At 46.6% G+C, this 64906-nt stretch overlaps 2 protein-coding genes across 2 annotated transcripts; both read left to right on the forward strand.

Annotated features, from left to right (window-relative positions):
• Positions 1-13055: 13055 nt before the first annotated feature.
• On the forward strand, positions 13056-14945 carry LOC119649962. Its single transcript, XM_038052398.1, has 3 exons — positions 13056-13171; positions 13279-14556; positions 14641-14945. Exons 2-3 carry the CDS (start codon positions 13279-13281, stop codon positions 14713-14715), a joined length of 1353 nt encoding a protein of 450 aa, XP_037908326.1. The 5' UTR covers positions 13056-13171; the 3' UTR covers positions 14716-14945.
• Positions 14946-20112: 5167 nt separating this feature from the next.
• LOC119647595 lies at positions 20113-59914 on the forward strand. Its single transcript, XM_038048616.1, has 5 exons — positions 20113-20276; positions 27126-28418; positions 58060-58153; positions 58336-59609; positions 59671-59914. The coding sequence occupies exons 1-5, from the start codon at positions 20274-20276 to the stop codon at positions 59731-59733; spliced, it is 2727 nt and encodes a 908-aa protein (XP_037904544.1). The 5' UTR covers positions 20113-20273; the 3' UTR covers positions 59734-59914.
• The last annotated feature ends 4992 nt before the right edge of the window (positions 59915-64906 follow it).

Consider the following 64906-nt stretch of genomic DNA (forward strand, 5'->3'; position numbering starts at 1 on the left):
CTGCTTCCATCTTCTCTCTGACAACGAGCATTGCCCCGAAGCGACAGACACATGTCCCAGAACCTCGAAATCTGCCGACACGGCCAACCCACCAGTGTGTGTGTATGTGTATGGTCCCCCGTCTAACGGAATATTCCGGATTCGTTCACGTATCGCAGGATTTCCGTTAGTGGATGTGATGCTACCCGTCGCAATTGGAGGACATCGGCACCAAAGATTTGATGCCTGATGCGTCCATAGGCGGGGCATTCACATAGGAAATGCTCCGTGGATTCCGCTTCCTCATTACAGGAGGGACACGTATCATCTTCGGTAATTCCCATTCTGAACATATGCCCAGCTAGTGAATTATGGCCTGTCAGAATGCCCACAATACACATGCAAGGCTTCCTGCTTTTCGACAGGATAAACTTTGCGGTACGTATATTGGGTTCTGGCAGAAAAAGTTTGGTGTGTCGGGCAGCATTTAGGCTCTGCCACCTGTCATTATGGGAAGGTTGTTCCCAGTTTTTTAAAACAGACTTAGCCAACTATTGATACTCCAATTGCTGGCTCCGGTCCCGGCATAGGGGAGATTGACCCCTCATTCGCTAAAGCGTCCGAGATTTCATTTCCCTCTATGCCACAGTGATCAGCTACCCACAGTAGTTCCACCATATTGAATCTAGGCATAGAGTTCAAACGGTTTCTGTATTCCTGAACGATTTTCGAGGTGATCAAAGGACTGCTCAATGCCCTCAATGCAGCTTGACTGTCACTGCAGATTGCGATGCGCCTGCCCTTCAACCGCTCGTCAATCACCCAGTTTACCGCCCTTAGGATCACATAAACTTCGTCTTGAAAAACCGTTGCATATTATCCCAAAGGAAAAGCCCACTTCTCGTTTTTATTCGAGGGGTAGACTCCGGCTCTAGAACTCTCTTCTTTTTTTGAGCCATCAGCGTAGAAGACTTCCGTATATCCCACCACGCATTCCTCTGGGTCTTCCCAGTCCTCTCTACGCTTCAGGGTAACTTCATATCTTCTACCAAACAGATGTATGGGGACACGACAATCGGAAGGCATTGTAAGAACTGGATTCAGCCCTCCCAGTAACTCTTCCAATGCTCTGTGCCCCCCACATCCGTTGTTTTTCCATAGATCTAATCGAATTAGCCTATGAGCTGCTCTCATTGCAGTGCTTTGAATAAATATATCCAGTGGCTGCAAATTGAGTATTGCATTCAGAGCTGCGCCGGATGTCATGCTCATGGCACCAGTGATACCCAGCCACACAGTTCTTTGCAGTGCGGCTAGTTTACGGTGAAAACCTTTTTGTCTCACCTTAACCCACCACACTACGGACGCATATACGAACATCGGCCTAATGATGGCAACGTATATCCACATTAGCACATGAGGCCTGAGTCCCCATGTCGAGGCGAAGGTCCGTCTGCACAGCCCATAAGCTGTGAGAGCTCGTTTCATCTTTACCTCTACATATTTGTTCCAAAGAAGTTTTTTACCTAGAGTGACCCCCAGATATTTCACTTCTTCGGAGAGTTGAAGGGTAGTCCCCTCATCTCAGGGAGACAAAGTCCATCCAGTTTTCTCCTTTTTGTGAATAAAACCATTGTGGTTTTATTTGGATTAACCGACAGACCATGTCTGAGGCACCAGCTGTCTATCAAATCAACGGCACGTTGTATATTCCTACACACCATTCCAAGATCCCGATCAACAGCAAGCACAACCACGTTATCAGCATAAGCTTGAGCGTGTACTGGCAAATTTTGCAGTTCGCATAGTAGTGAGTCGATCAGCATACTCCATAGAAGTGGCGAAAGCACACCTCCTTGGGGGCAGCCCTTCGTTGCTTCTGCAGTCAGGTAGCGATCGACACCTACCTCAGTGCACAGCAATCTTTGCGTTAGCATAGCATGGATCCACTTAATTAAAGCATCATCAACACCATGATTTCTGGCGGCATCACAAAGTTTTTGAAAAAACGCACAGTCAAAAGCCCCTTCAATGTCCACGAACATCCCCATCGCGTACTCACCATTCAAAGTTGCATCCTCTATCTTTGTGACCAAAGAATGAAGAGCAGACAGACTCACAGGACTTTCCACGTTGGTAAGCATGTTCACAACCCACCAGTAGTTAAAGACAAGTATATAATTAGCTTTCTCCCTTCGATTTTTCTATATGGTTTGACTGCCAGGGCACGGGTCTTGTTATCAAGAATATTGACAAAAATGCCAAATTTGAAATTACCAACCTTCCGGCCGACAGGTTCAAACAAAGTCCGACTTATTTGCCTCATTACTCATAAGAAACTCCATCACCTAATCAAAATCACCAAATTGGAAGGTCATTCCTTCACCCTGAAGAAGGAGAGGAAGCCAACCCTCATCCTCATAGGAATTTCCCCTCACAAATTCAATCCCGAAGACGTGGCTTCGGAAATTAAGGAGTTAACATAGGTTACGCCTATCTGTATATCTAAGCTTTCAACCCCGTGGTCACGGGCCAATGACACCAACCTGAGCCTCTTCTGTGTGACCCTCAACTCTGAGGCAGATGCCAACATAGTCACTAATCAAAATATCCCACTTCCCTCCAAAAGGGGCGTCATCCAATGTTTCAACTGCCAACAATTTGGCCACGTTTCATCAAACTGCGGATACAACCTCACATGTGTCAAGTGCGCGGGTGCACACGCCTCTAGAGACTGCCCCCGTCCGAATGTACAAGATAACGTCGATAAAGAGTCGGCGGCGCCCCTCAAATGTGTAAACTGTAGCCGACCGAATCACCTAACAAACTTCTCCAAATGCCCCCGTAGGCTTGAATAAATCCAGCGCAAAGAGAGAGTTAAAAGCATCCCACAATCCCGACTTGCCCCGTTTTTCTCCAACCTTGGCAGACCCTCCTCTATTCGTGCCTAGTCCACTGCCTCATGCCAATCGGACCGCTCCTCCTTCACTGACCCCGTCTTTCGCCGCAGTGGCCAGGGGTGGAGTAAGACCCGAAACCCTTAGCTCTTTATCGCCCCCCCCCCCCATTTTTCCGATCCCAGGAGGTTCTTCATGGGAGTCAGGTTCCTATTCAATATGTCATCCTCCTCTCTGTGGAACACAATCTCTGACTTTTACTACGACTATTTCCGTCTCCCCTCTGAAGACAAACCCGAAGCGTACTTACAATTCCTGTTCAAATTGATAGAAACCCAGAATTAAGGTCCTCACACTCAACACTAATTCGCTTATTTCGAACGACAAACGTTTCGCTCTCTACAAGCTCCTCCATGATTCCGATCCTAATCTCGCTCTCCTAAACAGAACCAGCCTGGGGAAAACCCCCAACATAAAACTATATGCTCCCGGTTACATTACTTTCCGCAACGACGCCGGCAGAGGCAGAGCCATCCTAGTCAAAGCGGGACTTAAGGCAAATTGGTTGCACTAGCAGCAGTAGTCAGAGAGGTGTTAGAAGTGGAAGCATTCCCCGAATCCTAATTGGCTCTGTCTACTTCCTGGGCGGCACAGGTCGTCACCTCACTTCCATTCTGTCCGAACGCTGGGGTTACATTACTTTTCGCGGACATAGGCGCAACCACCCTAGTCAAAGCAGGACTTAGGGCAAATAGCGTCCCATTGGCTGCATTGGCATCAAACTGCCTGTTAGCAATAGTCAGATTTCCTGTTAGAAGTGGAGGCGTCCTCCGAGTCCTAATCGGCTCTTTCTATTTCCCGGCGCCTCACTTCCATTCTATCCGACGTCTGGGAGTCAGTTTCGGTGCCTTCATCCTCGGCGGTGACCTCAACGCGACGCACGTATCTTGAGGCGAGTCAGTTAACAATGAAAACGGCAAAGTGCTCTTCGTCTGGTTTCAGTCAGGTCCATTACTTAGCACAGACATCATTAGCGCTGGAGTGCCATCTTTCACTCGTGGGTCTTCCTTCCTAGACGGCTTTATAATCTCGTCCAATCTCTCACCATGGGCCACTAGCTGCTCCTCTTTGGCAGTCCACTCCGACCATCATGCTCTCAGCCTCTATCTGCATCTAACGCAAATTCTCCCTTCACTCCACCATCCGCATAAATGCAGATCCTTCAATCTGACAAACTGCGACGATTTCCAACGCTACTTGTCCAGTGCACTGAGTCCTCGCCTGGACAAATCGTGCATCCACTCTAATGTTGAACTAGATACATACATCTTGGAAATCTTGAAAAGACACTGGCCTGGACACGCCACGCACTAAAACCACCCCCGACTCCCACCAAGCCCCGTGAAACCACCGTACGGTATTACATCACAGGGCGGAGTCAACTCATTTTAGCTTCGTTCCCTTTGGTCTCTATGCGGCGTACGTAACCGTGCTTTTCTGATCTCCTCTGCCTTTCGCAGTTTGCTCTGGATAGATACGATCATGGAGTTGATCGCATCCCAGTCTTCCTGACATGTTAGCATTCTTCGTACCAGATTCTCTGGTACAAGCACCTCTCCTAGAGTCTCCTCTAAGTTCTTCCTTTCCTCCACAAACCTTGGACAGTGGAAGAATACATGCTCTGGGTCCTCTGGGACTCCATCGCAGTTTGGACAGTCGGGTGAGGTTTAAACCTGAACAGGTACTGGCGATATCCTCCATGCCCCGTGAGAAACTGAGTAAGATTATAATTAATCTCACCGTGCCATCTCTCCAACCACTCCTTGATGGTAGGGATGAGCCTGTGTGTCCACCGACCCTTTCCCGAGCGTTCCCAACGCTCTTGCCATCTATTTAGCGATCTTTCCCTTTCGGCGTTCTTCGTCTGCGATAAAGGAGAGATAGACTTCGCCCTATATATATTCGTCATCTCATCTGCCAGGATGTCAATGGGCATCATTCCAGAAATGACGAATGCTGCATCATCTGAGACAGTCCTGAATGCCGCGCACACTCTTAGGGCTGTTCTTGTGTAGACTGAACTCAGTTTGTTACCGTTAAATGTAACCTGCAATGCCTTTCCCCAAACTGGAGCTGCATAGAGCAGGATCGAACTCACTACCCCAGCTATAAGCAACCTGGAAGCATGCCGTGGCCCTCCCATGTTCGGCATACATACATCTGGAAAGTCAGCTCTACCTCCGAAACTACAATTGACAAACACGCTCCAGTTAAAGAGCCTGGTTACTACAAATACGGATGCCTTTCCCCCTCAACCCTCCTTTTAGTCCGCGATAGAAACAGACTACTGGAGCGCAGGAAACGATTATTTCACCGGTTATGGAACAGATGTAAAGCTGACTACCGTCTCCTCTCCAAGATCATCAAAGACCTGTCCAGCAATATCAACGGAGCTATTCGTCCCGATCTGAATGCATCTTTACAAGAAACTCCTCAAATCCCTTAAACCTGGCCAACAAGTTTTCTCAATAATTAATCGATTGGCCGGAAGAAAAGAATCTTTTCTTAACGTCAACTAATACCTGATAAAAATAGATAGCCTCCAGTTTCACATCCCTGAGGAAAATATTTCCGCTTGCGTAGACTACTTCAGGCACTTATTCAGAGCCAATTTGCCAGCGGGCCCCATCTGGAACTCGGTGGTCGCCACTACTGTCAGCGATAAAAGGTTAAGCTTGGAAGGGTTTTACCTTTGCCCCTTTTCCCCCAGCTCCCCGGCTGATTTAGTCAGAATAGGCCGGTTTGCCTCGTTTTTTACCTCCGTAGAAGAAGTCGAACTTGCAATCATCCGGTCCAACAATAAAAAATCTTCGGGCCTCGACGATCATCAACGGTGCAACATCCGGTATCCGGTCTAGGCCTGCCTTAATAGGGAACTCCAGACATCTCAGTTTTGCACCGAGGTCCACCAATTCGATATCCCTAAAAGCTGTTTGGCGTCCTGGCCCACGTCATCGTTCCATCTCAGGTAGGGTCTGCCTCGTCTTCTTTTTCTACCATAAATACTGCGCTTATGGACTTTTCAGGCTGCATGGTCCTCAGTCATACGGATTAAGTGACCCGCCCACCGTAACCTATTGAGCCGGATTTTATCTACAACCTGAACGTCGTGGTATCGCTCATAGATTTTGTCGTTATGTAGGCTACGGAATGAACATGAAAATCAACAATCACAAAAATTCTAGAAACAGACAGCAGCAACCTACTTTTATTTTGGGATCAGTGGTCCTTACTTTTCAAACATTTGTGCCTGATTGATTTTGATCGCAGGCCCTGATATCCTGCGAGCAGCATGACTGAAAGCGGCTACAGGTGGCATTAGATAAAAACAATTTCAATAACACTTGACAGTGGTCAACGACCCTTACAAACTGATCTGAGATTGTCTCGACAGATTCACTTACAAGACTCGCAAATCTATCCATCATTGACTCAACTTCGTCACTAGGAACCCTGCAATTGCTTCAATCAAGCTATCAATGATCACCAATTTAAAAATTGCCATTGAGAAAAAAAGGCATCTCCGACGAGTCAAAAAAAGTTAGCATAGGCCCATCTTCCTTTGGTCAAACTTGGGGGTAGGATAGGTGCATGCATTTATGCATAGAATGTTAGACTCCCGATGCAGCACGCTGTCGTGTCACATTACTTCATGCTAGCCCTCGCCGTCTCCCGCCTTAGGAGACCTTCAAGTCAGGAAATTCTTTTCACCAACGCGACTGGATTGAAGGAAGGGAAATATTAGCTCAAACAACTCCTTGCCTTCCGGGCACTCCACCGGTCGGCTTCAATTTCCTTGCCGACAAGATGAATCCGAGCATAAGGCATAATACGGTCCCATTAGCCAAAGCTTCCCAGCATCTCTTTGACAACATTGCCTGGAGAGACCTCCCCGGTGTTTCCATAGAGTTGTTGACGAATCGCATCCCTTCCACAAGAAAAAAGTGTGATCGACGTCGTCCACACTTCCATTACAGAACCCACTGTCGGGGGATTGGCTCCTCCTAATCAAAGCTGAAAACCTCCATACCTCCCTCCATTCAGTCACGGATCTAAGTTGGCGATGAACGACGCAGTGGATGTCCGGATGGCTCAAGTAGGTAGAGCGCTGAGCTGTCATAGCGGAAGGTCACGGTTCAAACCTCACTGGTGACAGAGTTATTCTTATCGTGCTGGATGTTTGCCATCTTACAGAATTGAATACCACAATTCGTTGACATCGGTAACTCTGGGACTCAGATCGATGAATCGTATCCATGACTTCCATGACAGCATCCACCATGGGTCTCTCTGCTCTAAAACCCAACTGCTTTAGGGATAAATCCCCGAAAACACATATCGCTTCAGCCAGTTTGATTTGAGCTTTCATGCACTTTCTAGGCCGTGTCAAACATACACAGTGGTCGGTTTGCAAACAGCAGCTCAGGACCTCCTTTCTTTTTACTGATCAATATGAGCCCGCCACTTCCCGGCGGCAAGGAAAAATGAGCTACTTCTGGCAAGCGTTGAATGTACCAAGGAGTAGTTCCGACCGATGGTGGCTTATATACCGGTACCATCATGACCTGGCGCCTTCTTTTTTTAATAGAGAACACTGCCACTGTCTTCGCCATCTTGGTGTTTAGGAAGCAACCCCCGGCCCCGCAGTCCATCGGTTCAGCATTAAGTAAGCAGGGTCTCTGCAGAGCCTCGATTTTCAGAGTAATTAGTTAATAACCGAATTCCCACATTAATCTCGTCGGCACCGAGCTTTATTTTTGTTTATTGCACTCCGGAGTCTCCTTTTAGCTGATTTATATCCTGTCATTGTGGTGCATGCCTCTTCCATGTCCGCATGTCGGTAATTTCTGCCGTCTATCGATATGCAGAAGACTTGCCACGGATGAATGCCCTCCGGGCCATACAAGGACTGCAGGCTATAGCTATTAGGTTCATAACTGAATTTACGTCAGTTTCAGCTGAAACGCTTTCAAGGGCTTCGATGAATCTCTCTATTTTCACCTGCGGGACATACCAAGCGTAAGGCGAGCGCCAGGCTGGTGCATACCGAGAAATAGCGTAAACCACTTCGAACGCAATATATTGCCGCGAGGTCTTCCAGAACTCATCATCCATCCACCGACGGCGTCAGTCATTCCGGCGCCAAGGTTACGTCGGGGATGTTTCCTTCGCAATTTGGGCGCCAGAACGTGGGTGTTTAAAACTACGAGCTCCGTTTTCGCCGCCATTTTCAGGATGCATTTCCCTTTGAAGATCGGTTGGGGTAGATTCTTCTTCTCTGTCTCTGGAGAATGTTCTCAGATTCACAAAAGCAAGCGAAAGCCGTTAGGCGCAAAGGGAGCTAACAAAGGGCTGAGTGCTGCGATGCAATCAAGTTCCATTCCCCAAGAGCATTTAGACTAGAAACCAAAGCATTCGTTTAGTCGCTGTTGTCTTCGGACCTAATTTACCGAGGGCTCCGCCACCCTTCGATTTCCGTATGGAAGACAGTTCTGTTCCACTATTTTCGGCTTTGGCCTTACAGCCAATCTCGCTGAGGACTTCCGCAAATGTTTTGCCTACCGTCGGTTTAATGAATAAAGCTGACGGTCTAGTCACCCTTCGTTTTCTCGTCTTTTGCTTTGATCCTTCACTATTTGTACCCGCCTTGCTTTTGGGCAAATAGTTTTCCAAAGGCAACATGTTTTGTCTCCTCTTGTCCCTCTTAGTCTTCTTTTTTTGGGCTCTGGAGACTTCTTGGACACAGTTCACTCCAAATAAATCTTCCACTTTCTGCTTTTTCCCCAGCTCGCTGTGCAACGGACTATCTACGAACCGTTTGGTGCTTACGGTGTTCTCAGCGGAAAGTGCGGTTGTTACCATTTTTCGCGCAGCTTCTGTTGCTGTAGATGGAGATGCGGTACAGAAACTCCACCGCTGCCATATCCGGAACTAGCAGGGTATCGGAGACACATCGTTTTGCGAGGGTTCCTCTTCATCTGACACTGCGCATTCCGGTGTCTCGTCGTGTGTTTTAGCCCTTACGGTCTCCTTCACTGGGTGCTGCGGCGAGCGACCAACTTCCATAGTGTGCACAACCGCAGCCAACACCCTCTCCTTCCCTTACTATCTGGTCAATTTTATTGTTTTTATACTCCATGGTATGGTGCAATGGTACGAGTGCATCGTTTGCAAGGGAGTGGGCGGAATAGACAGGAACGAGTGCACCCTCGAGAGCAAAACCTCTATTCCAGTTAGCTGAGGCCTGACCTACTCTTAGCTGATCCCAGAGCTCACGGCTTGGTGCAACGCAGGCAGTTCAATGTACACTACCCAAAGGGACTGGTTCTCAAAACACGCTACAACTACCACCTCGGTAGAGCTATGCTCACATCACCCATTGATGTCAGCAGAAAACTTTCGACGGCTCCGAGAAATCCCAGTCTCTTCCGATGTATGATGGTCACTCGCGGTTCAATTTTCATAGGGAAACTTTCTCAAGGCTACTAGTTTTGTTTTGTTTTTTGGGTAGGGTAGGTGAATGCACTTACGCACACAGTGTTGGACTACCGCAACGGTACGTCGTTGGAACACCAACTAAACACCTCCCCATCGTCAGAAAGTTGGCCTAGAACCGTTTGTCATATTACTTCGGGCTAATCCCCGAACTCTCCCGCCTTGCGGAGCCTTCAAATTAGGGAACTCCTTTCACCAATGGGGGAGGAAGTAGGGAACAGTCAGTTCAAGGATCCCCCCGCCATCCGGCTCCACCACCGGTCGAGTCCTATCTTCTTTGCAACGAGAGGGACTCGAACGTAATAGTGCAATACGGTTCCATCTGCCAGGTATGCTCCTCAGAATCTCCTCGGCAATGTTGTCTAGAGAGAGATCCCCTGTAGTTGAATAGAGCTGCTGACGAATCCCATCCCACCTTTCACAAGAGACAATGCGGTACGCAGACGCCACTTGCAAAACTCCCCGTCTCTGCACTTGCGCGAAACGCTTACGATTCACCTCCTTACCAAGAGAGTCAGCCCAGGACAGCAGGACAGACTGCCTTGAACTCCAGTAGACGTCGCCTGCTAGACGTAGGACCCTCAATATTTGCTACTAACCTACTTAACACTGAAACCTTAGCTGCAGCCTTGTTCGCTGCTCCTTTGATTTGCTCAAAAAAGCTCATCTTTGAGTCAAGAATCGATTATCGATCCGCCGAAAAATATGGGACGCAGGGTCCGAATTTTCTTTTTAGTCAGGACGACTACGTTGGTTTTTTTCCAGTATAAGGATGAAACCATGAACAGTCATCCAACCGATTACTCGTCACATCGATATGCCAAATCTACTTTGCACTTATCCGATAGTGCGTCCAGTAACAAGCGCCGCTACATCAGATGCATAACCGACCAAGCACGACTCTTCTGGCATGTCGAGTTTAAGTAGACTATCATAGGTAGCGTTCCAGAGGACCCTCCCTAGGGTGGGTCCCTGCGCTTCCACTCCTCTGACCCTCTAGCTTTTCAGCGAGTGTACATCTGATGAGCTTTTTGAGCACTTTCCTAACAGTGTCAAACATACAAAGTGAGTGATATGAAGACGGCAACTCAGAATCATCTTGCCCCTTACTGATCAGCACCAGCCTCGCCACCTTCCAACAAGAAGGGAAAATGCCCTCTTTCTTTTGGCCGATGTTGGAACACCAGTTTGTGTACCTCTGTTCGTATACCATCGGGTCCCGGCGCTTTCTCGTTTTTCATAGAGAGGACCGCTTCTTCCAACTATTTTATAGAGAAAAGTGGGCAGTCATTGGCGCTCTCCGTGCCGACGCCATCATTTTGTACGGGGTGCGGAGGTCCATTTTCTCAGCCTTAAATGAATAGGGGGGTTTCCGCCGACTCGATTTTCCGGTTACCAATTTGCAACTGAGTCCCCACGGGTCCCCATTTACCTCTTCGAATAGATCCTGCCAGTAGCGAGCTTTGCTCATGTTTATTGCCCTGCGGAGTCTCTTTTTGACTGACCTGTACTCTGTCATTATCGTGCATGCCTCTTCCCGGTCGTTTAGACGTTGTGAAGCGGCGGAGTCCGTGACACTCATTCCGGAGCTTTGCAATTTCCGCCGTCCATCAATATATAGAAGGTTTGCAACGTCTCGATGCCCTCCTGGGAATGGAAGCTCCGCAGGCCGACATTATCAGGTTCATAACTGAATTTACGACAGCGTCAGCTGCAGCGCCACCACCGCCAGGAGTACTCTCCAACGCGGCCCCACCTGTTTCAAGAGTTTCGATCAAACTCCCGATGTTCACCTTCGCGACGTTCCATTCACAGAAAGAGCGCCGGGGTGGCACACACCGAGAGTTTCTGTCAACCACTTCGAAGGCAACGTATTGATGGTCGCTTGCCGAGAAATTTTCCAGAACTCGCTACTCCCCCCGTCCACCAGCAACACTAGTGACTCCGACACGAAGGTTACGTCTGGAATGCTTTCCTCGCAGTCTGGGCGCCGTAATGTTGGGGTGGATCCAGTGTTTAAAACTACCAGCCTGTTCTCGCCGCCATTTCGAGAATTGGTTTCCCTTTGGGTGAGGCATGCCCCATTCAAGTGCCCTGGCATTGAAGTCACCTCCGACCAGGATTCGCCCTTTTGTGCACAAAATAGCGTCCTCCAGAGCATCAAGCTTGCGTCGAAAGTCCGGCATTGTGTCATTCGGTGTTAGATAAATACTGGAAAACATTATCCCTAAACACCGAATCCAGACAAAGCCGTCCCCTCGGCCTAGGGCAAAAACCCTAAGGAGGGTGCGTCCCGGCAGCGGTACCTGTTATGTCAGGGTGTCATGAAGCTGGGTCCTTGTTTCGGTACTATTTACTGATGAATAGTAACTCAGCTTTGGTCTCCAAAGCAAACTGCGCTAGCAACTCGTGAAAATCATGATGCCCGCGTCCTAATTCTTTCCAGTTCTGTTTTGAAGACTAGACATCGCATCGAGTCCGCAGTGTGCACAACGTTTTGATTATCCCTGCATAGGACTCAACTCTCCTTTTCATTGCAGGTGTTCGCTTTGACGCCTGACCACATTTACGGCATGTTGCCCTTCTGTCAACTGCCCGACAAGTTCCAGACGTGTGCACATAATCCAAACATCTCTAACTTTGGTTGGGGCGGTCCGGATTCGAATCCTACATACAATTTAGCCAATTCTGATTTTCCCGCTGTTTGAATGCTCCGCAACTTCTACTATAGCGAGAGTTCGCTGAGGTGATACCGATTCGGACATTGGTTACCTCCGGACATTCGCGTTTAATAGCCTCTTCTACCTCGATCTTTTCTATGCTCCAGAGAGCATGTGGATTCCAGACTGGAACCAAAGCTTTCTCTCCCAGAAGCCCTTTACCTACTTCACAGAACGTAACTTTATTTGTTGTTCTCGGGCATGTCCGACTAGGGCTCCACCACCCTTTGTTTTTCGAATGGAAGACACTTTCGCTACTTTCCATCCTTCGTGTCCGCCTTGATTTTAAGCAGAGGGTTTCCTGATGACGCGGCTTGTTGTTGTCTCTTATCCCTCTTCGCCTTCTTCTTTTGAGCCCTGGAGAGCGCCTGAGTGAAATCTCCTTCAGATTCCGCTTCCTCCTTTTGTTTTTCCCCGTTTCGCTCTGCAACTTGCTGTCTGCTATCCGTTTAACGCTCGGGTTATTTTCACGGGAGATGCAGATGTTTCTGCTTCTTCCGTGTTCGCCTGTAGCACGAAATTCTGTCCAGAAGCTCCTCCATTTCCATTAGTCCGTTTTTCATCCCTTTGGTGACGTTTTTGTCGAAGAACGTCGCAAATCGCATGCGCTTCACAACTGCCGCGCATTTCTTAATAAGCCTTTCCTTTTCAGCTGTCGCCAGAGTACTGGTCAGCGCTTTCACTCGGCTTATTCAGCCCTTCGAAGTTCGAATATCAGGAAATGTTCATGTTCGAATAAATATCATTTAGATAATCCCATTATTTTCATGTCCCCAGGTGATTACTCGCACTACAAACTCCCATCAAACAGTGAAGACGCACCTTAAACCACCTGACCCAGAATCTCAATATCAAATGTGCAATGAGCGAGCATTTCTCCCGTCTCTCTCAGCTCTCGGCCGCTGTAATAAAGCAAAAACGACAAAATGCTCAGCTGTTCAGCCGACTTTCAACTTTGACAGTTCGCAATCGGTACACGGAAAATTGTTTGTTTTCTTTTTAAATCAAATCCGAGAGGAGGTAAGTGGGAGGCGCTTCTTAGCTGCTTTCAAGAGCACTGGCCATTAGTGGCCACCTCACGCACCATTTGCTCACATTGTTTTCTTTTCTCCTTGCCCAAAGCACAGATGGCTACCAAAAAATCGTCATGCACGTCAATAACAGACCTGAACGAGGACTGCATGCGACGCGTATTCTTTTACCTTCGTCTGATAGACAGACTGAAGTTTGGCCTGGCCTGCAATCGTTTCGATGAGATATTCGCCACCTGCCTGCGCAAGGACGTCTTTATCATGCGCGAATGCATCCAAGCGTTTACCCTGGACGAGGTGAAGCAGATTTTAGAGCGTTTCGGACCCTACATCAGGCGGCTGAGTCTACGGCAAACGATAGACAACAGAAACATTGACTTCTACAAGCTGATCCCACACTACTGCCACAGCATTGAGACGATAGAGTTGCAGCGCAACCTCAAGCCCACTCACGAGGAGTTGGACGTCTACAAGGACATCCTATGGGCGACCAAGGGCCTTCGGTCAGTCCAAGTGTTCCAGAACAGAAAGCTTGACCGCGAACTCAGGGACAGAGAGATCGTCTTCTACCACCTGTGGGGGTGTGCTTTATGCCTGATGATCAGTAACCTCACGACTCTGGAAACCTTGCACTACTCCGACTCGTCCCTGCTGGGGTCTGACCTCTGCAAACTCAAGAACCTGACAGAGTTGAACATCGCGTACTGCAGCAACTTCAACTCCTCCAACTTTGTGGAAATCTGCCGCGCAGTGAAGCTACACACGCTGAACATCAACAACTGCACGAAGCTGGACAATGCAGCCCTGGACGCGCTGGTCGAAACCCAGACCGAGCTGCAGCACCTCACGATAAGCAACAACCTCCTGGCGCACAACTACGAGGTGATTGGGCGCCTGGAGAGCCTTAGCCAATTGATTTTATTTGATAAGAATAGCAAAAAGCTGTGCGAGTTAATGTACGAGCTCAGCAACTGCCACCGGGACGACCTGGACACGTTGAAAATCAGCTCGAATTGCATCCTCTTCGACTCCAAGTTCCGCCAGCATCTCCTGTCGTTTCGTAATTTAAAAGTTTATTATCCGTCGAATGTTGTGCTGCCCGACGATGACTACTTAGTGGAAATTGGCACAAAGTTTCCGAATTTGCTGAAACTGAAAATTTGCGTTAGCGCAGTGAATACGTGTGAGGGGTTCGTGTGTATGCTGAGGCTACTGAAGAACTTGACCGAATTGATTTTGGATTATTCGTCAGATGAAAGTTATAAATTCGACTTGGATTTTTTGCGAAAAATTATAGAAGTGAGACGAAGTATGAACTCAGGATTGTTGACGCTGCACCTGCTACAAGGCACGGTTGCACATGATGTGTTTCGAGTGAGTATGAGTTGCTTAGGCTCCAATTGCTTAAACCTTCCCTTCAACTACCTAACCCTTGTCCGTTTTCTCTTCTCATTCCAGTCGAGGGAGTATCGAAGTAATTTGGATATAGTAAATTTAAGACGACACAAACCTCAATATATTCACCGGATATAGTCAAATGTATTTTGTTCGGAAACGTAGACCGAATCCACAAAACACACATCATTCGTCCTGTTCGGATTTACTCGAATACGAACTCTAATATTCCCGTTTAGAGATTATTTTGATTTTTCGTTTTATTTAATAAGCGCAAAAGATATTCGATCTTTTGCTAATGTAAATTAATCTTAAGGTTAAAAACTGTAAAATAAAGAGTAAGGATAATACTTAATGAGCAAATAGTATAAAACGCATTTCCTTTCCTTTTTCCTAACTCTACGCAGGTCTTCCAAAGTGTATGCCCGCCAAACCGACGGATCTACGCATGACGCCTTCTAGTCAAAAAGGTTGGGGAAGCTTCGACAACTTGCAGTCCTCCCTTCTATTTCCAAGGAGAAAGCTGAGTTGACAATAGTTATGATAGCTTCGAACTAGATGCATCTGGCCCGGTATACATAACCGGCGGGAGTCGTCTGATTTGGTGACTGGGTCGGGCTCCCGAAATGGACACCATGACGTCGAGACTTTTAACCGTGGGGCGGTTCGAAATCTAGACGCCACGATGCCCAGGATCATGGTTCTTCTCGCTGTAACTATTTCGCGACAATCAGTGGCTACCACTTCAGCAGGTTCGCGTAAGTAACGGATGAAGTGGACTGAGGAAATGGACCTTTTTATCACCCGCCCCTACTACGAAATAGGTGCAACATCTTCCCGCTCCTTGTATCGAAGATTCGTCGAGCGTTTCTCGCAGTACGGCCATATGACTATGCAGCGACCACTACTGCTTCCTTCACCGTCAGGTTGATGTCACCGCTGAGGTTCAAGATAGATTCCAAATGGCGTGTACAGAATTTTCACAAATGGATCCTTTACATTGATTAGGCATTACCTGATTCTATGCATTTCCGGCAACTCCTAGAATTCGACTATGGGCTAATCAGTCACACAGTCAATTGGGTATTCTGGTGAAGTGGCGGCTGTCAGGTTACACGGTCAAAAGATTCGCATTCTTGTTATTGGTTTGGGTGACCGAAGAATCCACCATGGGAAAATTTGTCTGGAATGTCGGTGTGACTCATTAAGACAAGATATTTGTAATGGTAAAATGGGCTTGCGTGATGGCCAATGACAATCCTGAGTGGCCAGAGACGACCAAGAAAGGATAATAATAATCGTTGGTGCAACAATCCATATTGGATTAGGACCTTGAAGTGTGTTAGAGCACTTCATTCAAGACCGTAACGGTACACTAGGAGGCAATGTGGTCAGCATTGCGCTCGCCCGAGATTATTACCCTGATTTAACTCAGGTACTCATTCACAGCTGAGTCGACTGGCATCCGACGTCAAGTCACGATACAAATCCCACTGCCACCAGCGTGATTTGAACCGCTGCCTTCCGTATGACAATCCAGTGCTCTAGCTACAGAGCTATTCGGACACTCACAGAGAGGATAGCTATCCCAAAAATCTAAAAAACTGGTCCCCTCCCCCGGTAGGCAGCTGAAACAAGCGCAGGTGCAGCATCCACAACAGCCACCACAGCGTCATTCACGGTCACAGGCAAGGATGAAATCGTTTCCGGAGGATTCAGTCTAGTACCAACAACAATGCTTGACGATGCAACAGCACTATCAGCAGCAACATAATTAACAAGCGCATCATCAACAGCCACAGGCTCTCCATTATCAACAGCATCATGAAGATCATCTTTCCCTTGGGTCGTTCGCTTCCGCTAAACGATATCCTCCAGAATAGAGGCAAGTCTCACTACCGTGGCCATACGGGTGCCGCCGTTTTGGCGAAGGGACGCATGATTTTTCCAACTCGAGGCCCAATCTACTTTGGCTGACGTGACAGCGGATGCCGTCCTTTTTAATTACGCGTTGCCCGGGCTGGACGAAGAAGCAGTTGGGCTTGTTTCCGATGTCTTCGAGGATTGCTCTTATAGGTGGTTGAAAAAGCAGCTCGTAAGACGGCTATCAGTAAGTGAGATAGCTAAATTTAACCGCTTACCGACAGAGTTAACGCTGGATGACCGTGCGCCAAGCCAACTAGTTCGTGAAATGAAGCGATTGGGTCGTGATAAAGTCGATACCGAGCTGCTACAGTATTTGTTTCCGGAAAGCACACAGACCATCCTGACGTGTGTGTATTCGGGATCTATGGATACGCTAACCGTCATCGCGGAGAAAATCCATGAGGTCTACATGCGACCCATGTTTGGTGAGATGTCCCCCCCCCCCATGTTAGACGCGAATTTGCTATCCATGCTAATAGATACCCATAATAGGTCCCTCGTTGTCCCCACAACTTCCCCTAGATCATCAGAAAAAATCTCATCCTGCTCACCCAGCACTCCTGTTGGCGATGTTGCCGATGAACGTTTCTGCGCACTTCTCTAAAAATATCGCGATATCACCACCGAGCGTAGTCTCTGTGAACCTGTTAGGCACCATATCAACACTACTGGCTTCCCATTTTTCTCTAAGGTGCGTCCATTACCACCGCAGAAGCTCGCTGTTGCGTGTAAAGAATTCGAAAAACTTCTTAAGCATGGTATTTGGGGTATTTTCCTTCCTTCCCCCACATGGTCCTTAAACCCAATGGCGAATGGAGACCTTGTGGCGACTACAGACGTCTGAATGCTCAGACCATTCCAGACCGCTATTCCATACCACTCATCCACGAATTTACGCACTCTATCGTGAATTGCCGTATTTTCTCGACTTTGGACTTAGCCAAGGCATATCATCAAATTCCTGCAGCTTCCGAGGGCATTCCGAAAACGACAATATGCACATCTTTCGGACTACTCGAGTTCACTAGGACGACTTTTGGACTGTGCAATGCGGTGTAAACCTTTTAGAGATTCATCCGATCTGCGTTGCGAAACTTCCACTTCTGTTTCGTATATTTGGATGATGTTCTGGTCGCGTCTTCCTCTGAGTCCAAGCATTTAGAGCACCTCGAGTGCATTTTTCAACGTTCCCTGAGACTGGTCTAGTTTTTAATGTTGAGAAATGCAAATTTCTACAATCGCAGGTGAGAATCCTCATCCACTTGATTACTCCTGAAAGCGTCCAACCGGACTCAGTCAAAGTGCAAGCGTTTTGGAGCTTCACGCTTTCAAAAACCGTTAAGGATCTCAGAACGTTTTTGCGCATGTTAAATTTTTACCGTCGTTTCTTGCCCAAAGCTGTCCATCATCAATCAATCCTTAACGCCTTCTTGTCTGAACCGAAAACCAAGGGGTCCTGCCTGATTGTATGGTTTCCAGAGGCTGTCCAGGCGTTTGATACCACCAAGCAACAACTGGTGGATGCTATACTTCTGGCATTCCCTCAGCATGATGCACCCCTATTCGTTGATGCCTCAGGCATTACCGTAGGTGCTGCTCTTCACCAAAAAGTGAATCAAATTTGGCAGCCGTTGAGCTTCTTCTCCAAGGCAGGTCGTTTACATTATTCCCTTCGCCAACTTCGGTACTTGAGTTTTCTCAGCCAGATCACTTCCGACATTCAACAGGTGTCTGAAAAAAAACGTGGTTGCTGACGCTTTGTCAACATCGCCGCCACCGTCGATTTTTCAGCAATCGCATAGACGTAGAAGGACGACGCACTTTTTCAGAGCTAGAGGACCAACTTCAGTTATACATTCAGTGATTTTCCAATCTTCGGCTCAACATTCAGTATATACTGCGAGACCTCAGACAAGGGACCAAATGGCCTTGGTCAAGAGGGCAATTTCCGAAAGGAAATACTTTACTCTGTTCACGATGCAGCGCACACAAGCATTCGGATAACGAATCGGTCAGTCACCACAAAGTATTTTTAACAGTCCATGAACAAGGACATTAATTTCTGGGCAAGACAGTGGATTCCATGGCAGAAGTATGTGGGGAAAGAGGTAGGAGTGCTCCCTCGGTCCACCAAGCGTTTTCAAACAATCCTCCTCGACATCATTTGAACTTTACGAGATTCGCACAGTTTCAGGTATTACCTCACAATCATCGAAAGATTCACGCGGTGGCCTGAGGCAATACCTCTAAAAGAGGCCCTCTGTTGAGAAAGGATTCCACGCTTTGGTGTGCTGGCAATTGTAATCACCGACCAGGGAATGCAGTTTGAATCCTCCCTTTTTTCAGAGTTGGGCAAACTCCTCGCCACCGGATAATCGCTTACTACCTGCAGTCTAATGGAATGCTCGAAAAGTGACACAGGACGCTGAAAGCCGCTATAATGGTCCAAGACAACCCCTCTTGGTCGCAGGTCCTGGAACTCGTTTTTTTGGCCTCTGAACAGCCAATCACGAAGAGTTTTCTACAAGTCCCGCGGAACTGGTATACGGGGAGATTCTGAGACTCCCCAGTGATCCTGTTCTTGACACCAGGTCGGGACTCAATGCTAAAGGTCTGTTGTGTCTGCTTAAGGACGTAATGCCAAAATTGAAGCCGCCATCACCCCCAACCACGCAAAAGCCGTGACTGACGCGATTGTAATAGATGCGCAACGGTCAATTTTCATAAAAGTTTTCTATAAATCTTAAGTAGTTTCATTTTCATATAAATTACCTATTGTACGCTATATTAAATAAAATAAGCTTAATTTATGCGGTCGCTTTGTGTGTCGTCCGGTTAGTGAGACCGAAGTTCACTGGTCCCTTCAAAGTCGTTCTATCCGGATCCTACTGTATTTGCATTAATTGCGCATTCTTGTTGATAATCTTTCCGCTTCAGTCGAAAAAATGGGAGAGTATGGTCGTGCCTTCCTGTTGGGGAAGTTTTTCGCAGTATGGAATCTACCCTTTTATTCCCAAGTTGAATTGACAGCAGTTGAGGTAGGTACGAATTTGTAACGTCTGGCTCAGTAAAGATAACCGGCGGGAGTTATCTGACTTAGTGGCTGGGTCAGGCTCCCGAAATGGATAGCATGACGTCGAGGTTTCTAATCATGAGGCGGTTCGAAGTGTACAGTCTGCTGTAAATGGGGAATATTGTTATCAATTAAAATTTGCCGGTTCCAATATAGATATGAACATATCGTATGCAGGACTATCAAGTACAGCTTGCGGTTCATGTTGGTAAACCTGACATGTATCTATCAGCTCCCCCACGCTAGTATGCAAGGATTTGATGGATTATAAAACATACAGCATAATACGTAGCTGTACACCGAAGCTTTCAATAAACATGGACTGCGATCATATAAATCCCACCGATTTCTAGGGTTATTACATGACTGTTTAGGTTTATCGTTTCTTGTCTATAAAAGAAATTTAAATATGACATTTCTGTTAGGAATCAACAAAAAAGTATTGAAAGATCTTTCATGCGCAGAATGACATACTGTTTTAGAAACAACATTAAGATTTTAGATTATTTACAAATAAACTCAGCTGTGCGGCTAGCTCTTGGGTCTAGTGATAAGTGATAGGCGCTTGTCCGCGGTAGGCGCTCTCCGGTCTTTGCTGCTTCGAGCTGTTTCCACTTCACTGCAACGAGAAATTCATCTTATCGTGATTTTCCCTGTGATGAAGCATTCAAGGAGTGCGTGGTAAAGTAGTTATTCTATGGTAACTATAGTGTAGACAATATGCAAACATTATTGGGGAAAAGAGAGTAGGATGTCACGAGGGTTGCTAGTATTAATAGTGTTTTCGAAATGATTTTGTTTAAGATACGAAAACTTCTTCTGAGTTCGTTACTTATAAGATTGTATTTTACAATTTTCTAAGGATGGTATGTACTTTGTGAGATATTTTGAATTAGTTCAAGGCTTTAAGACCCTTAACCTTCAGCGTGATCTTCATATATATATGGTTAAAAAGTTTATTTATAAACCTACCCTATTAGGGTAGCACGGAATGGAGGTAAATGAGCGCACTCTCGGAAGTAGTTTTTAAAAAACCCAAGTATATGATATTTTGTGATAAATAGAGACTAACTAATGATGTACTACCTTGAACTTGTTTTTGAGACAGAAGTATATTTGAGGGACTTCCTCCGATCACCCTTTTCTGATGATATATGCATGGGGCAGATGAAGTGGCTCTGCCACGAACCCTCACCGGAGGTGGTACCATGGGAACCGGGATGGCCCTCTGAGAGCATATGCTCCAGGAGAATTCCTGGAGGATGTGTTCTCGGCCCGGTTATTTGCGGTTGGCCCCCTAGTGGGAGTTTCATGGTGGTTGTGGTTATGCCTACATCGCGGGCAGGGCTCCTCGGAGCTCAAGCGTGGAGTTGCGCTGTACAACTCGGGTGCCGAACCCCTTAGTTGCGGCGTAGGTGTTAGATAGGCCTCGCATCCACTGGAATGAATGCTGAGCCTGCACTCAGTATAAACCAGGACCGCTGTGCTTGCATGGCGGGGCTCTGATTGTGGTCCCAAAATCAATCCGTGTCCGAAGAGGAGTCTGGGATTATGTCTTCACAGCAGGTACTCACGTTAAACCCCCCAGGACTTTCATGCCCTTATAAGCCGGTGCTCAGAGGTGGCGGTGAGGAAGACGGGGCGGCAACCCTGTCGGCCAAACCAAAACCAAGTGGCCGAGGAGAACCTCCATAGTGGTGGCACCGGGAGACGCTGTACTCACTTTGGCTTACCGGCCGTGATGCAGTAGGCGAATGCTCCAAAGGCCTAATCACGGCGATCAGGCCCGATTCTGCACGGGCACCCATCTGAAGTAGCAATTTGGTCAGGAAACCTTACCAGGGGTATACTGGTACCATGGGAACCGGGATAGCCCCTGGACTCTCATACTTCGGGTTAACTCCTGTTTTATGTGAGTGCAGCTCGGTTGTTTGCGGTTGGCCCCCTAGTGGGAGTTTTAAGGGGGTTGTGGTGATGCTCCAGCGAGAAGAGACCTTCGGGTCTCGGCGTGGTGTTGCGTTTCAACACGGGTGCCGTACTCCTTAGTTCGGTAGAGATTTAGGTAGGTTTTGCATCCACCAATATGAATGTTAAGCCATGCACTTGGTATAGACTGGTACCCTTGTTCCTTGTCTCAGCGGGGCTTTGATTGAGGTCACAAAATCAATTCGTGTCCTAAGAAGACCGTGGAATTAAGTCTTCCAGACAGGTGCTCACGTAAAACCCTCAAGGACTTAACTGTCCTTAGACACCATTTTACATTATGATCTTATTCTACTTATATTACCTTAGTTTTGCACGTTTTTCGAAAAAATCGAAACATTTTTATTAAAGGGGAGGGGGGTTGTGAAAGGAGTTGGAACTTCATTTCTATTAATTTTGCGACCACAGCTGCTGAGACGTGAGCTGGTATGTTAACGTGTTGAAAAAGAACTTTTTGCGGGCCAATGGTGGGCGTTTTTCTTGCAGCTCGGTTTTCAAACTGTCCAATAACGATGAAAAATATATACTTGTAATATTTGTACCCTTTTCCAGATAATGGATGAGGATTATTCCTTGCGAATCTCAGAAGATAGTCGCAATAACTTTTCTGGCCGAAGGAACTATCTTCGCTTTTTTGGTGCAGATTCTCCCTTGATAACCTATTGTTTAGATCGTTCCTTAGTCTCAGGAGTGTACTGTTGATACTAATTTCATCCACAGTGATGAAACGACGCTGAAAGTCCTGCGAATTCATCTGGAATAACTGCAAGCCGTCCTTGCAACACTTTACACGATTTCGCTTCTGGTCAAGGGTGAGCAATCGCGGCACCCATTTTGCGGCTAGCTTTTTCATGTCCGAAATTGTATGCAAAATATTTTATATCCATTCATTCGAGATGCCCAAAGCAGCCTCAGGCTTCTCTCATCCATCACCATATCATGGAATCTATCAATGATTTTTTGAGTAGCAACCTCAGCAGGGCGTCCAGAACGTTCAGCGTCACTTGCGCCCATCTGGTCACTCCGAAAATTTTGAAACGTCTCAATAACTATTCTAATCAAAGGTTCAGAGTCACCATAATGTTTATCTAGTTTCTCCTTAGTTTCCTGAGGCGTTTTGCCTTTCATGGGGTAAGCACTGAAATCGTAGGAGAGCAGGTGAAAGGTGGTGGATATACTGTCTTTTCTGGGCTGGTTATTAAATGGTTGGGCACTCTAAAAGTGTGTTCAAAGTTTTCAGTTCATCTTCAAGCGCCAAAGGAGTCGTTAGTCACCTAAGGAGCTGCCCTTTATTGCCAAGAGGTTCATTGAAATTTATCCAATCCGTTTTCTTATGATTCCGTCTTCGCATTATAGACTGTCCGCTCCCAATAGTCAGGTTGAATTCTAGGTTTCGATGATCTGATAGTGAAACCTCGTCTAGCATCCGCCGGTGTGACATCAACTCCACCACTTTTGAAGTACAGATTATTAGGTCAATTACTTTACTTCTTCTCGGTCCCACGAACATAGTGGCCCACCCTACGTTTGTAGTCATGAGACTAGCTGAAGTGTTGAATGCATTTGCTACTGCCCCAACAAATATGTTGAGCAATCGCATCGCAACCTATTAAGAGTTCGAGACCACTTGATTCTGCATACGCTTAGTTCTTGCGTCGGTGGAGGATACAAAGTAAATAAACGGAGGCTCTACTATGATGTTTATCCTCTTGCGATTAATTTCATATTGTACGATGACCGTGTGGCGCGGCAGGATCTGCAGCATTCGAAATTTATTTCGAATGTTGCGGATGCGGACGGGTAGATGGCGCGGAACTCTCCACTCACTCATTTTCTGAACGCACCAGGGGAGTGGAGAATTAGCGGTGGAAAAGTGCCGTTGGTTGGGACAGTAAGGACCGCATGGAAATAAGTCGGTCTCTTCTGTTCCCAACCGCGGCGGCGAACTGATCTTTGTTTTTTTCTTCTTCTATTTCGCTATTAAATAAATTTATTTAAATTTGAAAATTATCTTCAGAAGTAAATACCTAGAAATTATAATATCGCTTAGTATAATTCAAGTCAAAGATTGTGATCAAATTAGAACAACCGTAACTAAGTCCTGGGAATAGAACTATCTCATCATGTTTGCCTCTAGCCGTCTTGAGATCAGGACACAAGCTCTCGTTCTTATAGATCTGTCATCGTAGAAGATCCTAGCCCCCTTAACTGATCCAATGCTACAGATCTTATTAAATCGTACCCATGGCTCTTGCGCCAGACAAATGTAGGGGCAGTCCTGCAGCTCTGTCAGCTTCGCTGCCAGCAGAAAGAAGGAGGCTTGTGCATGCTGCAGGTTAATTTGACCAATCTTTATGGTTTTCGACATAAACTTAGTCTAATATGTAATGGAAAACTGTTAGAAGTGTACGCAGCAATCCGCGAGTGACGGTGTTTCCCCTACACCGTATTCCACAGAATCGATCCCTTCGTGTCTGATTTCTCTGGGAAAAGCCGCTCTTGGGGGAATAGCAGTTCTATGTCCTCATCCATGAAAGGCCTCGTCTCATCCCGCAGAGCATTCGACTGCTTTCCACTTAGCAGCTTCACTGGTTTGCGGTGTCCGGTTTGCATAGATTCGATCACTTCAACTGGCATCAAGTCAGTTCCGTTCACGCCTCTGGTTTCCCTTTCTTCCGCTTGTTCCGTGAAAGATGTAGGAGAATTTACTAGCAGGTAAGATTCACTCTGAATTTCCTTCACCAGTGCGAACCCCCATACGGGTGTTCCACCACTGTATGCACTATCCTCCGCGGGCAGCTCCATTGTGGGAGAGGGCACCGAAGATTATCGTTATTCCCCGCTCTCCAAAATGGAGATGATGCTCTACAGTTTCCTAATATGATTAAATTTCAATCTATCTAGGAAAAAGTGGAGCATCATATGGTGACTTTCCCTGAGCACATTCAGACTCTTTTGTAGATTTGTCCTTTTTGGCATTCATGAACTTTACCCTCCATTGTCCAAAGACCATGTTCGGGATCTGTTCACCCAGCATGCGGATGATGTTCTCTGCCTTCCTTCGAGGGCCCGGTAACTAACATCCGATATGTTCAGTCCTGCGCAGCTCAGTGGTCACAATAATGAACTTGGGCCGACGGCCACAACTCAAAGCCGGGATTATCTGCTGCTGCTGCTGTTAAATCTTGGCTTCCTTTCAGGTTCCAGCTTTTTTTCCACAGACATTCCCAGGGGATGATAAATTGCCTGTCTGACATTTTATCATCCTTGGAGGAAATTCCCATGGCAGCGGCCAGAACTAAGGCTGCAGCTCGCTCATACGTCCTCTTCCTTCCCGCCTTCGTGTTCGTATTCCTATGGGAGGGACCAGCTTCATTGAGATCTCTCTTGCTGATTTGATCACCTCCCAGTGATTCTATGTACTGGTAGACGGCAGAAATTGCCGACCTACGGAGGGAGTGTCATAAGCTCCGCCGTTTGGCACAACGTTTGCATGCCAATGAGGAGATATGTGTCATAAAGGCACAGTATAGACCAGTAAAAAGGAGGCTTTGCAGCGCTATAAATACATAAAATAAATAAAAGCAAAGCTCGCGGCTGGCAGAACCTTGTTAACGAGGTGAATGAGAACCCATGGGGAGTTGGCTATAAGCTTGTTACCCGGAAAATCGGGGCTATTAAGTTCCGACCAGATGGATCGCATTGTGCAGGCATTGTTCCCCGAACACCTTGTACGGGTTGATGTAAGTAGCGCGGAAAGCGTCGAGGATTGTCCCTTTTCACAATGAGAGAGCTCGAAGAAGCGGTTGTCACTATGAAAAACAGGAAGGCAACAGGCCCTGATGGTATCCTGGCGGAAATTTATAAACTGGAATTGCTGCTTGAAGCGTTCAACGCTTACTTGAAGGAGGACATTTTTCCTTGTCGCTGGAAAGTGGCCAGACTCGCGTTGATCAGTAAGGGTAAAGGAGGCCCGGATTTCCCGTCTGCATATCGATCGCTGTGTATGCTTGACACGGCCGGAAATGTGCTCGAGAAGCTCATCAGGAGTAAACTCATTGAAGTGATCCGCATTGGCGGGATCAGAACAGGGAGATCCACAGTGTATGCAATTATGGAGGTCGTAGATGTGGGTTCATCTAGCCGAGGCACACAGCCGCCCGTCCCGACAGATAGTGCTCCTCATAACGCTTGACGTCAGAAATGCCTTTAATTCCGTAAGATGGACAGATCCCTGCTCTATTAGACGCTGGAGGGCTAAAGGAGAATGGAAATCACGTCGGGAGTAGCACAGGGATCCATCCTAGGGCCGGACCTCTGGAACGCTTCTTATGATAGTCTACTGAGACTCGATATGTTCGAAGAGTCGCCCCTTGTTGCCGGACGCACTTTTGAACAGGCACAAAGCAAACTTGGCATATTTATACGACGGGTAAGCTGATACGTTATTGCTCACGGTTTCAGCCTTGCACTGGAAAAAACCGAAGTAGTCATCTCATCCAGAAAGAGAATCCCGACCCTGCGTCCCATATCGATCGGCGAGTTGACTATAGAGTCAAAACCAGCGGTTAAATACCTTGGTTTAATGCTCGACACGAAGATGAGCTCCTCCGAGCAAATCAAAGCAGCAGCGGACAGCGCTTCAGCTGGAGTCGTGGCCTTGAGTAGGCTAATGGCGAATGTCGGGGGCCCTATATCAACTAGGAGATGTCTCCTCCCGTGGCAAAATGAGCAAAGGGACAGATGGGCTGCGCGGCTCATCGACAATTTAGAACCGTGGTTGAACCGAACGCACAGTGAGATTGATTACTTCCTTACCCAACTTCTAAGTGGGCATGGAGGTTTTTAGTCTTACTTGCACAGGATTGGGAAGGCGCGATCTCCTGATTGTGTGCTCTGCAATGAAGTGGCAGACAACGTTGAACACACCCTTTCTCTTGCAAGAGGTGGGAAGGCTCCCAACGCCGGGAGAGCGGGAAGGCTAGCCCGGTTCGAGGCTACTTCTCTGATGACAGGGCGCTGTTTAGTTGGTATTCCGACAGCGTACTATTGCGGGAGTCCAACACTCTGTGCGTAAACGCATTCACGTGGATGTAAGCCTTGGTGCGGAGCACAATAAAACCTTGGTCACCACATTCCCAATATGCTTCATCTTCCTTCGCAGTGCTTTCTTCTGCTGCCGGCTTGGGGCTTTTCCAGGTTCACGATGTCCGGGCCACCTGGATCCATTTTCACATACCGGCGTTAAACCAGTAACGTTCACGTCACCAGCCTCCCTTTCTTCTGCTCCTCCCCGTAAGAGTGAAAGAGAAGGTTCTGACAGGGAGGATTCACCTTATAATCCCCCCTCCTTAGTGGCCGAAGTTCCCTTCTGCCGAGCCTTCCTCTTCCGTTTACGGGTAGATTTGGGCTGTAGTACTGTGGACCGGCCGGCCGTAGCCGGATTTCCAGTTTCTCCCAAGTTGAAAGTTTCCGTACTTCGCCGTAGGCACTTGGTTGCAATTGACGTTGTAATTTATACTTTTAGTTATCAAATTAAGAATAACCAAATTTTTCTCCTTCACAGATGACTTCATTTTCACAACCATCTTCCGAGGAAACATTATCAATACTGGACCTGAACAATGACTGCTTATTTCAGATATTCTTCTATCTTCCGCTAATGGAACGCTTAAAATTTGCCTATGCCTGTGATAATTTCGATGACATCGTTATAACATTCCTAAAATTTAATACATTCTCCGTATCTGAATGCCGTGAATACTTTTCAGTCGAAGAAGCACATCAGATTCTGTCAAGGTTTGGTCCATATGTGAGGCTACTAAATCTAGATGAAACCATCGATTATTCCAACGAGGAAATCTACAAACAGATTGCAGACTATTGCTACGACATTGATGCAATTGAGCTGCACTATCCTCTACGCTCAGAGTTCGAGTCGTATATATCGTCCGTTTATCGGATCCTCTCGAACGCCAAGGACATTCAAACCGTCCGAATAGAAAGGAAAATCTTCACTGATGATTGGCCTAATCCCTGGTATTATCGGGTGTTGGAGGAAAAGCTGTGTGATATGATTAGCAACTTAGCCGACTTGAAAAACCTGCATTTGACCCATTTCTACAAGGCATCTGGAAAGTACTTGAATAAGCTGACAAACCTTAAGGACCTAAATATCGAGTACTGCATAAACTTCAAATCCGAACACTTCATAACTCTTTGCCAATCCACGAAGTTGAAGAATTTGAACATTGACAATTGTACATTCCTCAATGATGAGACGCTGGAAGCTCTTGTCGAAACCCAAACTGAACTGGAACGTTTGACTCTGAACACGGAGTTCGACGCTCGTAATTTCAAAATAATTGGTCGCCTGAAAAGCCTGAAGGAGCTTGTGGTCTATGACTACTACGGTGGTCGTTTTCTAGATGAATTATTAGATGAAATCGTTGAACATCACAAAGAGGATTTCCGCGTACTTAAGATCTTTGCCAATGCACCGAATACAGTGAAAAACCATAGAGTTTTCCGGCAGAAGCTGTTATCCCTGCAGAAGCTAAAAGTATTATGCCTGCCATATGAATGCCTAACTGATAGCTATTTACTGGATATCGGCATGAAATTGTTGAAATTGGAAATATTGAGATTTAACATCGAAGAAGATCATCGACGTGGCAAAAACAATCGAGTTGAACGCATCGAAATCTCAAGGGCTTCAAGGAAGCTATTGCCCGCAATATGTGGATTTGTCTTTCGTGCGGAACTACTACGTCCTATTGTAGAGGCTAGGCGGAATTCGAATTCGAGGCTACTTATTATATATCTTGACATCGATAACATATCGGATAATCTTTATGAGGTAAGGATTATTTTGGCATTCAAAAGCCTTTAAGGATTTATTTTCGTAAGTACATAAACACGCTACTATTGTGTGCTTAAACCAGCTTTGAGCACTTCGATCCCTTACGTGTCATTATACGGATGCATGGGTCCGCACCAGATCCTGACAATTAAACAAACAATCGGGAAACAAGAAGCTGAACGCCCTCCTTCTATCAACATTAAATGTCCGAACTGGGACCAGCTTTCAAAAATACCAATCGAGATCCCACATCACTATATTTGGTGAAACAAATTTTACACCCCCCTATTCGGGGGCGTTCTCAATTCCCACCTTCGTACCAAATTTGGTGTCAATCAGTAGAACCGTTTCTGAGACAGACACGTGACAGACTGTAAACCGATTGTAATTTTTTTTTTGTTGGGGGGTAGGGTAGGTGAATGCATTTACGCACACAGTGCTGGACTCCCGATTCGGTACGCCGTCGGACTACCAACTAAACACTTCCCCATCGTCAGAGAGCTAGCCTGGAACCGTTTGTCACATTACTTCGGGCTAGTCCCCGAACTCTCCCGCCTTGCGGAGCCTTCAAATCAGGGAATTCCTTTCACCAACGGGAGAGGAGAGGAGGAAGGGAACTGTCAGTTCAAGGAGCCCCCTGCCATCCGGCTCCTCCACCGGTCGAGTTCTATCTTCTTAGCAACGAGAAGGGCCCGAACGTAATGGGCAACACGGTTCCACCTGTCAGCAGTACTCAGCATCTCTTCCACAATGTTGTCTGGAGAGAGATCCCCTGTGTTTAAATAGAGCTGCTGACGAACCCCATCCCACCTTCCACAAAAAAAAAATTATGGTGGGCATCGTCCACAACTCCATTGCAAAACACACAATGCGGACAACGCGCCTTGCCAATCTTGTGCAGGTAAGACTGAAAATTTCCATGCCCACTTAAAAATTGGGTAAGGAAATAGTCAGTCTCACCATGCTTCCGATTCAGCCACGCACCTAAGTTGCCGATGAGCCGCGCAGTCCATCTGCCTCTAGTTTCATTTTGCCAAGAGAGCTGCCACTCGTCTAGAGTGTGTTGCCGTTCTTCGTGAGCAACCACCTCCCTTGGCTCATCTCACTTGCGCTTGTATATGGCCTGACGCTCCCTAGCAAGAAGGGCAACGGGGATAACTCCCGCGATCACCATCACGGCCGGTTCAGAGGCTGTGCGGTACGCAGACGCCACCCGTAAAGCTCCCCGTCTCTGTACTTGCGCAAGGCGTTTACGATATACCTCCTTGTCAAGTGCGCTAGCCCATACCTCTGCGCCGTAGAGCAGGACAGACTGCGTTGAGCTCATCAGGAAACGTCGCCTACTAGACGTAGGACCCCCAATGTTTGCCATTAGCCTACTTAACGCCGAAACTCCAGCCGCAGTCTTGTTCGCTGCTGCTTGGATTTGCTCACAAAAGCTCATCTTTGAGTAAAGAGTCAACCCAAGGTACTTTACCACTGATTTTGATTCGATGATCAACTCGCCGATCGATATGGGACGGAGGGTCGGAATTCTCCTTTAAGTCAGGATGACTACTTCGGTTTTTTTCCAGTACAAGGTTGAAACCGTGAGCAGTCATCCATCCGCTTATTCGTCGCATCAATATGCCGAGTCTGCTTTGCGCCTGTTCAACATTGCGTCCAGCAACAAGCGCTGCGACATCATCTGCCTAGCCGACCAGGCGCGACTCTTCTGGCATGTCGAGTTTAAGCAGACTGTCATAGGTAGCGTTCCAGAGGTCCGGCTCTAGGATGGATTCCTGTGCCTCCCCCGACGTGACCTCCATCCACCTTTGACCCTCTAGTGTTTCATAGAGCAGGGAGCGGTTCCTCAGATAGTCCCTCAAAATCCGTAAGAGATAGTTCGGCACGTTGAAGGTATTGTCTAGTGTGCCTAGAATGTCTTTCCATCTTACGGAATTGAAGGCGTTTCTGACGCCAAGCGTTACGAGGAGCACCACCCGTCGAGTTCGGCGGATATGTGCCTCTGCTCGTCGAACGGCGTCCACGACCTGCATGACAGCATCAATTGTCGATCTCCCTGCCCTAAAACCAAACTGCCGGGGAGATAAATCTCCGGCAGCGCGTATCGCTTCAGCGAGTCTACTTCTGATGAGCTTTTCGAGCACTTTCCCAGCAGTATCAAGCATACATAGTGAGCGGTATGAAGACGGCAGTTCGGGATCGCCTTTCCCTTTAGGGATCAGCGCAAGCCTCGCAACTTTCCAACGAGCAGGGAAAATGCCCTCTTTCAGGCAAGCGTTGAATGCGCCGAGCAGTACGTCTGGCCGGTGTTGGAATACCAGTTTGTATACCTCTGCTGGAATACCATCGGGTCCTGGCGCCTTCTTGTTTTTCATAGAGAGGACTGCCTGTTCCAACTCTTTTATAGAGAAAAGTGGACAGTCCTCTGCACTCTCCGCGCCGACGTCACCATCCCATACGGGGTGTGCAGGGAAGAGTGCCCTCACAATGCGGTCCATCTGCTCGGCCTTAAGTGAACAGGATTTCCGCAGAGCCCCGATTTTTCGGGTTACAAGTTCATAACCGAGTCCCCACGGATCCCCATTCACCTCGTCGATCAGATCTTGCCAGCAGCGAGCTTTGCTCTTGCTTATTGCGCTGCAGAGTCTCCTTTTGGCTGATTTGTACTCCATCATTATGCTACATGACTCCCTCCGGTCGCCTAGACATTGTGTTAAGCGGCGGAACCTGTGACACTCCTTCCGGAGCTCTGCGATTTCCACTGTCCACCAATACATGGAAGGTTTGCCGCGCCTCGATGTCTTCCTGGGCATGGAGGCTCCGCAGACCGTCGTTATCAGGTTCATAACTGAATTTACGACAGTGTCAACTGCGGCGCCACCGCCCCCAGGAGTACTCTTCAGCGTGGCCCCACCTGTTCCCAGAGTTTCGACAAACTTCCCGGTGTTCACTTTCGCGACGTTCCATACACAGAAAGATCGCCGGGGTGGCGCACACCGAGAGTTTGTGTCCAGCACTTCGAAAGCAATGTATTGGTGGTCACTTGCCGAAAAGTCTTCCAGCACTCGCCACCCGTCCACCAGCGACACCAGTGATTCCGACGCGAAGGTTACGTCTGGAATGTTTCCTTCGCAGCTTGGGCGCCGGAACGTTGGGGTGGATCCGGTGTTTAGAACTACCAGTCCTGTTCTCGCCACCATTTCCAGAATTCGTTTCCCTCTGGAATCTGTGTGAGGGATGCCCCATTCAAGTGCCCTAGCATTGAAGTTACCCCCGACCAGGATTCGCCCATCCGTGCTGAAGATAGCGTCCTCCAAAGCATCAAGCCTCCGACGAAAGTCCGGCGTAAGATAGACACTAAAAAACGTTATCCCTGGACACCGAATCCAGAGAAAGCCGTCCCCTAGGCCTTGGCCAAGAACCCCCAGGAGGGTGCCGTCCCGAATCCAGATGGCAGCGGTACCTGATATGTCTGGGTGCCATGAAACTGGGCCCTTGTTTCGGTACTGCTCACTGATGAGTACTAAATCAGCTTTGGTCTCCGCAGCGAACTGCGCTAACAACTCGTGAGCGGTTGCACTCCGCCGATTCTAATAAGGTAATAAGATTTGGTTTTACACAAAACCTTAAAAATTAAGTACAGACAAGTAGGGAAACCGGAAGCTGGGCGTTTCAGGTATGAAAGGTTTTGTGTATTTCTTTTATAACGACGTTTGAATGTGCATTTGTCCCATTATTGCGTACCAAGTAATATATACATATATTATATCAAAATATTCGCTTTCAAGTGATGTTGACATTCAGAGCGAAAGAAGGGATTTCCACCAAACTTGGTACAATGATTCTCTATATAATAGCCTACATTGCTGGGTAGTTTCCGAGAATGGGTCCGTTAACGAAATGATCACTTCCAACCCTCCACACTCCTCACCTTTCCAACAAATGTCAAAACTAAAACCGGCCTTGGAAAATACTATTTGAGACCTTTCATTTGATACCCCACATGACTATATTTGATGAAAAAAAAGTTACACACGCCTTTTGCATGTATAGGGACATCCCCCCCTTAAATTCGACGTAGAATTATGTAACTCACTGTATGCATGAGGCGTTCACAGTTCTCACCTTTCTACCAAATTTCTTGTCAATCGTTCTAACCGTCTCCGAGAAAAATGCGTGTGACAGACAGACAATAAACCGATTTTAATAAGGTTTTGTTTTGTTTTGTTGCTGCGATGGAAAGGCAAGCTCCGCGACGGATCACATCCAAAATCGATGCTTCTCCTGATACAGGTGTGCAATGAGGCGTGAGCTTTAAGGTTCTGGTCTGATTTGATGACTGAGTTTGGCTGCCGTAATGGACAGCAAAGCGTCGAAATCGCTAATCGTGGGGCGGTTTGACGTCTAGGCGATACAATGATCAGGAGCATTGCTCCGCCTGTTGCAGCTGTTTCGTCACAACCTTTGACGACCACTTCAGCACGTTCGTGTAGGCAACGGGTGAAATCGAGCGAGGATATGAACCTCTTTACCATCTGCTCCTACTACGATATAACGGCGGTGTGGGTACAACATCTTACTGGGTCTCAGATCAAAACCACTTTATTATTCGCAGCGCCATCATCAGGGAGCGTGTTCGACTTGTGGTCATGGCGGAAACTGGCGGCCAACAGTCGATGTGGGCAAAGACGGCATTAGCACAACACCACGCTGAACTGCAGGCGACAGTTTCAGTACTCGCCGAAGCAATCCTCTCCACGATCCCGCTGAGGTTCGGGACGAATTCCAAAGAGCGTGTATAGAATTTTCGGAAATGGATCCTTTGCATAGAGCAGGTATTCCAAGGCTTTATGTATCTCCTGCAACTTCGACAATTCTATGTTGATATGTCGCTGCTCCAACTACAATCACTAATATATTGTGGTGCAGTTGCGGCTGTCAGATTGGACGATCAGAAGATTCGCATTCGCGTTATTGGTTTGAGTGACCGAAGAGGTCCCCCCATGGAAAATTCGTCTGAAACGCCGGCGTGACCCACTAAGGCAGGACATTGCTAGGTTGACTCAAATCAACACTGGCAATGCTAGCAGATGGGTGAGAAATGCAGTGCAGCGGGTTTGCAGGAACTATGCCATCCCCAGTGAGACACCCGTAGTTCTCTTCTTCTGACACACTAAAGCATGCAGGATGTTACGATGGTAATGCGAAAGTCACTCCAGACGCGTTCAGAATGCAACGTATGGGTGGAACCAGATCTCTAAACGAATCCCACTTGAACCTCGGCGCAAAACCGGGATGTCTGGAATTCCTTAATAAGGCAGTCCTAGACCGGATGCCGATTGTTACGATGATGATGATTCTCTTGTCAGATTCACCTTCGGGTGCTCAGAGATGGCGGCGAGGAAGATGGGGCGACAACCCTATCGGCCAAATCAAAACCAAGTGGCCGAGGAGAACCTTCATAGTGGTGGCACCGGGAGACGCGGTAATCACTTTGGTTTGCCGGCCGTGATTCAGTAGGCAAATGCTCCAAAGGCCTAATCAGGGCGATCAGAATCGAGTCTGCACGGGGACTCATCTGAAGTGGCAAATTGGTCACGAAACCTTACCAGGGGTATACCCTGGTACCATGGGAACCGGGAAAGCCCCTGGACTCACATACTTCGGGTGAACTCCTGTTGTATGTGAGGACAGCTCGGTTATTTGCGGTTGACCCCCCTAGTAGGAGTTTCATGATGGTTGTGGTTATGCTCAAGCGAGAAGAGACCTTCGGGCCTCGACGTGGTGTTGCGTATCAACACGGGTGCCGTACTTCATAGTTCGGTAGAGATTTAGGTAATTCTTGCATCCACCAGTATGAATGCTAAGCCATGCACTTGGTATAGACTGGTACCGTTGTTGCTTGTCTCAGCGGGGCTCTGATTGTGGTCACAAAATCAATCCGTGTCTGAAGAAGACCGTGGGATTAAGTCGCAAGACCGGTGCTCACGTTAAACCCTCAAGGACTTAACTGTCAGATTCATCTGGTGCTTGGAGGTGGCGGGGAGGAAGAGGGGTGCAACCCGAACCAAAACCAAGTGGCCGAGGAGAACCTCCATAGTGGTGTCACCGGGAAACGCTGTATCGCATTGGTTTGCCGGCCGTGATGCAGTAGGCGAACGCTCCAAAGGCCTAATTAGAGCGATCAGACCCGAGCCGGACAAGGACTCATCTGAAGTGACAACAGTCACGAAACCTTACCAAGGGTATACTGGTACCATGGTAACTGGGGTAGCCCCTGAATTCACATACTTGTTATATGTGCGTTCAGCTCGGTTGTTTGCGGTTGGTCCCCTAGTGGAAGCTTCACGGTGGTTGTGGTTGCGTTTAAGTGAACAGAGACCTTCGGGTCTCAGCGTGGTGTTGCGTTTCAACAAGCGTGCCGTACTCCTTAGTTCGGTGGAGACTTAGGTCTTGTATCCACCAGTATGAATGCTGAGCCATGCATTCGGTATAGACTGGTACCGTCGTAGCTTTCTGCGGCGGGGCTTTGATTGTGGTCCCAAAATAATTCCGTGTCTTGAGAAGACCGTGGGATAAAGTCCATGAGACAGGGACACGTAAGAGACACGGGGACGTAACTGGAAAAAGCGAATGACATACCCTCCATGTCGGAAAGCCGCGGACCCTACAGCTTAGATTACACTTAGACTTTAGAGATGAAGCAACATTTTAAAGAAGGTCCTCAAGGGTTGGCCATTATTTCAGGAAATATCAATGCTTTGTATAAACTGATAATGCAAAATCATCTAATTTGGGAGTATATTTTTTCCAGACGTATATAGTATAACTAGCACACGTCATTTTAATGCCTTCAGAAATACTAATGGAAAAACCTTCTCATTTTCAGTGCCGGGAATACGTTGATAATTTGGACGTGATTAGAATCGAACCAGTATTTTAATGGAACGTATTTCATTAGAAAATGTTAATTTGATAATGTGATTTTTTTGTTTGTTAATTTTTTTGAAAAACGTTATACGTAATGTTATTATATTCTATTAAAATAGTATAAAAATCTGTACATTTGTTAATTATTGACTCCTACATACTTCCATGACGTCATTGCATTGATGAAATTCCACCATTTGCGAGTGAGATGGTTAGTCACCACAAAGGGCGTATATAGATTGCTCCTCCAAACAAAGGTGAAATCATCTCAGCCATCAAAGCACACATATCCAAAATTTACCGCATTGTCGTCGGCCCTTTTCTTTGTTTTACGTGCTGGCCGACTAAAAATGACAATGAATGGCGCCTCGCGGTAATTCAGATAAAGATGCTATGTCAGACCAGTGGGGCAACACGTCATGATCACATCTGTAATGAGGACATCTGATGAATATGGGTTTGCATCGATCGTAGAAAAATTGTCGTCTTTCATGGTATGGGCAATAACTCCCCGCTAAAGTTGGTCTGTACATCGCAGTCATTGGGAATCGACCAAGATGCCGACCGAAAGAACTATGGCTCTCTCGACTCCATCCAAATCAGGCTTATGGCCGAGCTGTTTCCGAGGTGAAATCGGAGAAATCCGGCGTGACATACTCTTGTAAGAAGAACTATGTACGTTGACCTTCGGGCCAGCTCCCGGTGGAGTTACTGATTAGAAGACGAAAGTGACAATATATAAATCACACTTTAAGAAAGCGTAATAACTCCATTGGTGGCTATGCGATCCACTATCCCAGAATGACTGATGGGTGGGTAGCCCTAAGAACATGTGAAGCAGAGCAGTATAGGAGGCACATAGGAGCGGTGGAGCGGTGGATAAAACGTCTGGGAGGCAAAAGGAAATCGAGGAAAATTGGAAATTTCTAGGACCCCCGGCTAGGAAAAATGGCCAAAATGAGAAAGCGGCGGATTGCTATGAACGATACTTCGTTCGAAAGGAGAGGTGGCCTTGATTCAGGAAGTGCAAACATTTTAACGCTACGACGTCGGGGAGGCAAGATATCGAGGAAAATCCATTGCCTGAGAGGCCCCAAAAAATCGAAGAAAATTGAAAATCTCCACGACCCCCGGCTAGGAAAAATGGGCAAAAATGCCAAATCGGCGGATCACTGTGGGTGATACCTCGTTCGAAAGCAGAGGCAGCCCCGATTCAGGAAGTGCAAGAATTTTAAAGCTACGACGTCGGGGAGGCAAGATATCGAGGAAAATCCATTGCCTGAGAAGCCCCAAGAAATCGAAGAAAATTGAAAATTTCCACGACCCCCGGCTAGGAAAAATGGGCAAAAATGCCAAATCGGCGGATCTGTGTGAGCTATACCTCGTTCGAAAGGGGAGGTGACCCCGATTCAGGAAGTGCAAGAATTTTAATGCTGGGACGGAGTTGAGGTAGTATATCAAGGAAAATTCAGTGCCTGAGACCGAGTGGCCTCACCCCTTTCGTATTGAAGACCCTAAAGCGTGATTGATTTTGATTTTTTTTGAAACTCTTCTTCCTGTTGCGTGTCCCTATTTTGACTTCTCAACTACTAGTGCACTTCCAGGAATGATGCTGTTCCTCGTTCCGGCGGTTTTAGACGTGCTTCAAGTTTCCAATTATTGGTCTGCTGGCGATCTTCATCCATCCACCCTTTTCTTTCTTGGTAAGCGATAATGTTTTCAGCAGCAATTAGTAAAACCTTGCTATAATATTCCCATCTCTGCTGTATCCTTTGATATTTTTGTGCCCGAAACGTGTATTGCTGATAAAGCCTGGTTATCATTGATTACTGTTCTGTTCGTCATTGCTAGTCAATTTGACCAACTTTCTAGGTTTTTGGCATAGCTTTGCCCTCTAAGTCGACTGTCGACTACCGCCTCAAATAATCAAAGAAAAAAACCATTTCTAATCTATATCAGAAGTCCCTATTGAAGGAGTTATTATTATTCTATTAAGGGAAAGTCGCACCGCGTCCTTGAAGAACTATTGTGCCCCTTTTACTGGTTATATTATACCTATTGATCATAGTATCTCAAGCAGGCCTATATCCCTCAGCAACCTTAGTATGTTCCCTACTTCCAGATCTTTCAGCTTTGCATCTGGTATTAAGTGTTCTCCCAGATGCCTCAACCTGGAGAACGCACTCAAACTGTTAGCAGCAGGGAGAGTGAGAATAGGCTGGGTTATGTGTCGCCTTAGGGAGCAGGTGGCGTTAAAACGGTGCTTTAGATGCCTTGGCTTTGGTCACATTGCGAAGGCATGCACTAGTCCAAATGACACGTCAAAGGAATGCAGGAGATGCGTAGTGGAAGGCCTTATCAACAAGGACTGCGGAGCTGACCCAAATTGTCTACTGTGCAAAGAAAAGGAGGGTGTGGATCATCGGCACATCAGAGCGAAGGTGAAGGGCATCCACATCTACAGCTGCTATGCTCCACCCAACGCCACCCTCGACGAGTATGAGCGGATGCTTGCCGCTCTTGTTTTGGATGCAAGAGGACGTTGGCCGATCATAATAGGAGGCGATTTCAAACTCCGCCATGCTATTAACATAGTATGCTGGTCCCAAGCCCAGGTAAAGGAGGAGGGTTTGAGGCAACGCACTCTGTACTATCCTCAGTAAAACAAAAATAAAATGCTGAGATCAGGGAAAGAGATAAATAGAGTATAGTTGGAGTTATTCTAATATGCTAAATCCTACCTGATCTCTCTTGGTGACAGGCCCCGCGACAGGTCGACCAAGAAAATGCATACAATGTCGTTACAAACATGATGATCGGATTAAGTCACAGGCCTCGGAGAAATGCTAGGGCGTCCACCTCAGTCGACGCGGCAGGACGGGCCCCGGTCCTGTCGAGAAATGGGCAAGGGTTCTTGACGCATGGACGGCGTCAGGACGTAAGCAAGTTAGTCCGCACACAACGAACAAAACAAATACGTGTCTGCACGCTACATGTTGGTACCCTAACTGGAAAGGCCGAGGAACTCGCAAGAGCCCTTCGGAAAAGGTGCATTGACATCTGCGCTCTGCAAGAAACCCGATGGTCTGGTTCCAAAAGCTGCGACATTGAACGCGAACGCGGTAAAAATGGCTACAAACTTCTCTATTTTCTTAACCCACACACTCAATATGGTGTTGGCATTGCCATCTCAGAGGGTTTCCGTGATGCCATTAAAGAAGTCGAACGATTTGATGATCGGCTGATGAAGCTCACCATTATATCAGCTGATCGCACTATTCACTTCTTCACCGCGTATGCACCACAGACAGGTCGACCTGATGCCGAGAAAGATGCCTTCTGGCAACTTCTCGATGAAAAGACTTGTCACGTGCCTGCTGACGATTACATAATCATTGCCGGCGACCTTAATGGTCATGTGGGTGAAAAGGCAGACGGTAACAGGTGCCATGGGGGAAAGGGGTTCGGAGCGCGCAACGAAGGTGGCGAGCGTATAATCGATTTTGCGGACATCCATGACCTTGTACTTATGAATACATGGTTCATCAAACGATTGTCTCATCTTCCCACATTTTATAGTGGGAACAATAAAACGCAAATAGGCTATATTCTCATAAGACGTCAACATTTTACCACTGTCACTGATTGCAAAGTCGTTCCCTATGAGACCATCGCACCTCAACATCGGCCGTTGATTGCTGTCCTGCGAATTAAGCCACCGATAAAACGGCGTGAGGAACGCACTGGCCCGCCGCGCATTAAATGGTGGCGATTTGGTGAGGAGAAAGAAGAAACGGTCTCACTCATACGATTGCCAACCATTACGAATGTGGAAGAATCATGGAACCAAATGAAAGACACGATCCACAAAGCGGCCTCTGCAACCCTCGGGGTCACCAAGCCGGGTAAGCGGTACATCAACCGAGATACTTGGCTTTGGAATGATGATGTTGAAATAAAGGTCCGTGAAAAGAAACGCCTCTACCACAAATTTCTCGACGATAAAACGCCTGCTAATTGGCAAATTTATAAGAATGCCAACCGGGAAGCAAAGAAAGCGGTCGCTGTCACCCGAGCAAACCATTTCAAAAATCTTTCCGATAAACTGGACACTCGGGATGGCGAGAGAAATCTGTATTGACTTGCTAAAAGCTGTGATGAACGCACACAGGATATCGAACACTTCTTTTGTGTTAATGACAAGAACGGTACTTTGCTTACCAACCGTCGAGCCGCAACGGATAGATGGCGAGAATACTTCGAGCAGATTTCAACTGAAGAATTTGCTCATCCTCCACTTCCACAATCATTGCCGACATTTGGAGCAGTTCTACCAGTCAGCGCAACTGAAGTCGAGGAGGCAATAAAACAAATGAAATCGTGGAAAGCAACAGGACCTGACGACATCGCATCTGAGCTCTGGAAAGCGAAGAGCTGGGACCCAACACTGTGGCTCAGCGAATTCTTTAACCGGGTTATTCAGGAAGGAAGAACACCATCTGACTGGCAAGAAAGTACCACTGTTCCAATATGGAAAAAGAAAGGTAGCCCAGCAGAATGTTCAAATTACCGTCCGATCCGGTTACTTTCCCATACCATGAAGATTTTTGAACGCATTCTTGACAACCGTATTCGCGAAATCGTTGAAATAACCGTGAATCAAGCCGGATTTGTCAAGAACTGCGGAACTACTGACGCGATACACGCTGCACGGTTACTCATGGAGAAACACCGTGAGAAGCATCGCCCTCTTCACATTGCCTTTCTGGATGTAGAGAAAGCGTTTGACCGTGTACCACACGAACTCATCTGGTATGCTTTACGACAACACTTCGTGCCAGAAGAACTCGTGCGCTGAGTTCAATTGCTCTACCACGATCCGAAAAGTAAAGTTCGAAGTATGGCGGGTGTATCAAAACCGCTTCGTGTCTCTGTCGGAGTTCATCAAGGAAGTGCCCTCTCACCACTCCTCTTTGTCCTTGTTATGGACACCATCACACGGGATATCCAACGTCCAGCGCCCTATAGACTGCTTTATGCAGATGATGTTTTCCTAGCATCTGATAGCAAAAATGATCTCGAGCAACTTGTTCAAAAATGGAATGATCGCCTCATGCAACACGGTCTCAGATTGAATTTAAACAAAACTGAATTTTTGACGACCGATCCCCATGAAACAGGCACAATCACTGTCAGCGGTAGTGATCTGCCCAGAACTGAGCGATTAACCTTCATACGACCCTCTTTTCAACTAGCGTTGAAGGTCCTATGGTCATTTTTGACCACATGAAGAAAATGTAAAGAAATCATGAAAAAAATTCAAGAAACGATAATAATTTTTATTAGTATTCAAAACATTATATTGTTTTAACAGTCTTTGCACTTTACAATAAAGTGTCGCTTGCACACATACCTTTTACAATTGTTACAAGTAAATGAGGTTTTTATGTCTTTAGGGCAAAATTTGCATCGTCCTCTTTTGGCAGATTCCTCTTTTGTTGTTGTAGTGTTATTGGTGTCATCAGTTAAATTTCTGCTTTTCAATACAATGTCTGCAGACGCTAAGGCTCTAGGAAGAGACTTCCTCATCTGCATATATGGATTCACCAGTGCGCGACCGAGCTGCTCCAAAAAAAGTCGCCGCCTGTAGAGTTTACTTTTGTTCCAATCCGGTTCTACCTGAGTAAACAATATAAATGCATTATAACACGATATATCAATAATGTTGCAAAAAACTGCTACTGGCCATCTTTTAGTTTTTCTTTTCGTTGAGTAGCAAGCGACAAGTTTATCCAAAGTATCTACCGCACCTTTCGACGCATTATAATCTTCGATGATAAGCGGTTTTTTATTCTCCTTATTATTTATAGAATTAGTAGTATGTAGTGTGCTCTGTAAAATAACGCTTCGATTTTTCTTTGGTACATACGTAACCAACGTCGTATCTTTGGTAAATGCGAATTTCGAACTTTGTGCAGGCCACTTCTTTGATTCCAAAAGAACTCTCGGAATCGAAGGTTTATTTTTTCGAATTGTTCCAACTGATGTAATCCCTCGTTTCAAGAACTTTTGTGCAAGTTCATAGGATGTAAAAAAATTATCTACCGTAATGTTGTAACCTTTCAATCCAGCAGTCAGGTCTTGAACGACTCGCATTCCTTGATTTTTTTCTGGTGTATTGTTTATTCTTCCGGTGTAAGGTTGTATATTCCAGACGTAGCTTGTACCGCTGTCGCAAGCTACCCAATTCTTCATTCCATATTTAGCAGGTTTCATTGGCATATATTGCCTGAAAGGACATCTGCCCCTAAAGGGAACCAGCTGCTCGTCAATGGTAATATTCTTTTGCGGATTGTAGAGTTTTGGTAAAATATCTACCCACGAGTCCCACAGCTCGCGGATGGGTGCAAACTTGTCTGTTTCCCGGCGGCTACTCCTCGTGGACCGATCATCAAAACGAATGAATCGTGAGATCTTCTTGAACGTTTTGTTCGACATGACGGCTCGAAAAATTGGACGTCCTATTTCAGCATCCCACAAACTTTCAGTTGCTTCATTGTTAGATCGGTACACTCCTGCAAGAATCAAAAGTCCGATGTAAGCTCGCAAAGTTGGCGTATCGATATCTTCAAAAGTGGCTCCTAAGACTCTACGTCCTTCCCGATTCGTATTTCGCAAAATTATCGTTTCCAACTGCGGTGGTAGAAATAGATCGAATGATGACTGAATATCAGAGATCCTTGAAGCGGCGTAGCGTGTTATTCCGGGTTGTAGTGATGGGTTTGTACTTCTTCGTGAATGTCGGAAAGGATGTTCGTACCATTGTATAGTTTTGTCTCTAGATAAATATTCGGGTAGGTCTTCCAGAATAATTTCTTCAAGGTCGTCGTCCGAAACTTCAATTTCTTCATCGCCCGATTCATAATCTTCAATTTCGGATACTTCCTCGTCCTCGTCACTAAAACTCTCCGCTACTTCGATAAAGTCCATGCTTTTATGCAACTAAACTATACGGCAACGATTTACCAAATGATACACTTGTTCAATGACCTCGCGCTTTTATAGCCCTTCGAAGATGATGCAATACATTGCACGCTATGTGCAATAAGATGATGAAATACATTGCAACACATATAAGATGCTATGCAATACAAGAAAACAATTTTCCTATTGGAATTTATCCCCAGAATTCGCAAAATTCATTCGATTGGTCGTTTTTGACCCAAGGAACTTAAACGTAACATTTTTTACTGTGCAAGAACGGAGCATTTTTTAAAAATACTCTGGTGTCTAACATGTTTAGGAAGAAAATAAATTATCAGTTACCATATTTAAAGTTCATTGAATAACAAACAGCTAATACAGAGTCAACGAAAAATCAATTTTGGTCAGAAATGACCAGAAGAACGTATGAAGGTTAAATATCTCGGGTCAACGCTATCAGCCAATGGAGAGCTGCGTTATGAAATTGCTTCACGCATTAACGCAACCTGGATGAAGTGGCGTTCCACAACTGGTGTCCTTTGTGATCGACGTATCAACGAACGTCTCAAATCTAAAATTTACCTCAATGTCGTCCGTCCAGTCGCTCTCTATGGTTCTGAGTGTTGGCCGACCATAAAAGACAATGAACGGCGTCTCGCGGTAATGGAGACGAAGATGCTACGTTGGACTAGTGGCGTCACACGTTTAGATCACATCCGAAATGAGGATATCCGCGATCGTTATGGGGTTGCACCGATCGTAGAAAAGTTTCGAGAGAGGCGTCTTCGATGGTATGGTCACGCAATTCGTGCAAACGAGAATTCACTTGCCAAGATTGGTCTGAACATCGAGGTCGATGGTAAACGACCAAAAGGCAGACCTAAGCAACGGTGGCTTGATACGCTGGACGGGGATTTGAAAGCCTCGATATTGCACCCAGACCAGGCATTCGCTAGAGCCAAATGGCGAAACCGATCACGACGAGCCGACCCCGCTTGTGAACGGGACAAAGGCTGAAGAAAAAGAAGAATAGGAGGCGATTTCAATGCGTGGGCTCTTGAATGGGGCAGCCGGGTAGCTAATGTCAGGGGACGTGTTCTCCTCGAAGCATTCGCGGAGCTAGGCGTGGTACTGGCGAATGTTGGGTCTTCGTACACTTTCCGGGGAAGGGGCCTGGGGTCTATAGTAGACCTGACATACGTGAGTGCCACTTTAGCCCGTAGAATCGGTTGGCATGTCAGTGAGGACTGTACTCACAGCGACCATCAGGCAATCTGCATAGAGATCAAGGGCGGATCGAGCTCGAAAAAGAGTTTTCGCAGAATGCCGGGTGGTATGCTTGGCTGGACAGTGAAAGCTTTTGAGGGAGACACGTTTTCCGCGGTGCTCAAATCCGACATATCCCTGAATGGTACGGCTGGAGAGAAAACCACCCAGATCACTCAATGGGTGACGGAAGCATGCGATGTAACTATGCCCAGAAGGCGATTGCTCCCCAGTAGGCAACCCAACTACTGGTGGAACAACGAAATCGCAAGTTTGCGAGCCGCATGTTTTCGGGCAAGGAGACTTTGCCAGTGGCTCAGGCGAAAACCCGGTGGCGACGGTCGAGAGGAGACACACAAACAATTGCGTGGCCGTCTAAAAGAAGCCATTCGGAGGAGTAAAAAGAACTGCTTCAAACAGCTGTGCGACCATGCCGACGTAAACCCTTGGGGCGAGGCTTACAGAGTGGTGATGAAAAGGCTGCGGAAATCACCCCAGGTGACCTATCCGCGCCTCCTGAAATAGATTGTTACTGCTCTGTTACCTCACCACGAACATAGGGGAAGGCAAATTTTTGTCCAGCTAAATGACGGCATAATACCGCCTGTAACTGTGGAGGAGCTGCGGGAAATATGTGGTAGGTTCGGTGACAACAAGGCCCCAGGTTGGATGGCATCCCCAACCGACCTTTGAAACTGGCAGTGAAGACTAGGCCCGACCTTTTCGCCAACACCTTCGAGGCGTGCCTAAAAGAAGGAATATTCCCTACCCAGTGAAAAAAGCAAAAGTTGGTGTTGCTTCCGAAGCCTGGCAAGCCACCTGGAAACCCAGCGTCGTATCTGCCTGTAGAATACAATGGGGAAAATGATGGAGAGAGTCATCTACAACAGACTCCTGCCCATCGTCGAAGCCAGCAATGGTTTGTCGGAACGCCAGTTTGGTTTCCGACGCGCCCACTCTACGGTAGACGCAATTAACATGGTGGTAAACCTGGCAAAAGGTGCACTGATTTCTAGCGGCTGCTGTGCCGTGGTGGCGTTGGATGTGAAAAACGCATTCAACTCAGCCAACTGGAATAGAATTAAAGGGGCGTTGGCTGACATAGGTGTCCCCGGATACTTAGCGAATTTCGTGGTAAACTACCTCTCAGAGAGGACTCTCTGGTACAGAACGGATGAGGGCCCCAAAGAGTACATTGTCACAGCCGGGGTACCAGAGGGATCGGTACTTGGTCCCCTGTTGTGGAATATCATGCATAATGGGGTGCTTGCTCTTCCCGTCCCAGAGGGGACTACGATTGTCGGCTTTGCTGATGACCTAGCTGTAGTTGTTGCAGCAAAACACCAGAAGATGTGGAGGTTTACGCAACGGAAACAGTGAGAGCGGTAAAGTCCTGGTTAGAAAAGGCCAGGCTGACCTTGGCGGACGCGAAAACGGAAGCGGTTTTAATAACGAACCACAGAAAAAATAACACTGTGAAAGTGGAGGTCGGTGGACATACGGTCGTATCAAAGCCGGCTATTAAATACCTGGGGGTAATAATTGACACCAAATTGAGTTTTAGGGAACACCTAGAGTATGCATGCTAAAAGGCAGCCAGTGCCATCACGGCACTTGCAAAAATGTTGCCAAATATTGGTGGACCGAAACATTGCCGAAGGTTGGTGCTAGCCGCAGTGGTGCGCTCCATCCTGCTCGACTCGTCGCCTGTGTGGGCAGAGGCGCTTGTAATTTCTCAGAGACGGAAGCAGGTGAACTCGGTTTACCGGTGGATGGTTTTGAGGGTTTGCAGTGCTTTTAGAACCACATCAGATGAGGCAGTATTGGTGGTGGCAGACATGATCCCGGTTGACATTCTGGCCAAAGAAATGAGTGTCCTGTACAATGCAAGACGTATGGAGGGGCATGCACAGCGTAGAAATGCGGCAAGATCAGAGTCGCTTGATCTCTGGCAACGCAGATGGGACGAGTCTACGAAAGGTCGGTGGTCGCACAGGCTCATTCCCAACATTAAGGTGTGGCTTGAGCGAAAAAATGGTGAGACCAACTACTACATTACCCAGTTCCTCAAGGGACACGGTGGTTGCTACAGGCAGTATCTGCACCGCTTTGGGTTGGATGATTTTCCGAACTGTCTCAGATGCGATGGCATACCGGAGGATCCAGAGCATGTGATGTTTCACTGCCCACGATTTGCGATGGAGAGAAGGAGCTTAAACCAGGTGCTGGGCGGGAGCGGGACCCCGGGAAGCTTGGTTACTGAGATGCTGGAGTCCGAGGAGAAGTGGCTTTCGGTTGGCTCCGCAGTTCAGCCGACAATGACCAGTGAGAATTCCCACTATGATTCGGAGGTTCTTTTTGATGTGGTCTAAGCAATTCTTTTTGAGTAGGGGTTCGTATCCCCCAATAAGTACCCTGCACTGCTCCATCCCTGGTAGGCCCGCCCAGTATAGTTCCCTCAACTGTTCCTCTTCATTTCTTAGATCCATAGCCATGAAACTGTTTCTGATTCCACAAAAGGGTTCTGGCCCGTGTAAAGGCGTCCCTGCTCCCTTCTTCGCTAGTTGATTTGTTTAGGAATTTGAGGGCATAGCGGGCTAGGACGGCGTCAATGCGGGGCGTTTGAGAGGAGTCGTAGAGGATCTGGTTGGAGATGTATTTGGAGCGGTCTTCGTTCTTGTAGATATTGGTCCAGTGGCGGAGGATTGTGCGCTCTCGTTCGATTTGGTGGAGGGAAGCGTCGGACCAGAAGATGAAGCCGAAAACGAAGAGGGGACGGATAAGCTGTTTGTAGCAAAACAGCTTGACTTTCTGAGGTGTTGGGTTGCTGTATTTTAGGATTGAGTAGAGGGATTTGAAGGCACCTGTTGCACGGTTCAGTACCTTCGTGATATGTGGGACGTGGGATAGGCGGGAATTGATTGTCACTCCAAGGTAGATGACTTCTTTGACGGTTGAGATGGTGTCGTTGTGAATCCTCAGGGATAGGGTTGATATGTCGTTCCTCATTTTCGGTGTCATCTTAGCGGTACCACGGAATACGATGGTTTCGCATTTTTGTGGGTTTAGGGACAGTTTCCAGCGGGTGAAATACCGGTAGAGTCCAAATAGGAATTCAGGCGGGCTTCACCGGCAGGGATGTTTCTGGTGAAGGTGTAGAGGATGAGATCATCCGCGTATTGGAGGATTCGGATTGGATTTGGGTGTGAAGTTGATTTGGGAAGGTCTGCGGTGAACAGGGAAAAGAGGGTAGCGGAGAGGACTGTCCCCTGAGAGATGTCAGCCGGGCTAGAATATGGGAAGGAGAGGTGTTCACGGAGTTGGACTTGGGATTTCCGCCCATCAAGAAAGCTAAGAATTAGCTTGCAGAGGTGCGGATGGAACTGAAGGACTTCGGAAAGCTTGTATGTGAGTCCGTATTGCCATACGGAGTCGAAAGCTTTCTTTATGTCGAGGAGACAGGCTATGGTCGGTGCGTTCCGGTTGAGGCGGAGGAGGACGTCCGATTTGAGCACGAGTAGTGCACACTCGACTGAGTGTTTGGGGCGGTTGGCGAATTGGAATTGTGGGATTGAATGGTTGGAGTCACAGTGCTCGTCGATGATAAGTCTAATGGTCCGCTCGTAAAATTTTGGCGGAGGATGAGAGAATTGAGATAGGCCTGTAGCTATCGGGATTTAGTGGATTTTGGTTTTTTTTTGGGGATAGGAACAATTCGAGCACTCTTCCAATCTGTTGGGAAGTGGGCGTTGATACGGCCGTGGTTTATGATGGAGGACATAATGCAATGCTTGGGGCGCATTTCTGGAAGACGATGGAGGGGATTTTGTCAAGCCCAACCGATTTCTTGCTTTTGAAGGCGGCGATGGCCACTCTGACGGAGTCTGGACTGACAAAGTGAATGGGGAGGATATTCTCCCGCTGACTTGGGCCGGCGAGGGCATGGGTGAAGGGATTTTGTGTGGGTTGGGGAATGAGGTAGGAAGGGTTAGGAGTTGGGAGATCTTTCCGTTTACCTCGTTATCGAAACTTGGTTCACGGAAGTGGAGGGTGCAGTGGTGAGCTTGAAGGAAGTGGTCAGCGAGCACTTTCACTTTTCCTGTGGGTGGGATGTTTTGGGGAAGGATCGCGTTTTGTTGGACTGATTTGCCCAAACGCGGGCAGGTCTTCCTAAGTCCCCTGTATGTACCAGGGTTCAGTTCAGTGTTGGATAGGCGGTTGTGGAGATATTGGGAATATAGGGTGAGGATTCGATCGCGGATGGACTTGTCCAGTTCGCGGATTTCGGTGAGGAGGTGAGAGGATTGCGGAGAGTATCTATTCCTAAATAATCTCCGCCTGAGGGTCTTTTTGTATTGGATGTCGGATAAGATATCGTCGGGAAGGGTGATTAGGTTGCGGTAATTTAAGGGACGGGAAGGGATCAATTCGTCGCATACTTGCCGAACTGCTTCGGTGTATTGACGAAATGTCAGGTCGATGGACTCATTAGGAACTGTACGATTGGATGGGAGTAGGAGAGGTTGAAGTTTGGTTTGCACGCTGAAAGTCGGTCGGGTGGACCGAACGACTTTGTCCGGGAGTTTTATGTTGAGTATTACGGCGTCGTGATCGCTGATGCCGGGGACCGTTTCGAGGAAAGGGAAGGTGTTAGGGTTGGGAATGACAGTCAGGTTGCTGCTAATCAGGAAGTGGTCTAGGTGAGAATGGTAGTGTGGTCTGTTGAAGGTCGGGAGTGCCGGACTGAAATGGGCTAGGTTGATGGTGGAATTCGAGGTTGTGAGGAACAGGTGGAGCTGATCCCCGTTGTGGTTCGACCGTGTATCGAACCAGGACGGGTGCTTGGCGTTGAGATCTCCGCTTATAATCAGGGACAATTGTTTACCGAGAAAGCCGTGTAGGGACGCGCGGAGGGACTTGATCCGGAGAAAGTCGTGGGTGTCGAGGGATTGGTTGTGGCAGTTTACACAGGCGACGAAGACCGAAGTTGATTGGGATTCGAAGGAGATTAATGTGGTTTCGATGGATTTGAAGGTGTTAGGAGGTGGGTGGATTTGGGTGACTAAGAATTTGTCGGAGATAAGGACGGCCGTTCCGCCACAAATGTCCCGGCTTAGAGGATTGGGCTGAGGTCGGGCAGTCCGGAAGAGGATGAAGTTGGGAAAGGAAGGATTGTATCTATAGTTCAACCTAGTTTCACATAGAAGCTTAAGGCCAGAACAAGGCAATTTTTTTTATAATAATTATCGTTGCCGCCATAATCCAATTGAATCTTGGCATTGAAGCATGTTAGAGCACTTCATTCACTTGAATATAATTCACACCCATGTCGTGTTTCTTAATGTATATAAAGAGCAAATGACATCTCGTAATCAATTTCGATTACGCTGTTCCCAGGTCAGAGGTGAGAGAGTGTCTGATGCCGTTACCCTTGCGTCTGAAAGTGGTAGCCTGTGAAATGGAAAGCAGCCTTAATGGCTTCCATTTATGAATGAAATCGCTTTAGGTTACGTTACAGCCAGTTCGCTGTCAAGAGGTGTTTACGATCTACTGCGAGAACCATTTGGGGGTTGTAAGTTATTTCGAGACACCAGGAAATAGTTTATCGCTAGTGCAGCAACGCGACGTAGAACAGACTGAAGTGGGGATTTTCTGCTCCGTCTTATTAGATATAAATTTTTAGTTGTCTTTGCCTCCGTTTGCAAGTTGAGGGGTTTAAATTTTTTCACTTGATACCGCAAACCCTGAATTTACTTTTATAAACCACGTAGCCGCTGAGCTTTCGATTAAATATTAAAATAGACGAATCATCGATTAAAGTATTACATTAGCGCAATCGAAAATGTGAGTACGAATTCATAAAACATTAAAACGTTCAAAGTTACTTAATATGTGATTCTGCCAAGAATTTAGAAGGAAATTGTTGAGAGTGTACACGTGAGAGTTTTAGATAGATTTGATTATATTATCTTAGATTAAAATAATGAGTGTATGTAGGTTTGCCGTCAACTGAATGTGCCCACGTTGACTTGTCTGGTCTGATCGATTTTTCAAAACCACGACAATTTCTAACAGACACGAACAGTTTTAGAATGTCTTTCCTGTTTAACTTGCTCAACGCAGCGTTCGAATGGGTTACAGACGTTCAGTATTCCGCCCAAGACTATTTCGGAGGTCCCTACTAAGTGTCATTCTACCGGTTCTATCAAATGATTTTTTGTGGTCGTCGCGGCGTTTCAGGATAGCCTTTTCGTATTAATATTACCCACAAAAAACTGCAATAAGATGGTACGACACGCCACGGTCAACAGCAGCAGGAATTCCGGTATATGTCGAAATTTCAACCCCATCATTCAACTCCAGGGGATGAGGAGCTGCTTTGTGATTGCCCAGCCCTATCTAGAACCGCGTTACTTACACTAGGTAAACCATTCTTTGAGGACCTCAGACGAATCTGTAGCTGCAGGATGGGAGAGCTGCTTTGCTTCGTAAATGCTATGGACTGGCTCTGAAGATTTGAGCCGGCTAGACTGTATCAAAACGGCACACCACAGCGCTAATTGAGCGGCGACTGATACTTACCTTTTCTTTTTTTAGCTTTCTTGAAACGAAGAACTTCGTCGGCGTTGAAGCCAGATGAAAAAACGGAAGTGACAGTGGATGACATACGGCTTAAACCAGCAACTGATTACTTGGTACACTGACGGAGCCCTCACAGCAGACGGAGCGGGTGCTAGTGTCATTGGTCCAAGGAAAATGTACTTTGAGCCAATGGGCAGGTACACTAGCATATTCCAGGCGGAAATATATGCCATAGACAAATGTGCCTCCTTTAATCTGCAAAGGAACTACAGGGGGCAGAACATAGCTATTCTCACCGATAGCCAAGTAGCGATCAAGGCACTTAGGTCCAACCAGGTGAACTCTAAACTGGTATGGGAATGCCTTGAGAGACTGAATATACTCGGCTCGTCCAACAAGGTCTGGATACTTTGGGTGCCAAGCCATGCTGGGTTGGAAGGCAACGATGCAGCCGACGAACTAGCCAAGAAGGGAGCAGGGACGCCTTTACACTGGCCAGAACCCTTCTGTCGAATCGGAAACGGTTTCATGGCTATGAGTCTAAGAAATGAAGAGGAATAGTTGAGGGAACTATACTGGGCGGGCCTACCAGGGATGGAGCAGTCCAGGGTGCTTATTGGGGGATACGAACCCATGCGTACAAAGGATTGCTTAAACCTCACCAAAAAGAACCTCCGAATCATAGTGGGAATTCTCTCTGGTCATTGTCGGCTGAACTATCACCTAGGTAAGCTAGGGATATCTACGGACACTGCCTGCAGGTTTTGTGAGGAGTGTGACGAAAACTCTTTACAAGTCCTGGGACAGTGTCCGGCACTTGTGCAAAGTAAGTCGAGGCATCTGGGAGAACACTTAATACCATATGCAAAGTTGAAAGATCTGGAAGTAGGGAACATACTGAAGTTCCAGACGGTTATAGATTTGCTTGAGGTACTATGATCAATAGGTACACTATAACCAGTAAAAGGGGCACGATGGTTCTTCAAGGACGCGGTGCGACTTTCCCTTAACAGAATAATAATAATAATGACAGTAGATAGATCATACGTTGAAAAAGTGGGACATGCCATGCAATGGAACCCGATACCCCGAGATGGTCACTGAATCGATCGCTCGCTACGTAACGCGGACCAGTAGAGACAAAGTGCATGCTACTCGGAAATTCGTGGGGCGAGTTGGGGCAGAAGTCGCTCATGTGTTATGCCCCACATAGACAACCCATAATGGAGCTGTCATGTACGTTATTCATATAAGGAAACGATAAAACATTTTATGCCCGAAGCGTACAATTTCCAATCTCTGATTAGCTATGTTTTCCATTTTGCAATCCTATGATTTACTCGTGATTTACTCTACTTTTTTGTAATGACTTAACTGATTTTGTCTATGGCCGAAAGACCATCCCAGTTTTTTGAAATTGAATTAGATGGCAAAGCTATTTCAATAACCTGAAAAGATGACGAAATTGACCATAAAGGTTCGTTCACAAATGCTGAAGTTCCATTAAAGTGTCTCGTCAACATACGCTTCCATGTCTTGTGCTAGTCAGGCTCTGGAATGAGAAGATGGGATCGTCTTGGACAATTCCATTTTTCACGTGTCATTTCACAAAATTCTAGGTGTCCTTTAAGCGACGCGTGGGGCCACCAGAACTTGAAAAAAAAAAATTAAAATCGTGCGAACCTAGCAGAAAACACACACGAAGCTAAAACTAACGCTCAACCGTAATACCTAGGACTCACGCGTCGCGATGAAGATGGAAGATCTACGATGGATCACATCCGCGAAATCGTGCCTTGGATCTCCAGCATGTGCGGCTTTTAGAGCTCTCATCCGTCTTGGGCATTCTCATAATGCCCCTGTAGTATCCATAATTTCGCAGCATGTGCATCATTTCGTTTGCTTTTGTCCTGCGACGCATATTACACTAAAAATAGTAACCTATTTTAAAACATTTGGAATTTTAATCCCAAAACCCTTTCATCTTTCCAGTTTCTTGAAACTCTAAGCCAAAATATTTTTAATAATAAAAAAACGAATTTTCAAAAATGATCGTTAACCACCCTTTTGTTGTTGTTTTCGTCAAATATGCTAGTCATTTAAGTACGGTTTTAAGAATACACCCAAATTCGTCCCCGCTGCATCCCCCAAAGGTGACATTGTGATCGTGATGCGTGATCTAAATGGGATGGTGGGCTCTGACAACAGTGGGAAAATACACGTAACGATAATAATAATAATAATAAGGTAGATGACATCAAGCTGTATGCTGGTACTGACAACCATCTTAGAAGTCTGTTGCGAATAATAGACATGTTCAGCCGTGATGTTTGGATTAGACAAGTGTCGAATCCAAGCCATCTGCAAGGTCATCACGAGCCGCATGCCGGACATAGCATTGGTGACCTCCACATCGAAGCTATGACCGAGACAGACTTCTACAAGTACCTAGAAATTCTGCAAGGAACCCATGCTCGAGTTGGTGACCTGAAGGAAGCTCTGCTGTCCGAATTCCTGCGACGTGTAAAGCTGGTGCTGAAATCGCATCTCTCGGGGAAGAATAAAATGAGCGCGTTGAATGTATTCGCTATCCCTTCACTGGCTTATGCATTCGGAATATTGTCGTGGACGAAGACCGACCTGGAAAACGTCCAGCGGCGGATACGGACAACTATGTCCAAATTTCAAATGCATCATCCAAAGTCTGCCGTGGAGCGGATGAACCTGCCTCGTGACATCGGAGGTAGGGGCGTGGCTGACGTGGCGGCACAACATCATCGCTGCGTGCTTATTTTTACAGTAAAGAGCAGGCGAGTCCCTTGCATGCGGCTGTCTGTAAGGCAGACTGTGGACTGACTCCGCTTAACTTGAAGGATCGATCTTTCAATCCTCTGAGTGGGGTGAAGTCGGACCAAGAGCGGATCGATGAATGGAAGTCGAAGGCAATGCACGGTAAACACGTGAATTGTCTTTGGCAGCCATTTGTCGATTTGCATCTGTCGAACAGATGGCTGTGTGCTGGGGAGCTCTTTACTGAGACGGAGGGGTTCATGTGTGCCATTCAGGATGGCGTGGTCGCCACCCGAGCTTATAAAAAGCTCATCATGAAAGAACGGGTGGAGAACGACCAGTGCAGAATGTGTGGTTCAGCGTTAGAGACGCTGGACCCTCTCAGTTCTGGCTGTACTGTTATGGCACCGGTGCAATACATCACCAGGCATAATGCTGTATGTAAGGTTATTCATCAAAACCTTGTATACAAGCAGTGGCTGATCACGGGAACATGTCCGGTTTACCGATATGAGCCGCAAGCAGTACTTGATAGTTCTGCTTGCAGCATGTATTGGGACCGGCAAGTTCTGACTGATCGCCATACCGCACACAACAAGCCTGACGTACTGTTAGTTGACAAGACGGGTCGCTCCGCGTATATTATTGATGTTGCTATCCCCCATAACAGCAACATTGAACGGAAATACGTGGAGAAGAAGGTGAACTATGAGCCATTGGCTCGGGAAATCAAAGAAATTTGGCGTCTCGAGCGGGTGGTTGTAGTTCCCATAATATTGTCAGCTACAGGTATTGTACCTAAATCCCTGACGGCTTCCCTTGATGTCCGGGGACTTTCGCACAGTCTGGTTCAAACCATGCAGAAGTACACCATTCTGCATACGTGCTCGATGTTGCGGGGAGTACTCGACGGATTCTCCCACTGACCTACCACCGGCCACCACCACCAGTGCCCCTTTTAGTTTTTAAGTAGGTAGGATCGTCCGAGCCTAAATGCTTGGCACTTAGTGCTAGTATTAGGTAAAATCCGGCATCTGCCGAGATTGTGATAACTCGGAAAATATAAATTTTTGCAGTTTCCACCTCCTCGTCATTGGTGACAGAATGGTCGAGCACAGAGCCTGCCATAAAGTCAGTTGGATTTCAACTGACCGACACCGTACGACCTATCAATTAGATTAGCAGTAGATTTAAGAGTTGCCTCCTGGATGTGGGTAACAAGAGAGGCGCTGACATCCGCTTTGAAAAGGGTCACCATCTGATGATCGCTTACGTGCGTTTGTTTGTTGCGTCAACCCCTTTTAGCTGGGTTAGAGGGCTGCGACCCCCTAAGTTCAACACCGACCGTTTATATGATCCAGCTGCCGCTTGAGAGTAGGAGAGTTATCTTATTATTACATGATTTCAGAAATGTATACCGAATCACGAAAAAGCTTGCATGCTGTCGCAAATCTTTCTCTCATCCACGATGACGAGCAATTGAAGAGGTGGAAAAAACACTTCACCATGACTCTTAACCGTATTACATCCGAAAAGTTCCCAACTCTCGTGGTTAAAATGGTTAGTCACCGTAACAACCGGATCCGAATGCTGCTCCTCCAAGCAGAAGAGAAGTCATTTCGGCCATCAGTTACTGCAGATCTGCTACTGACATTCGGATGGTAATCCTAGGAATCTGAGACGCTTCCCAAAGAGTGGAGCAAGGGGATTATCATTTGTTCCAAAGAACGGCACCCGTTTTGGGTTCCTTGCTGTTGCAAAGATAATAGCTAAAATAATCCCGGAACGCACCGAAGAACATCTAGGAGACTTGATTGACAGACAGCAGCCTGGGTCCGTTCCAGATGATGTTGCATTGACCACATCAACCCAAGTATGCGGAGTTTAGATCTTCGTTTCACCTGCTCTTCATCGATTTCGAGAAAGCTTTCGAAATCGTGAATAGGGAGTGTATCTGGAGTGCTCTAGGCTAAAAAGGTATTCCGGAGAAATTAATAGCTGTCAGAGTGGCATATAATAATATGGTAGATATCGATAATAATGGCGAGGTAGGTGGGAACACCAATGGTCGCCAGAAACTTTCGTATAAGGTTCCAATTGGCCGAGTTGAATGCATTCCTCACATTCAGGGTCATCACCGGACAATATTTGCTGTTACAACCCCTTCCGTGAATTGCATTTTCAGTCAAGCCAGTAACCATTTCGGTAGCATCAATGACTCTCGAAGATTAGGAGTAATCTATTATAAATTACCCACTCCAACATTTTCACTATAGTGTCTAGAGGACATGTGCGTCTATAGGAGGATGGTTCCCCTGGAAGTTTACCAGCTTTAGGCAGCAGCACCAGCTTCTGCCGCTTCCATGGTGCAGGAAAGATACCCTCGGGCATGTATGCTTTGAACAGCTCCGCGAACATATCCGGTCTACATTTGACGGCAAGTTTGATGGCCTTATTCGGTATGCCGTCCAGACCCGGGGCTTCGCTGTCGCCTATTCGATTCGATTTCCTGCAGCTCGCCCTTGACGACTGGTGGAATTAGCGTCACATTCAGGAGGCGCTAGAAGGCGTCAGTACCCCCTTCTAGCTGGGGAAATAACCCCTGGATTATTTTCAAGAAGACCATAGGGCGTCCTGTCACGATTTTATAAGCGCTTCTCCACGGATTTATGTCCGCTTCCAAACAGAACTCCTTAAAACATTTCACCTTACTCCGCTGGATGGCGAGCTTGAGTTTCTTGCGGGCTTTTCCATAGGCATGCTCTTTTTGCCTTTGATCGATCCTACCTATTGCCCTCTGAGTCGCTCGTCTGGCTCTATGACAAATCGATCGAAGGCTGGCAAGGTCACTATTACACCAATAATTGAGTCTTCCAGTGGGAAATGAGCATCTCCTAGGCATCGACGCGTCACTTGCTTTAGAGATACTTTGTGTGACATGGAGAGCTCTATCCGTAGAGGTGCCTGCTTTGCTAGCAGGTTTAACCGCACCTCCATGCATGTTTGCTCATCTATCGTTTTTGCAGACCATCCTGGTGTTCTTTTGGATTTCAGCTTCCCGGGTGTGGGTCTCTTGTTTTACGACTCCGTCCTTAGTTCAAAGGTGATTGTCTGGTGGTCGCTGTATGTGAAGTCCTCGCTGAATTGGCAGGACATGTCACATGCCAGCGCAGGGCTGACAAAAGTCAGATCTACAACTGAACCAGATCTCCTTTCCCATAAGTGTTTACATCACCGTCGTTGCCCAGAACTATATCCAACTGGACGAATGCTTCTAAAAAGCACCGCCCCTTTGCGTTAGTCTCTTTGCTGCTTCACTGGATGGCCCACGCATTAACTTGAACATCCTCCCTTGCGCCGTGAACAAGATCGTCCCATAGGTCTTGAAACTCGAGCAGTGTGAGGCTCGGTGGGGCGTAGCAGCTGTATACAAATATACCGATTATTTTTGCCCACACAAAGTCTCTAGCCGCTTGACTTATGCTATATTGTATGGCTTCACGACCCCACGCCCATATCACCGCTCCACAAGTCGAATCTGTGACCCAAACACCACCGTCAAGATTTCTGTACGGTTCACTAATGATAGCAATCTCCATTGCGGATTCGTAATAGGTCTGTGCAAGCAAATCTTGTGCGACGCTGCAATGATTGAGGTTTATTTGTATTAACCTCATTTTTTCACTGCAGTTAACGCAATCCTAAATTCCGGGCGTTTACCACTTCCAACAATATGCCGGTTATCCCGTCCCTCCTTTCCTTCGCGCAAAATGCATTTGGGGTCTCTATTGCACTCCTTGGCAATTTTTTCTTTCTCCCCACATCTTCGACATCGATCGACCGATCGATGCCGCTAGTGCATGCCTTCGCGAAGTGTCCAAACATTAGATATTTGAAGCACCATTTAAAGAAATCTGTTCCTTTAGTCGGCATATCCAACCACCGTTCTTATTTTCCATCGGTTTCGCTACTTTGGGGACTTTGGGCCCTTCTGAACTAGTTCCGTCAGTTAGTTAGTTTCGTTTGTTGGACTGGTCAAGACATCTTTTTTCCTTTTTGGTGCGTGTTGATTCCCCAAAGCTTCCATCTCTTTGTCTCGTAGTCTCTTACTTGAGCGAAGGTCCATGAGCTTGTGCTTTGGTGTCACTTGGGTCGCCTATGACACTGTTGAGGCTGGGATGTTCGGGTTTTCTCTATGTTTTCTTTATTCTTCTTGCGACCTATTGTAAAGCACCCTGTTGGCTCTCAGCATGTTCTTAATTGCTTGGTGCACGTTGTGATGAATTTGGACAGTTAAAATATTTTAGTCTCAAGCTGCATGAAAGGTAGTTCTTCTGTGTCAGGGCTCTTTTCTCGGTGAGTCTTGGCCAGATTTTACTCCGTTTGCTGACTCCTTCACCTTTTTGGGTATTGGAAGAGAGCGCAAAATTGATAAGCTTCTCCTCAATGGATCTATTTGCTACTGCTGGAGTACCTTTTGATCAGATCCGATGGGTGTCGCAATCGCCTTTTTTTTTGCCAGATATCTTTTATCCCATTATTCTTTGCTTTTGCAATTGGTGTTCTTGGCAGAGCTGTATTTCGTTTGAACATCTCCTTCTCCAAATGTAAAATACTTGTAGTATTAGATGCCACGGTGGCCAAGTTGTCGACCACCGAGGCATTGCGGTCGAGGGATATCCATGGACGGGAGCCCGCTTGCTCAGTCTCAAAAGCCGCCGGTACTGGGGTTCCGAGACCTAATTGTCAAACATTTTCCAGTCACCCGACTCCTCTGCTACCAGCAACGGGTAATGGGGAGAAATGATTAGCTCAACATATCAATTCTTCTTCTGTACTTCCTCGACGGAAACCAATCGTGATCCCAAAAGCAATATTCGTTTTCCTCACCCTTTTACGTAAAAACCACACGTTCCGAGCAAGCCACAAAACCACGATCTCTTGCTACGATCCCGTTTTTTTCTCCTGTCAAAAATAAATTCCTCCGCCATGTTGCAGGGGCAGCCGCAACGATAAATTTCTCTTCCGTGACCGAAGCTTGACGACTCAAATTTTACATTTCAAATTTAAATATTCAAAGCTCGAAAGCGAGAAGAAAAATGATATCAATGTGACACATTCGCCATTGATGTGGGGTTGCACCGATCATAGGGAAATTGTGCGAGAGACGTCACGTAATTCGTGCTAACGAGAATTCACTTGCCAAGATTAGTCTGAACATCGAACTCGATAGGGAACGACCAGAAGGCCACCAGAAACAACATTGGCTTGATATTTCTATTTTTAATTGTTTTTTTTTTGACTCTATGTAGTTCGAAATTATTGACTGTCACCTTTTTTCTTTTTATATCTTTAGATATGGATTCACCAAATCAGTCAGATTCGGCAATGGAGAAATCAGTTATGGACCTCAATAGCGATTGTCTCATATATATATGTTCCTTCCTCACTCCAATAGAACGATTTCGGCTTGCACTAGTGAGTGACGTGTTTAATGTCGCCATCGAACATTTTACCCATCTGTATGAGCTCCAAATGGAGGAACTGGTAGCGAATTTCTCCATGACTGAACTAGAGGAAATCCTTAGAAATTTTGGTGAACACATAAAGATCGTGAATCCATGGTCGGACCCGCCAGATGAGAATATCTGCAGCGAATATTTCCACTTACTGTTCAAGTATTGCCATAATATCGAAGAAATTGGAATATGCTATCCTTGGAATCCGGACTTTGAAACGTACAAGCGTATATTTGAGTCATCCGCTAAGCGGATTCGCAAAGTATCTATTTCACAGAAGATCTCTGCCCAATTGGACGATAGCATTGATGAGCTGCTTTGCAATACATCGAACCTCACGTCCTTAGAGCTTTTAGATAGTGATATAGCCGGGAAGCACCTAGTGAATTTGGTCAACGTAACTGATCTCAGTTTAGAATGCTGCGAGTCACTGGAGCCAGAACACTTCGTTGAGTTCTGTAAAGTTGTTAAGCTCAAAACCCTCAACATAGCAGGATGCCGCCTGTTAAACGATGAAGCCTTCAAAACGCTGTGTGAAACCCAAACAGAATTAGAGGATCTAGTCATCAGTAATAATTACGAAAGTACAAATTATGAAATAGTCGGACGACTAGGAAGTCTGCGCAAGTTTGAAATTTGCGAATGCAGCAAGCAATTGCCAAAACTTTTGAAAATACTCGATGAACTCGCTAAGTACCACGGGAATGACCTCGAAACCCTTCAAATAGGCAGTAACTTCTGCTACGAGAAGGAAGCGACCGCGGGTATTCTGAGTAGAATATCGAAGTTCCGGAACCTGCGTCAAATGACGATACCCAACTTGAATTTCATGAACAACGAAGAGAGTCTCAAGGAAGTTATCCAGCACTGCCCGAAGTTAGAAGACTTAAGGATTATTGTTTTCTCCAACTATCAGTGGCTGACCAGCGAGGCTTTGTTGCAAATAATTACTCTGAAATGTCTGAACAGGCTTCAAATCGGACCAATTTTCCCTCTTGACACAAACTTATTGCCAACTATTTGTAAGATCCTGAATGCAAAAAATGGTGCAGAATTGAATCTTTATTTGGATGAGGGCAGCGTTGATGATGAACTGCTCAATTCATTAGATGTAAGTATGAACTTTGTTTATCTTCAATGGAAAATATCTGAACGTCTGACTTCCTTTTCAGAGTTCCGAATACAAACAAAACGAAAGGTTGCTGAAGATACACATCGAATCTGTTGACGATTAAGATATGCTAGAGAACGAAACCTATTCCTGTGCAATGTGATTGAGTTTGTGTTTGCGTTTGCTTCTGATAAACCCAGCACCAATGTGATATCGATTTTTCGTTGACATATTACTGCCTTGCAAATTTTGTGCAATATGAAAATATACATCTTTATACCTAAAATATATTCGCATAAAAAAATAATCGCAACTTTCAAACCCTTGTTAATACGGGCCAGATACCCGTGGATGTATTGAAGCCCGAAATGGCAGTGGGTAGATCAAGTGAAGGTGGAGTTCCACCTCTTGTGGACATCAAAGCATGTGGTCAAAGAGTAGCATAGGCTCCAGAGCAAAACTTGGATTGGTACCCACGATGGAGCATAAAACATACCAAACCCTATCTCCACCTCCACGTGGTGACTGCTGGGAGCTCTTTCTTAACAAAAAGCTGCAAATGGAGGAGGACGAAGGCATCTCCCGGGCCTAAAAATTGGGATAAATTGGTGCTCCAGGTTGGGGGTTGGGTAGGGCTGATAACCATACACGGAAAACAACCTGTCAGAAAGCTACAAAAGGAGCCTTGGACTAGATTGACTACAAAATGGTGAATGTGGCAACGACAACGGAATAATGATTTGCGCATTTTCTCATGCAGCATGCGCTCCCTGAACAGAGACGGAGCTGCCAAGAAGCTAGCTGTTACCCTGTCCCAATATAAGGTTGATGTAACAGCGTTGCAGGAAATCCGTTGGACAGGGACCGGTTTCCTAGAGAAGAGCCGCTACACCATATATTATAGTGGCTATCCAGTAAATTTTCTGCTCGAAGTAGGTTTCTTAATCAGCCAAAAAATGAAACCTGCTGTTATCGGCTTTGAAAAAATAAGCGAACGGCTATGCACTCTACACTTGCGAGGCAAATTTCGAAACATAAGCCCCCCTACAGAGGAGACTGCAGAGTCGGAGAAGGATACCTTCTACGAGGCAGTAGAACGAACCGTCGAACTCTCCTCCAAATATGATATCAAAATCATATTTGGGGATTTTAACAGATAACTAGGGACGGAGCCCGTATTCTGGCGATACGTTGGCTCCCATACCTTACATCAAAATACAAATGATAACGGACTGCGGATTATTCAATTAGCAGTGTCAAACGAAATGTTTGATGGAAGTACCTCGTTTACGCGGAAAGCGGTTCACATACAAACGTGGGCCTCCTACAATGTACTGTAGTGCACCGTTAAGGTCTTGAATGAAGTGCTCTAACACACTTCAAGGCCCTGATCCAATATGGATTGTTGCGTCAACGATTGTTATTATTAATATAGACTCGTCCAGCGCCCTACATACTGCTGTATGCAGATGATGTTTTCCTAGCATCGAATAGCAAAAATTATCTCGAGCAACTTGTCCAAAAATGAAATGATCGCCTGATGCAACACGGTCTCAGATTGAATCTAAACAAAACTGAATTTTTGACGACTGATCCCCATGAAACAGGCACAATCACTGTCAGCGGCAGTGATCTGCCCAGAACTGAGCGATTTAAATACCTCGGGTCAACGCTATCAGCCAATGGAGAGCTGCGTTATGAAATTGCTTCACGCATTAACGCAACCTGGATGAAGTGGCGTTCCACAACTGGTGTCCTTTGTGATCGACGTATCAACGAACGTCTCAAATCTAAAATTTACCGCAATGTCGTCCGTCCAGTCGCTCTCTATGGTTCTGAGTGTTGGCCGACCATAAAAGACAATGAACGGCGTCTTGCGGTAATGGAGACGAAGATGCTACGTTGGACTAGTGGCGTCACACGTTTAGATCACATCCGAAATGAGGATATCCGCGATCGTTATGGGGTTGCACCGATCGTGGAAAAGTTGCGAGAGAGGCGTCTTCGATGGTATGGTCACGCAATTCGTGCAAACGAGAATTCACTTGCCAAGATTGGTCTGAACATCGAAGTCGATGGTAAACGACCAAAAGGCAGACCTAAGCAACGGTGGCTTGATACGCTGGACGGGGATTTGAAAGCCTCGATATTGCACCCAGATCAGGCATTCGATAGAGCCAAATGGCGAAACCGATCACGACGAGCCGACCCCGCTTGTGAACGGGAAAAAGGCTGAAGAAAAAGAAGAGTCGTCTGCAGTATGCAACTACACGGATTAGCCTCGTATAGTTGGAGAATTTATCGATCACTAGATCCTGTTCTTCTGCTCGTGACGTGTGCAAGGTGTTTCTTTTCTCTAGCTCCATAGGTTCAATGCACTTCATTGTTGGGAAGCTGACAGTATCGGATGTGGCCCATCACATCATAACCCAAATCCGTTTAGCTGTGTTGGGGTCAATCCTTGTGTAGCGCAATCAGCAGGGTTCTCGTGCGTTCCCACATGATGCCATTGTTCCGGTGTGCTGCTTGCATGAATTTCACTCACTTGATTCGCGTCATAAGCTAACCAAGAGAGTATAATCGTTGAAACTGTCCAGTAGTGGGTGGCAGTATCAGTCCAACTGACAACTGAGGCCATAACTTGATTCATCAGTTTGACCAACACTACTGCGCTAGGAGTTCAAGTCGTAATATGGTTTGTACAGCAAGCGGTGTTACCTTCGTTTTAGCCGTTAGTAATCTAGCCTTGGGCTCCTCCGAGTGCTTAAGGATCCGAATATAGATCGCAGCAGCGATAGCCGTTCTCGATGCATCACAAAATCCATGTAATTCGAGTCGGTCCTTGGAGGTAGTCCCAATCCATCTTGGCACTTCAATAACTCGGAGATTTATAATTTCCGCTAGATATGTCTGCCATTCTTGTGCTAATTCTGGTGGTAGCTCATCATCCCATAATGCAGAAAGACCTTTCCTTTGATCATAATGGGCTGCAATCATCTGAGTGGATCAAATAAAGATGCCATCGTTGATGCCACTGTCCTTTTAATTGGCCCGCCTGTGGATAGGGCCTTTGCATGAATGTAGAACATAAACATGTCTCGTTGAGGATGCCATTGCAATCCTAATGCCTTTACTTGGTCTTCCTTGTTGAAACTAAGTGGGTGTGCTGATCCCCGGTGATGCTCTGGTACGGCTTCCAACACTTCGTCTATGTTCGAGTTTCACTTGATCAGATCAAACCCACCCATTCTAAGCAGATGGGTTAATGCCGTGTAGAGGCCTACCGCCTCCTCGACAGTGTCTGTTCCGGTCATTAGGTTGTCAACATAAAAATCCCTTTGCAGGTATGTTGCTACATTCGGAAATCTATCTTGCTCGTTTATGGCCAAGTGGTGCAGGGTTCTGGTGGCCTGGAACGGGGCGCTTGCCTGACTGACTGGCAAATAATGTGCTTGTTTTCGTATCTCTTCGTCAAGAGATCCCAAGCTGCGAAATAGATGGCATCCGACATATTAAGATGCCTAATTTGCTGAAACGCTTCTCCCTTTATTGATGACCAAAGATACTGTAGCTTGTGCACCCCAGACAGTCTCCCGGTGTCATGGACAAGAGATTTGAAGAGGTCTCTGCACGAAATCCAATCTGAGCAAGTTCCATCGAACGTTAGAAGCTTAACCCGCTCTCATGGCCGTGTACAGTTTTACCCTGGCTATGCTATCATAGGCGGCTTTAAAGTCGATGAATAGATGGTGCAACTGATGTCCATATTCAAACAGTTTTTCCATCGCTTGCTGCAGAGAGAAAATCTGATCTGTTGCTGATTTGCCTGGAGTGAAGCCTCTTTGGTATGGGCCAATGATATTCTGGGCATACGGGGCTATCCGGCCTAGCAAGATAGCGGAGAATATCTTATAGATGGTACTCAGTAACGTGATACCTCTATAATTGCTGCACTGTGTGACATCTCCCTTTTTATGTATGAGACAGACAATGTCTCTTTGTCAGTCGTCAGGCATTGATTCACTGACCCACACCTTTAGCACAAGTTGATGAACCACTTGGTTGCTTCCATATTTAATCAATTCGGCTGTAATTCCATGGGATCCTGGCGACTTATGATTTTTAAGCCGATGAGTTGCACGGATTGTTTCTTCTATACTTGGTGGTGGCAGTATTTTTCCGTCGTCTTCAGTTGGCGGAATCTCCAACTCGCCGATGTTCTGGTTGTTCAGTAGTCCATGAAAGTACTCAACCCATCGCTCCAATCTGTCCATTTTGTCGGAAATCAGATTTCTTGCTTTGTCTCGGCAGGATGAACATCGAGGTATGCAAGGCTTCATCCTGCTAACTTGTTGGTAAAACTTCCGCCTTCGGGCCTGGTGCGGTTGCTCCCTGTACTTTTCTAGTTCACAGACTTGTTGGTTCTCCCAGTCTTCCTTTTCCGGCTGTGCAGTCGCTTCTCCGCTCGACGGATTTCATGGTAAGTCTCTGCGCGTGCCCGCGTTTTTTGAGAATGCAACATTACTCGATATGTGGCATTCTTCCGTTCCGTTGCTAGCTTACATTCATCGTCAAACCAGCCGTTCCTCCAACTCTTTTTGCGACTAGTATGTTTGTGGCCGTATTTATGATAACGTTCTTCAGGTGCTTGTGAAGATCATTTGTTGATGCTTCATCTCCAGGATCTCTGTTGACTGCGGTTATTGCGGCATCCATTTGGCTTCAGTGTTAACTCTCACCTGATTGTGAGAGGGGAATCTGCGTGGTGTTGTTATTCGAGCTTGGAACAACATGCCAACGAGATAGTGATCCGAGTCTATATTGGTCCCCCTATATGTTCTGACATTCATCAAGACTGAGAGATGGTCAATTTGGTTGGTTGGTTGGTTGGTTGTATGTTTCTGGACCGATTTCCGCGAAAAACAGGTATTTCCAACAACCATTTCGTGCGATACTGCTAACTGAATAATCCGCAGTCCGCTATCATTGGTATCCCTATGTAAGCTATGGGAGCCAACTTATCGCTCCGTCCCTACTTTCGCTTATAGTTTCAAAACCGATAAGAGCAGGTTTCATTTTTTGGCTGGCTAAGAAACCTACCCGAGCACATGGTTTACTGGATGGCCGCTATAATATGTAGTGGTGGTGGCTCTTCTCTAGGAAACTGGTCCCTGTCCAATGCATTTCCTGCAACGCTGTTATACCAGCCCTATATTGGGACAGGGTATTCGCTAGCTGCTTGGCAGCTCCATCTCTGTACAGGGAGCGCACGTTCCATAAGAAAATGGGCAAATCGT

Source organism: Hermetia illucens, chromosome 2 (assembly GCF_905115235.1).
Source record: "Hermetia illucens chromosome 2, iHerIll2.2.curated.20191125, whole genome shotgun sequence".
Taxonomy (NCBI): Eukaryota; Metazoa; Arthropoda; class Insecta; order Diptera; family Stratiomyidae; genus Hermetia; species Hermetia illucens.

Coding starts and splice junctions, on each gene's coding strand:
- LOC119649962 (XM_038052398.1), top strand. CDS start 13,279: ATGGCTACCAAAAAATCGTCATGCACGTCAATAACAGACCTGAACGAG. Junction 14,557..14,640: donor TTGCACATGATGTGTTTCGA/GTGAGTATGAGT, acceptor TTCTCATTCCAG/TCGAGGGAGTATCGAAGTAA.
- LOC119647595 (XM_038048616.1), top strand. Junction 58,154..58,335: donor AATTGTGCGAGAGACGTCAC/GTAATTCGTGCT, acceptor TTATATCTTTAG/ATATGGATTCACCAAATCAG. Junction 59,610..59,670: donor AACTGCTCAATTCATTAGAT/GTAAGTATGAAC, acceptor CTTCCTTTTCAG/AGTTCCGAATACAAACAAAA.